General features: G+C 45.6%; 3 protein-coding genes across 4 annotated transcripts; 2 read left to right on the top strand and 1 right to left on the bottom strand.

Annotated features, from left to right (window-relative positions):
* The first annotated feature begins 2,582 nt into the window (after positions 1-2,582).
* On the top strand, positions 2,583-17,110 carry GSTO1 (glutathione S-transferase omega 1). Of its 2 annotated transcripts, none has more exons than XM_082855026.1 (6): positions 2,583-2,705; positions 5,988-6,096; positions 9,326-9,548; positions 12,214-12,312; positions 15,999-16,105; positions 16,895-17,110. In XM_082855026.1, the coding sequence occupies exons 2-6, from the start codon at positions 6,038-6,040 to the stop codon at positions 17,046-17,048; spliced, it is 642 nt and encodes a 213-aa protein (XP_082711152.1). In that variant the 5' UTR covers positions 2,583-2,705; positions 5,988-6,037; the 3' UTR covers positions 17,049-17,110. The 2 variants fall into 2 exon arrangements, with proteins under 2 accessions (XP_082711152.1, XP_082711151.1); XM_082855025.1 differs by lacking the exon at positions 2,583-2,705 and adding an exon at positions 5,717-5,790.
* Positions 17,111-23,348: 6,238 nt separating this feature from the next.
* On the top strand, positions 23,349-40,250 carry LOC309971701 (glutathione S-transferase omega-2-like; the record flags this gene model as incomplete). Its single annotated transcript, XM_082855024.1, has 6 exons — positions 23,349-23,858; positions 24,126-24,234; positions 25,982-26,204; positions 27,147-27,248; positions 38,538-38,644; positions 40,091-40,250. Exons 1-6 carry the CDS (start codon positions 23,825-23,827, stop codon positions 40,248-40,250), a joined length of 735 nt encoding a protein of 244 aa, XP_082711150.1. The 5' UTR covers positions 23,349-23,824.
* A 15,203-nt stretch (positions 40,251-55,453) lies between these two features.
* On the bottom strand, positions 55,454-57,247 carry ITPRIP (inositol 1,4,5-trisphosphate receptor interacting protein; the record flags this gene model as incomplete). Its single annotated transcript, XM_082855200.1, has 1 exon — positions 55,454-57,247. The coding sequence occupies one exon, from the start codon at positions 57,245-57,247 to the stop codon at positions 55,577-55,579; it is 1,671 nt and encodes a 556-aa protein (XP_082711326.1). The 3' UTR covers positions 55,454-55,576.
* Positions 57,248-60,948: the final 3,701 nt, after the last annotated feature.

Below are 60,948 nucleotides of genomic sequence, written 5' to 3'. Positions count from 1 at the left end.
AGATTGTTTATTTGAGATTTTTCTTGTTTCTTGAGGTAGGATTGTATTGCTATAAACTTCCCTCGTAGAACTGCTTTTGCTGCATCCCATAGATTATGGATTGTCGTGTTTTCATTGTCATTTGTCTCTAGGTATTTTTTGATTTCCTCTTTGATTTCTTCAGTGATCTCTTGGTTATTTAGCAGTGTATTGTCTAGCCTCCATGTGTTTGTGTTTTTTACGTTTTTTTCCCTGTAATTGCTTTCTAATCTCATAGCATTGTGATCAGAAAAGATGCTTGATATGATTTCAATTTTCTTAAATTCACTGAGGCTTGATTTGTGACCTAAGATGTGATCTATCCTGGAGAATGTTCCGTGCGCACTTGAGAAGAAAGTGTAATCTGCTGTTTTTGGATGGAATGTCCTATAAATATCAATAAACTCTATCTGGTCTATTGTGTCATTTAAAGCTTGTGTTTCCTTATTTTCTGTCTGGATGATCTGTCCATTGGTGTAAGTGAGGTGTTAAAGTCCCCCACTATTATGGTTATTATTGTTATTATATTATTATTACTATTGATTTCCTCTTTTATAGCTGTTAGCATTTGCCTTATGTATTGAGGTGCTCCTATGTTGGGTGCATATATATTTATAATTGTGATAGCTTCTTCTTGGATTGATCCCTTGATCATTATGTAGTGTCCTTCCTTGTCTTTTATAACATTCTTTATTTTAAAGTCTATTTTATCTGACATGAGTATTGCTACTCCAGCTTTCTTTTGATCTCCTTTTGCATGGAATATCTTTTTTCCATCCCCTCACTTTCAGTCTGAATGTGTCCCTAGGTCTGAAGTGGGTCTCTTGTAGACAGCATATAGCTGGGTCCATTTGTATCCATTCAGTGAGCCTGTGTCCTTTGGTTGGAGCACTTAATCCATTCACAGTTAAGGTAATTATTGATATGTATGTTCCTATGACCATTTTCTTAATTGTTTGGGGTTTGTTTTTGTAGGTCCTTTTCTTCTCTTGTGTTTCCCAGTTCGAGAAGTTCCTTTAGCATTTGTTGTAGAGCTGGTTTGGTGGTGCTGAATTCTCTTAGCTTTTGCTTGTCTGTAAACCTTTTGATTTCTCCATTGAATCTGAATGAGATGCTTGCTGGGTAGAGTAATCTTGATTCTAGATTCTTCCCTTCCATCACTTTAAAGATATCATGCCACTCCCTTCTGGCTTGTAGAGTTTCTGCTGAGAAATTAGCTGTTAACCTTATGGGAATTCCCGTGTATGTTATTTGTCATTTTTCCCTTGTTGCTTTCAATAATTTTTCTTTTTTTATAAATTTATTTATATTTATTTTTGGCTGCCTTGTGTCTTCCTTGTTGGGTCTTCATTGCTGTGCACAGTCTTTCTCTAGTTGGGGTGAGCAGGGGCATCTCTTCATTGCAGTGCACAGGCTTCTCATTGCAGTGGTTTCTCTTGTTGCAGAGCTCGGGCTGTAGGCATGCGGGCTTTGGTAGTTGTGGTATGCAGGCTCAGTAGTTGTGGCTCGCAGGCTCTAGAGCGCAGGCTGTAGTTGTGGCACATGGGCTTAGTTGCTCTGCGCAAGTCGGATCTTCCCAGACCAGGGCTTGAACCCATGTCCCCTGCATTGGCAGGCAGATTCTCAACCACTGCACCACCAGGGAAGTCCCAATAATTTTTCCTTGTCTTTAATTTTTGTCAATTTGATTACTATGTGTCTCAGTGTGTTTCTCCTTGGGTTTATCCTGCCTGGGGCTCTTTGCACTTCCTGGACTTGGGTGGCTATTTCCTTTCCCATGTTAGGGAAGTTTTTGACTATAATCTCTTCAAATATTTTCTCAGGTCCTTTCTCTCTCTCTTCTCCTTCTGGGACCTCTATAATGTGAATGTTGGTGCATTTAATGTTGTCCTAGAGGTCTCTTAGGTTGTCTTCATTTCTTTTCATTCTTTTTTCTTCATTCTGTTCTGTGGCAGTGAATTCCACCATTCTGTCTTCCAGGTCACTTATCCGTTCTTCTGCCTCAGTTATTCTGCTATTGATTCCTTCTAGTGTATTTTTCATTTCAGTTATTGTATTGTTTGTTTGTTTGTTCTTTAATTTTTCTAGATCTTGGTTAAACATTTCTTACATCTTCTCAATCTTTGCCTCCATTCTTTTTCCGAGCTCCTGGATCATCTTCACTATCATTGTTTTGAATTCTTTTTCTGGAAGGTTGCCTATCTTCACTTCATTTAGTTGTTTTCTGGAGTTTTATCTTGTTCTTCATCTGGTACAAAGTCCTCTGCCTTTTCATTTTTTCTGTGTCTGTAAACGTGGTTTTCATTCCACAGGCTGCAGGATTGTAGTTCTTCTTGCTTCTGCTGTCTGCCCTCTGGTGGATGAGGCTATCTAAGAGGCTTGTGCAAGCTTCCTGATGGGAGGGACTGGTGGTGGGTAGAGCTGACTGTTGCTCTGGTGGGCAGAGCTCAGTAAAACTTTAATCCACTTGTCTGCTGATGGGTGGGGCTGAGTTCTCTCCTTGTTGGTTGTTTGGCCTGAGGCGACCCAGCACTGGCGCCTACAGGCCCTTTGGTGGGGCTAATGGCGGACTCTGGGAGGGTTCAAAACAAGGAGTACTTCCCAGAACTTCTGCTGCCAGTGTCCTTGTCCCCTCGGTGAGCCACAGTTGCCCCCTGCCTCTGCAGGAGACCCTGCAACACTAGCAGGTAGGTCTGGTTCAGTCTCCTATGGCGTCACTGCTCCTTCCCCCTGGGTCTTGTTGCACACACTACTTTGTGTGTGCCTTCCAAGAGCGGAGTTTCTGTTTCCCCCAGACCTGTTGTAGTCCTGCAGTCAAATCCCGCTAACCTTGAAAGTCTGGGAATTGCTCCTCCTGTTGCCAGACCCCCAGGTTGGGAAACCTGACGTGGGGCTCAGAACCTTCACTCCAGTGGGTGGACTTCTGTGCTATAAGTGTTCTCCAGTCTGTGAGTCACCCACCCATCAGTTATGGGATTTGATTTTACTGTGATTGTGCCCCTCCTACCATCTCATTGTGGCTTCTCCTTTGTCTTTGGATGTGGGGTATCTTTCTTGGTGAGTTCCAGTGTCTTCCTGTTGATGACTGTTCAGCAGTTAGTTGTGATTCCGGTGCTCTCACAGAGGGAGTGAGTTTCAACTTCTTTCTTTGAGGAATTAACATTTTACTTTATTGATTAGCTGGATCTTTCTAATCATTACAACAAAATGTTGCATTACTCATACTAATTAGGGGACGAGCCATTCCAAATAAAAGTTCTCAAATAATCCCTACACCTGGAATCACTAGTTTGGCCAATCAGAGGTTTTGCCTTGCTATGTTTAAATTCACAGGGTTAATTTGCATATCATTAATGTACTAAAGGCCTTCTAAACAGTTAATTTTCTAAAAAAGAGTTAAGTAAGACTCGTGTTTTAGCAAAAATGTGGTCTAATTTTTTTGTTTAGTATCTAATAATAACAAACATTTATTTAACATTCATTCTGTGCCAAGAACTAAGCATTTCTTATTTATTAACTAATTTAATGTTTCTTCAAACTCTATAAGAGAGGCATTAAGTTTCTACCACCACATTTTACAGAAGAGGGAACTGTAAAATGTTCTTCTTTTTTCCATTGCACCAGGGAAACACAGAGGGAACTTGCCCACATTCACATGGTTAATAAGGGGTTATTATAATTCATATGGTTTCATGATAAATTCATAAGTTAAATTATGAATTCATAAATTCGTATGTTAAAGCCCTAACCCTCAGTACATCAGAATGTGATCTTATTTGGAAAAAGGTTCATTGCAGTTGTAATTAGTTAAATTAAGATGAGGTCATACTGGAGTAGGATGGGCCCATAATCCAATATGATTGGTGTCTTTATAAAGAGGGGAAATTTGGACACAGACATGCACCCAAGGAGAAGGGCATGTGAAGATGAAGGCCGCTATTTGTTGATACTTCTACACTCCATGGAGCACCAGATTGCCACCTAACCACCAGAAGCTAGAGGAGAGGCACAGAACCGATTCTCCCTCACAGTCTTCAGAAGGAAACAACCCTGAGGCTTGTGCAACCTTGATCTGGGACTTACAGCCTCCAGAACTGTGAGAATAAATTTCCAGCGTTTAAGTCACTCAGTTAGTGGTATTTTGTTAATGGCAGCCCTAGCAAACTAATACAGGCATGGAGTCAGGATCAGACTCAGGCAGGAAGCCTCCAGGATGGGCATGCTTATCACCTCACTCTGCAGCTCCAAAAATAGAGCTAATCAAAATAAAAACACTCCCTGCTCCTTCCTCCCCAAATAAACAGCACAGGAGGTACCAGCTTGGAAATCTATGTGACAAGTAAGACATTGACTACTCTTTTCAGATACACACAGTATCTGTTCTATGTGCCCTGGAACCCCCTCTTTCCTGATTGAGTGAATGATCTGGCCAGACATTTTTCATAGACCTGCAGACTAAATTCACTAACCCACCTGCCTGACTCTAAACATGTGCCCCTACTAGGGCTTCAAAATCCCCGTATTTAATAGATTTTTGAAAGCAGCATCATCATTCTGAGATTAGTAATATACAGATTTGTGCTGTTTCCTTTGGGTTAAAATTAAAAGGATGTGTCCTAAGGGTGACAGTAGAGACAGTGACCCTCCCCAGTAGTCATATTAAGTTAGTACAGACAGGAAAAGGAAATGGCTCTCCAGGTGGCTGGGCGACCTGGCCCTGGGCTATGGAAAGGAACCTTAGGAGAGCATGTTCTGGAACCTTGAGCAAGCACTGGCCCCGGGGGCCACAGGCTCTGAGGTAGGGGCAGCCTTTGGGTTGAGGGAGAGCTGCAACCAAGTCAGAGCCACGTGACTTGGGCCTGGGCATGGGTCCCTGCTGCCAGGGCGCGGGGTGTGGGAGGTCAGGGTCTGGATCCGGTGTGGGCCCACGTGCCGGCAAACTGGAGACCACCATCCGTCGGGGTCAGGTAAAGGCTCTGAGGATTCTGAGCTTCATTTGTGCTTTTTTTTTTTTCCATTGCACCAAGAGAACACCAAGTCTTTATTACACGAATTCCTATGAAACAGCTCCAAGAAAAAACCCACACGTAAAAGAAAAAACAAAAACAAACAAAAAAACGAACAAAGCCACACACAGGGACGGGGTGGGGGAGGGCGACTGGTGCTCCCCCTCTTCTGCGCCCGGGCCACTGGGGGACGGTGAGGATCTGAGGGCCGCCGCACTTCCGCACTCGCTCGAGATGCTGAGCCGGGCCAGGGTCTCCCTCTGGCACCGCGGGGAGCCCTCCACGCCCTCATTATCTCTGGGTGACTTAGGGCCACCAAGCCTGCTCCCAGTGCCCCAACGCTGTACGGCTGGGCTGGCTCGTCATGGGAGCACTTCTTGGCCAGCAGGCTGAACTTTGGTGCGACCGCCATCTGCGGTGTTTGAAGCTTTGCCCCAGCAAACCGGGAAGGCCGGCCCTGGGTCGGGGCTTACGGGGTGGGCGTCTGGCTGCGATCTCCCACAAGGCACGCGGGAGGCTGCGGCGGCGCGTTCCTTCTCGCGGAGAGTGGGGAAGCCAGCCTGGGCGCGGGGTCGGATCGCCCAGAAGGCCTTCTGCGCGCCGGTTGCTGGCACTTCTGGGAGAGACGGGGAGGGAGGGAGAGAGGGAGGGAGGGAAGGAGGAAAGGCGGGGCGACCGACTTTCGGAATCGCCTGCAAGACCGGGCGCGAGCCGGGCCTGTGCTGCGCCGAGATGTCCGGAGGGTCAGCCAGGAGCCTGGGGAAGGGTGAGGCCTGCCTGCCGCGATCCGCGGCGACCCTCAGACGCGTGTCGGGGCCAGGGCCTGGGGGCTGGGCTGCTCCGGAGCGGAGCCACGCAGGAGGTCTTCCACCCGCGGGAAACTGGCCAGGCCCGGGGGTGCGGCGGGAGGCTGAGAGTCCCCGCTGCCGCCGGGGCTGTAACCGCCTCCGCTTCTCCCCGCAGGAAGCGCGCCCCCGGGGCAGGTCCCCGAGGGCCTGATTCGCGTCTACAGCATGAGGTTCTGCCCGTTCGCCAAGAGGACGCTCCTGGTCCTGAAGGCCAAGGGAATTGGGTGAGGATCAAGGCGCGGCCCGCTCCCGGAGCCAGCCAGGAACCAACAGCTGCGGGAAGAGCGGGCGGAAATCTTCGATAGGGTCTCCGCAGCTTCCTTTACTACAAAATACATCAGCCTTTTTTGGGGGGGGAGAGGGGGGGAACAGAGAAAGTTATGAACCCTATCCTCGGGGGCGGGAGGAATGCCACAGACACCACCAGTCTAGGACACCCCGTTTAGATTAACCATTTTATGGATCAGAAAAGCTGAGGCTCCAGTAAAGTTAGTGGCATGCAGAGATCCCTCGAATGGTAATCACAGGCAGCTCTTTTAGCTCTGGCAGACCCCTGATTTCTGCTGTACTTCCTTCTCTATCACCCCGCTTCTTTCATGTCCTGTTTATATTGTTTGCTGTTATTCTGAGACTATAGTCCCTTCCTGAATAGTCGGTAATTTGCCTCCTTGAAGAGTCCAGACCTTGACCCTCCAATGGACAGAGTGCTGAGTTAACTGTACTGTGAATATTCCTATAGATTGGGTTGTTGGTTGAGTGAAATAAAGTGTTTATGTCTAAAAATTCAGACTTTTGGGAAGCCTCACTGAAACTATTAAGGTGATTGACATATAGGTTATCCACAGGAAATATGCAAGTCATTGGCTTTTCCCTGAGCTGAATAGCCATTGAACCGCCTCCCTTCCAATGACCTTTGGAATCTGTTGAACAGACATTAGATACCTGTAGTGTGGAAGTTTAAAACAAAGCCCCCATGACAAAGAAATTTTCCATGTATGTGCTTAGAATTTGTAAACTAATTTTAGTCTTCTTGGGGGAGAATTAAGCAGGCAATTCTTTTCTCTAAAAAGTAAGTAAGATATATTCTAAAGAAAAAAAACAAATTATCTTTGAATTAGTCATTACTTCAGTAGGATTTGCATCTTATTTTGGATGAAACAGATTGTGATCACATAGCAAAATATTCAACAGTAACATTTATCAAAACATTATTTTATCCAACTCTTGTAATGTTTACTGTATTAGTCAGGATTCTTTTATTGCATTTAAGAGATACCCATTTCAGTTGGATTGAAAAAAGACATATCTTGTGCTCATACAATTGAAAAGTCCAGGAGCGAGAGACAGCTGGATCTGGGGCCACAAAGTCCTGGGTTAGTGCCCTTCTGGAACTCTGGGTTGAAAACAACCATATCTTATTGGGACAGTTTCCCAAAGGAAAATTGCAGTGATTTTACATAAAAGTGTGTGTATGGAGGGTGAAGGGTGTAACAGCTGCCGGGCAGTGCGAACAACAGAGGTCTGCTGTGTTTATGGATCAGTTTTGAGTCCTAGAAGGCTTTGATTAGAGAGGTACTAGGTTTTACCACATGATAGAATTTACTAAGCATGGTTTTCTCTAAAAGGTGCATCTTCCAACTTGTTGCAGCAGATATGTTGCCTTGTTGGCTCACCATGTCAGGTTAGCAAAATGCATGTGTGTTCTGAGAACTTTCTTTATGACAAAAGCCCAGGATTTACCTTTTCTTTTCATACTATAAAATTTCAGAAATGTTGATAATTCCTTAGCAGGGAACGTCATTTTTCTTGCAGTGGCTTGTATCTGAAGTGTCCGGTAATCTGACAGCACACGAACCTTTTCGTACATACACACAGATGCCAGTGTTCAATCTGGCTGTTCCTTTGTTTCCATGGGGGGAGGGATTGCATATTTAAATCCTCAAGATAATGCTGTTGTAGCTAGCTGCTGAGGTGGATGAGGAAATAGGAAACAAAAGGTGCTGGGTATATTATTTTTCAGTAGCTAATCTGTTCTATTGAACACTCATCCAGTTTTGACAATGATATGGACCTGGCTTTAACAATTATATGAAACTTTCTTTTCTCTTATTTCCCCTAAAATCTCTTAGGCAAGATACAAGTTAGTTCTAAAAACAATCTTAATATAGCCTGGACTTCACCTGTTTTTCACACTTAGTGTGATTTACCCATGTAACATTTTTAAAAAGTATCAAGGCATGGAGATTTAATCTGAAAGTTTATTTCGTGGATGGATTTTTTGGGTTCCCTAATATTCTTGAAAAAAGTGAGGAACTTTCTATTAAAATTAGCAAAAGGAATTGAATTTTATCATGTTGATTCTCATACAATGGAGTGGTGGGGTGTGGAGAAACTCAATTAGTTGGCTCATATATTTTTACAATTAAGATACTTCTTAGTCCCAAATGGAGTATCTAATTGACAATCTTGAAGCATTTCCACTTATTTATTCAACAAATGTGTACTGAGTACCTATCTGAAAATGTTTATATTTCTTCATAGCATTTAAATCTACTGATAACTTTGCTGATTTACATGTTGGTTTATGAATATGACCAAGACACACAAGATCCCTGCTTTCATGGAGCTTACATTCTAGGGAGGTGACATAACAAACGTAATTAAGTAAGCAAAGTAATTTCAGTTACATATTATCAGTACAATGAAGAAAGTAATTCAAGAAATATAAAAAAGGCCGGTGTGGGGTTTCCCTGGTGGCGCAGTGGTTGAGAGTCCGCCTGCCGATGCAGGGGACACGGGTTCGTGCCCCGGTCTGGGAAAATCCCGCGTGCCGCGGAGTGGCTAGGCCCGTGAGCCATGGCCGCTGAGCCTGAGCGTCCGGAACCTGCGCTCCGCAACGGGAGAGGCCACAGCAGTGAGAGGCCCACGTACCGCAAAAAAAAAAAAAAAAAAAAAGGCCAGTGTGGCCAGATCATAATGACCAAAGGAAAAGTCATAGGAAGCAGATGTGACAGGTAAGCAGGGGTCACATCAAGGGGTATAGAGTTTATCCTCATTGCAATGAGGAGCAAGCGAGGGGTTGTAAGTAAGCAGGAGGGTGGCCTCATCCAATTTACTTTTGTGTGTGGAGAATGGACCGTAGGGAGGTTACAGTGGAAGCAGAGGGGCTGGTGGGACTATTGTAGAGGTCCAGGTGGCAGATGACCTCTTAGATGAGGTGGCAGTGTTAAAGCTGAGAAGTGGATGAATCCAGAACGTGATTTGAAGGTCTAGCTGACAGGTCTTGCTGATCCATTTGATTTGAGGAAGAGGTGGCAGGGGGAAGGAATCAAGGCCAAGCTGACTCCGAAATTTCGGGTCTGACCAGCTAAGTGGATGATAAGACCAATGAGGCTTTATTCAGGAGTACAAGAAAAATGTTACTCTCTTCATTGTCTTCTATGTGTTTTTCAGGCATGAAATCATTAACATCAACCTAAAAAATAAGCCTGAGTGGTTCTTCAAGAAGAATCCCTTCGGCCTGGTGCCAGTTCTGGAAAACAGTCAGGGTCAAGTGATCTACGAATCTGCCATCACTTGTGAGTACCTGGATGAAGCATATCCAGGAAAGAAGCTGTTGCCAGATGACCCCTATGAGAAAGCTTGCCAAAAGATGGTCTTTGAGTTGTTTTCTAAGGTGTGTGTTCAAGAAATTTCAGCTCCTATATAACACCTTTGTTTTTTAAGCTAAATCACTGCTGTCACTGATGGTTCAGTGATTTGGGTGGGGAAGACAAACAGGATTATGCCCTTGTCCGCTTGGACATGTCCTACGAGCCCTTTCATGGTCCAGATCCTGTTTACTTCCCAAAGTTACACCTCTCCACTCTTCTCCTAACACTTTATATTCCTGTCATGCTGAATGTTTTTATTTTTCCCAAACTTGCCACCTTCTTCTCAACTCTAGCTGGAAGACTCTTCCCCCTTCTCACTTTGCCTGGTTGTCTCCAAGTCCTCTTTCCTGTACAGTCTGCGCTCCTGTATGTGCAGAACGTGAGGATGCTGAGGGCCCACTATACTATGCCGTTTTATAAAGGACTTGTGTATCAGTGGATTTTGGTATCTGCTGGGGGCCCTGGAACCAATCCTTCAAGGAACCAAGGGACAACAGCCTTTGCTCAGATACCTTTGTCTTCTAGAAGCTTGTCCGGGCTGGGTTAGTGCCCAGCTCTGTGTGCCCACGTGTGCTAACTTTCCCCTGTGGGGACTGCCACCTTCTTGCCTGTGTGTTGTACCAGGGCTGTGAGCTCCTTGAGGGTGAGGGCCGTGTCTCCATCACTGTTGGCCCACTGCCTAGGCTTGCGACCAGCCCTTCCTAGTTATGTGACGGTGAGCTAGTTGCTTATTAGTTTACCTCTGTGCCTCAGCTCATGTGTAAAATGAGTATAGTAATTGATCCCATCCCATTGATAAAAAACAGTTAATATAAAACACCTAGAGTCCAACAGATGGTAGATACTCAATGTTAGCTCTTGTTGTTCTAGCCACATTGTCTAGTTGTGAGCATCTTCTGTGTGTTGGCAATAGCTCCTTGTGGACTAAGTAAATGGCATTCCTATAGGAGAACTGTCTGTGTCTTAATTAGCATCAAAGTTAAATCAAACATTTGGGTGAGTTCAAACAATTAGTATTAACACAGAAATGACCAACAGTAGACAATGCGAATAGCATGGTCAGGTTATATAATTCTGTTACTTTTGTCAGGATATATCTCAGCACAGTAAGAAACATCGTATCTCTAGGGAAAGAAATGGTTAGAGAAATATCCAGAAGGTGAGACTTGTAGGGAGAATATTTTCTTAAAGGAGACATTGCAAAGGGAAGTCAATGGGGAACGAAGAGGGAGTTGTCTGGCTTAGCAGAACGAGAGTGAAAGAATACTAGAGATGGTTGCCATCAAAGATGATGGACAGGGAATATGGCATTTATAAGAAAGATGCTGGAGAATTTTTAAAAATAGTAACGAGATTCATTGTACTGTCCAGAAAGAAAATGAGCTAACAGCTGGAGATGCCCACCATTACTTCCCTCACACTCAGGGAAGAGGTGGCCTTAAGCACTATTATGACACCACCCTCCTGGCCCCAGTTCAGCAAACCAGAAATGCCCCCACCTGCATCCACAGCCAAATCATCTTCTCTCCTGGGAACTTGGAAATGAGACACAGAGACTAAGACAATAAACGTTGAGGTTTTAGAGGTGTATGTATATATCACTGGAGACGACAAATCAAAGTCACACAAAAAAAGAATTTTTAAGGAATCAGAAATTAAGAGCATTGCAAAGGGATTTGACATTTGGAAAATAACAAGGAGCAGACATTTAAGGAGAAGCAGAGATGAAAGACCAGGCAGGCCCAGATGGAAACGTGGAAGGAAGGGCTGCCTGCACACCTTCGGTTCCAATGACGGCAAGCTGTACCCTGGGATGGATGGGCTTCCAGGACATTCTCCTGTATTTTTAAAAGTGCCTTTTTACTTCCACTGAACGAGTGGACTTTTGTCTCTTGCAGTGAGACAATACCAAAGACCGAGCATTAAAACACAAACACTTCCACCACAAGCATCAAAGCATCTGACAGGACACCTGTCAAGTCTTCAGGTCATCAACCACTTTGAACTGTCTTCTCATGCCCTCCCCAAGATAGAAATCAGGAAAATCCCCTTCCCAGCTCCCTTTGCAGCTGGGGCCAAGGTCTGGACCTAGACTCTTCCTCTCAGACACACACATGTTAGGGTTCAATTCAGAAATGAGCCATGTGGGGAAACAGGCTTGGTGTGGGGCACTGGTTCTACTGATGAGGGTGGCTGGTGGCAGAGCTCCTGGCTTTCAGGAGCTGCGGTGGTTGCCAGGTTGAATTCCAGAGTGGCATTGGTTACCTCAGAGTCCAACTTCTGGCAGCAGCACAGACTGTAGCATCTAGTGCTCGGTTCACTGGTGGCAGTGGGTGCCTCCCATCAGGTCAGTTCCCAGCATGATTCTGAAATGTTCCAGACCTGTTTGTTCAGCTTCTCAACAATTCTGTGAGCCACTCAATGTCCTTTAAGGACATTTTTGACCCAAGCTCACCAATCGGCTTCTCTTATTTGCAGCTTATAAAATCCTGACCAGTACAGCATCTAAGGCCACAAAACTGTTTTTAAGATCAGTACCCGACCTCTGTGAGCAAAGGAATTGGTGTACTTTTGAAGTTTCTAGAACATCCTGACACTGGGTCTATGAGGGTTCTATGGCGCTTTTATATGAGGGGGCTGGTATAGTTAGCATCACACTGATAAACTAAGAAATTACTCTCTGTCTAGGTACCACCTTTGTTATTAAGCCTTCTTAGAAGGCAAAATAAGGAAGACTGCTCTGGCCTGAAAGAAGAATTGCATAAAGAATTCAGCAAGCTAGAGGAGGTAATTAATCCCTTCTCCTTGATTTTTATTGAAGTGATACATTGTATGTGCTGTCACCTTCTATTCTTTTCTTCATACTCCCATTTCCAAAATCACTTTAATTAGCAATAATACCAAATAGGAAATTTTAGTTTACAACAGATAGCAGCTGTAAGCTGTTGTGTTTAAGATACAAACCAAAACACCTAAAAATGGTTTGTCATGGGCTTGCTTTTAAAACATTTTATCGCACTGACATGAAAATATCCGGAAAAATTTCACCCACATTTCCAGTTTTTCACCTGTTATTTTTCCATGCTTGTTTTCGGTCCTTGAACATATATATTTTTTATATATATAAATTTATTTATTTTTGGCTGAGTCAGGTCTCTGCTGCTGTGCACGGGCTTTCTCTAGTTGCAGCGAGCAGGGGCTACTCTTCATTGCGGTGTGCGGGCTTCTCATTGCAGTGGTTTCTCTTGTTGCAGAGCACGGGCTCTAGGCACGCGGGCTCAGTAGTTGTGGCTCGTGGGCTGTAGAGCGCAGGCTCAGTAGTTGTGGCGCACGGACTTAGTTGCTCCGTGACATGTGGGATCTTCCCTTCCCGGACCAGGGCTTGAACCCGTGTCCACTGCATTGGCAGGTGGATTCTTAACCACTTCACCACCAGGGAAGCCCAGTCCTTGAACATATATTAAAAAGTTAACATAACTATAATCAGAGTATAAGTCATTGTGTTCTTTTTCCCACTTAGTATTATATAATAAACTTACATAAACTTATATAAAAAGAAATAAAATCGGGCTTCCCTGGTGGCGGAGTGGTTGAGAGTCCACCTGCCAATGCAGGGGACATGGGTTCGTGCCCCGGTCTGGGAAGATCCCACATGCCACGGAGCGGCTGGGCCCGTGAGCCATGGCCGCTGAGCCTGCGCGTCCGGAGCCTGTGTTCTGCAACAGGAGAGGCCACAGCAGTGGGAGGCCCACGTACCGCAAAAAAAAAAAAGAAAAGAAATAAAATTACTTGCATAAAAACTTAAATAAAATTATATTAAAATGTTTATTATATAATAAACATTTCCCACAGAGTTTGCCATTAGTCAGACAGACATCTGGGGAAGCCCAGATGTGTTTTTACCTGCTTTGCGGAAGAGCTGCCATTTGGACCTGTATATGGAATCATCATCCTCCATTCACACTCAACCTTAGGTTTTTCCTGAGAGAAGATACAGTCCTGTCTTGTATGGGAATCCATCCTAACCTTTTATCGTTAAATATGAACTTTGCTGGAGATTTTTTCAGAAACCTTTTTTTTTATTAAGAAAGTTCTATTACTAGTTTTCTAATTTTAAAAAAAGTCATGAATGAGTATTGGATTTTTACTGTTTTGTTTGCATCTATTAGATCTACTGAAATGTTCATTGAACTTTTTCCCTTTAATCTGGTGAATATATATGGTGGCACTGACAGATTTTTCTGGTATTGAACCATGCCAGTATTACTGTGTAAAACCTACTTGTTTTCAGTGGATTTTCATATATACTTTAGAATTAGTTGATATTTAAATGATTTTTGCATATTTGTTCGTAAAGAAGATTATTTTGTTATCGTATCTTTATTTGGTTTTTATATCAGGGCTACTGTAACCTCATAAAATGCGTTGGCTTACTTTTTCTGGATTTCTAAGACCTGAAACCATTTGATAGGGTTTGGCTATTTCTTTAAAACATTTGAGTCTGGTGTCTTTTATGGGGGTGGAGTTTAATAGTACAGTTTCCTTAATGTTAATTGATTTTCAGGATTTTTATATTCTTTCTTGAATCAGGTTTTTTTTTGTTTTTGTTTTTGTTTTATTTTTGGCCACACCACATGCCGTGGGGGAGCTTAAGTTCCCTGACCAGGGATCGAACCCACGCCTCCTGCACTGGAAGGCAGAGTCTTAACCACTGGACCGCCAGGGAATCAGTTTTCACATATAGGGACATGAAAATCATCATGTTTCCTGATTTCAAGTAATCTCTACATACAACTGCAGTTGACTCTTGAACAAGGTGAAGGTTGAAGGTACCAGACCCTGGAGCAGTAGAACATCCACATACTACCTGCTAAATTTGGGGTTAGTTGGGGGACATATAATTTTCTTCCCATCTGAGTTCACAGAACTCCAGGTTAAGGACTCACACTTCACAGTGAGTGGTACCATTTCCATGTTTCAGGCTGCTGAGAGGGCATTTCCTTCTGAGTGAAACTATCATACTTATTTTATTTATGCATAATGTTACCAGGCGCTACAGTTTAAGGACAACCGCAAACAATAGTGATTCATTGTACAATTCTGAGTGCCTAATAATTGCAAGGCACTCTGCTGGACAGCATGAGAGGTAGAAGGTGAGATGCGGTCCATACTGCTCAGATGATTAGTTTGGTGGTAGACCAAAGACAAATACTCAGGTAGGTATAAATGATCTATCTTCAATGCAGAATGTTACAAGGGCCCTAAGAAAAACTATGGATGTTTTATAAAATGGTTTGGTGTTGATTAGCCCGATGATATTCTCAGTTCTTCTGTTCGCAAAACCATACCAATTCACCTTCTTAAATTTCAGAATCATAGTATTTGTGTTTGGTTTTCAAATAATTTTATTTGGCATCTGTTTAGCAGTTAATCTAGTTATTTCCAATATATTTTAAGTAAATTTTTTATTGAAGTATTATATGCAGAGATTTACCCAAAGCATAAGAGTACAGCTTGGTAAATTTTTACAAAGTGAACACAGCCATGATACTAGCATCCATATCTAGAAACGGAATATTAGCTTTGGATGGTTTTTGTACTTTATACAAATGGAATCATATAACATGCACTCTTTCGGGTCTGGCTTCTTTCATACAATATCAGGTTTCTGAGGTTCATCTATACTGTGTGTAGTTCATTACTATTCTTTGTATAGTATTCCAATGTATGACTCCTGTACAATTTATCCATTTTAGTCCTGGTAGACAGTAAACATTTCCACTTTGGGGATGTAACAAATAGTGCTTCAGTGAACATTCTTATACCTATCTTTTGGTGAACATATGTTCACATTTCCAAGGAATATAATTACTGGGTTATACAGTATGCATGAACTCAGCTTTAGTAGATACTGTTAAAACATGGTTGTACCAAATTATTGGTACATTCCTATCAGCAGTAGATCCACACCCTTACTAAGTTTGTCTTGTTCATTTTAGCCATTCTGATGGATGTGAAGTGGTATGACATTTTGGTTTTAATTTGCATTTCCCTGATGACTAATGTAGTTGAGCACCTTTTCAAATGGTTATTGGCCATTTTGACCTCCTCTTTTGTGAAGTCCAAGTCTTGCCCAGTTTTCTGATGGGTTTTCTGCCTTTTTTCTTTTTGATTCCCAGGAGTTCTTTCTATATTCTGAATACCGTCCTTTGTTGGATATATCTATTACAAAGATCATGCACTCTGTAGCTTGTTTTATTTTTCTCCATTTTCCAGTTTATTTTATTGACCATTTTGCTTCATCCCAAACCAAGAGATTCTAAAGCTTAAACTAATCAGACAAAAAGCCAACTTGAATATGTCAGGGTTAAACCTGCTGCTCTCACTTTCTTAACTCTTGCCTTCATCATTTCTTTTGATGAATCTTACCAGATGCACAAATAACAAGTACTCTTATGCTGTTTAATGTTCAGGTTCTGACTAATAAGAAGACAACCTTCTTTGGTGGCAGTTCTGTTTCTATGATTGATTACCTCATCTGGCCCTGGTTTGAATGGCTGGTAGCCCTGGAGTTAAATGAGTAAGATATTTGAATATTTTGTGCTTAATTTAGGATAATGATAACTGAAATAGTATATACTAACCTTTTTTTATGAACAAAAATTAACATATCTCACTCAACTGGCATGAATGGGAGCAAGCACACAGGAGGAGACTTGGACATGCCAGGGCATGTCCTATACCTACACTCACCATTTTTCATCCTTGGGGCCGGTAGGGGTGGGGAGTTCTGTGACATGTAGTAAAATGTTTTAAAAGTAATTACTCCTTCCCTCCTGGTTAAAAATCCATAAGGATGTGCATTTTCATAAGGATTTCAGGAAGGATTGTATGACCAATGCTACCTCCCATTACCATCAAGAGTCCCACACTATTTTCCAAACTCAGTGTTTCAAAGTTTGGCAGCGACCTTGGCTTACTGCCAATTCTTCGAGCTTAGAGCTATTCAGGATTACTTTTAGTCACAATCTGACCATAGAATAACAAATATATAACATTCTTGGTTGTCTTTCATGTTCTCATTTTAAAAAACTATCAGCCTCCGTTTGGACAAGTTCTCATGCTAACTGAGCAAGTCACTTCACTCTAGTCTTAGATTCCTCTTCACAAACAAGGACCTCTACAGTATCTTCCAAATCTCATATTCAATGATTACATGCATCTTAAATGAGTATTTTTAAAGAACTATTTTTAAAAGTTAGAGGAAAACAATATGAAACTGCAGAGTGGTAATAATGATATATAGGAGAATTTGCAATGCCTTCCTACTTAGCCTTGCTCACACCTTCATTCTTTCCATCTCCCACAGGTATGTAAACTACACTCCAAATCTTAAGCTCTGGATGGAAGCCATGATGAAAGATCCTGCAGTATCATCCCTCTTCATTGATCCAAAAGCCTTTAGAGGTTTCTTAGATCTCTACTTGCAGAACAACCTCGAGGCCTGTGACTATGGGCTCTGAAGGGGACAGGATATATCGGATAATATATCGGTTCGCTAATATGAATAATAACATGCTTTTATTTTACCAAGTGCTCTCACGTCTCACTAGATCACCTTCTCTGATTTGACACTATGGCCTTACTGTGGGCTTTCCTCAAGTCCCTCCTGCAGAAATGTAAACACATTTCCTGTCTCAGGATGCTCAAAGGATGCTAAGGGTTCTATCACAGTCCATGCTGAAAACCTCTAAATCACCTCTAGTGAGAGCTGAACTTCAATCTGGATTTCTAACTGCCCATAGGACATTTCCACTTGGATACTGTGTTGTCATTTCAAGAGATGCCCTTTCAAGTTTGTCTTCTGGGTTCTAAGTTAAGAACCTTTCAATTCTTCATTCTTTCCTTTCCATCAGTGACTCAATTTTACACCTTTCTTCTTACTGTTGTTGCCACTGAAGTCCAGACCCACGTCACCTCAAAGCCAGGTGACTAGGTGGTCTCCTACTTGTTCTCCCAGTCTCCAGTCACTAAGCCCTTCAAATCCTTCCAACCAAATCTTATGCTGGGCACACAGAAGGTGTCCCATATATGTAAGTGAATACTGTGAAGACCACCTCCATCAGTTCAGTATATAATATAAGGCTGGATTTCATTCTACAGATGATTCAACTACGGTCCTGAGGTTAAGTGAGGCCTTAAGACGCTGGCAGAAAGTTCTGGGGAAACACACCCAGCACAGGGCTCTTATATCAGAACTAGGGGGCGGGCTGTCGACCTGCCCCAGTACAGTCTAGTTTCCTGTCCTTATTCTTAAACGTAAGAGCGCGTTAACAGTCACCTAAGGCTCACCCCTGGATTTCCGATTCGGTAGGGTGGGCCGGGGAGTTCACATTTGAAATGAGTCTTCCGCCCCATGGTGATGCAGGCGACCAGGGGGCCGCACCCTGAGAGGCAGCTGAGAATTGGTTGACTTCACAAACGGCCTCCAGCCGTCCACCTCGGCCGCCACCAACGCCCAGGCTCCGGGCGGACCCATCTCTGCCGCCGTCCGCCTGCCCCACGCGGGGCAGGCTGCGGGCAGACTTCGGTCGGATGTAGATCAGGGGACTGAGGTGCCATGACCAGCCACTACCTGGCTTCCACTTTGGCCAGCCACAGACACCCGTGAGGACCCAAGACTCCGGGACCCAGGAGCCTGTAACGCGGCCGCCCATTGGCTCAGCTTGGCACTGCGAGGCCGGGGCACATACAAAGGCTTGGAAGATTGGCTGAAGCTCCGGGCGCTGCGGCCAATTGGCGGATAGGATCGCGTTCTAGGGGGCGGTTTCCGCCTGGGCCCCGCCTCTTCCTGCGGCTCTCCTTCTCCCCATCCGGTTCCGTCGGCCGCGCACCTGGAGGTGCATCGGACTCGTCTTTCTTTTCACCTGCGCCGGGTGGGTTGCTGCTGCCTGCGTAGCATTTGAAGGAACGAGGGGTTAGACGTCAATTTTGAATTTTTCACGAATTTGGGAACCCAGAATAGGATTACCAACTTTTAATTTTGCGTAACCGTTTTAAAAGAAAGCTCAACTACTTCACCAAAGTTTCATCAGAGATTTTACCATCAAAAAAAAAAAAAAAAAAAAGCGCAAGGGCTATAATCTGAGAGTAAGGAACAGGTCTTTAAAGCGAATACCTTTAACTTAAAGGGGAAAAAAAAGTCATTAAATTGTTCTCGTTTTCTGATTTGACTGGAGACAAGTAAAGACGACCCCATATCACTAATTGTCAGCCCTGCATTGGGCACCGCTAATTTAGCTACATTATAGGGCACTGACAGACAGGGGCATTTGGTCCCCAGGAATGTTCTTTCTTGTCAGAACTATGGGTCTTCCCTGCAACATTCAAATAATAAAAATAATAGCTAACGGTTGCTACGTATTAAATGCTTCTCATCCATAGTCAGAATTACTTCAACCCAGACCATACAATGTGTTGGTACCATTAGCTCTGAATTAACAGATGAGAACATCAGGGCATAGAAAGTTGCTGTGATTTGTCCAGGGTCGACCAGTAAATGTTGAAGAGGTGATTTAAACCCAGCCTGAACTCTTCAACAGTCATTCAGACCATTCTTAAAATAAGCGTTTAAATATGCCCCTGCCTCAGACTCTTTATTCATCAACTTTTAAGTTTTGGAGATTGAGCTGAGAGAGGACTGTAGCCACTTTTTTGACACACCACTGTTGTTCCTGGGGTAGGACAGGAAGTGTTGATGTTCCTTTTCGAAACCCAAACAAATCGAAATTTGTTTGATTTTACAAGTGTTTCATTTTGGCTTATTTTAGGATCTTGAAAATCTGCCTTTGCTTATTCAAGTGTTATTATATAAGGTTGTTAATTTCTTTTCTTTGATCCCTTAAGCTATAAAATAGGGACAGGAAAGCAGAATCACCTACTTAAAAAGAAAGTCTCCTTTGACCCTGCTTTCCCCGGTGGGAAGATGAAGTTCCCCCACTGACAACTTTAGTAATCTTATTTAATGTCCCAAAGACATTAGAATACAGGATTCTCTCTGATCCTAACTTCTTTGAAATAAGTCCTAAATCTAGACCCGTTTGAAAAAGAGCCTTTTTCCTCACTTGCCTAACTCTTTGAACTTGGTGAATAATAGTGGAACTCCCAGTAACACAATCTGTCATGTAAATTAGGCTTCTGAAATACTAAGAGGAATGTCATCCAGGTTCTGCCACTATCAGAGATTGGTATGACAAAAAAAAAATTTTTTTTAATTGCAAAATGCACACCCCACTTTCTCTCCTCAAAACAGAGACTCAGGTAAATAAGAGTGAAGAGATTATTATTAATGTGGTGGCACTTTTTTCCTAGAAGGCTTAAGTCATCATCACCCAGGACTGAAGTTCTCCCCATTTTCAAAACAGATGCCGTCATATTTCAGGTAGCTGGAAACCAATTTGGAGTAGGTTTAATATAGCCTAATTACCATTTATTTCTTGAGTGACTCAGTATAATAGAGGTGTAAACATGATATACAAGGAACATTTGCAAAGAGGATTTCAAAGAGGTACTTACTGAGTTTTAGAGAGCAATAGGGTTAAGCTTAAAGGTCATAATTAAAATCTTTCTAGGGAAACCGTAGTGTTCAGTGGTAAGATTAAAAACCACATTACTGAAAGGTAGCCTGCAGCATTCAACCCATTCAATTGGTATTAAACTGGTAACTGATGAAATAAGCATTCTGAGTTGAATTTTAATTCTAATGTGCTTGGCAAAGCTGAATTGCAGTGCACTTTATCTTTTTGGATATAAAATCAGAATGCACTATGCTATTAAAAATGTGTCCTTATTCACTAGTATTAATCATTAATTTTGAAGTACACTAAACTCTTACTATACTGAGGACGGCCACCTGAACAATTTCATTCGCTACATCAAAACCCTTCAAGTAGGTGCTTAGTGTTCTCATTTTACAGGTGAGGAAGTTGATGGTCAAAGAGGTTAGATAGCTTGCCTAAGTGCCAAAGCCAGGGTTTGAATATAGTGCCCAGTGAGAACTTTGACATAATATTGCTTCCATTCAGAGGAAGAACTTTCCATCCCTTTGTCCATTCTCCCCCGACTACATCAAATAGACTTGCATCATCTCAGAATGTGACTTCCCATATACAGGTATACAGCTGACCCTTGAACAACATGGGTTTGAACTGCAAGGGTCCACTTATGCGTGGATTTTTTTCACTAAATATGTACCGCAGTACTATATGATCTGCAGTTGGTTGAATCTGCAGGTTCATAACCACGGATGCAGAGGGCTGACTGTAAAGTTATACTTGGATTTTCTTCTGTGTGGCGGACCAGCACCCTGAAACCCCTAGTTGTTAAGGGTCAGCCATACTTTTAATAAACAGTATTTTCCAACTCTCGGAGTTGCTTTTCTTGAAAAGGTGGGAATGAGGAGACACAACATGAAAATACATTCTTTTCTGGCATGGTAGAAAGGTGGAGCCAGGAACCTTTTACTTTACAGTGGAATCCTTAGCTTAGCTATTGCTAATCCAGTCATTGTCAGTGTATACCAGGGGTGGGCAAACTAAAGCCAGTTGGCCGAGTCTAGCCCACTGCTCATTATTGCACAGTTCAAGAACTAAGAATGGTTGCAAAAAAGCATCAAGTGAAGAATTATGATTTGTGACATGTGAAAATTACGTGGAACTCCTCAATGGTAAGAAATGTCCCTCCCACCCTGATGCAGGATGCTCAGTAGTCGGGGAGGCTGTGCTCGTGTGGGGGTCGGAGGTTAGTGGGAAACCTCTATATATTCGGCTAAATTTCGCTGTGAACCTAAAACTTCTCTAAAAAACAAAGCCTATTAAAATATATATGAAGTTCAAATTCAACGTTCATAAGTAATGTTTTATTGGAACACAGCCACACCCATTTATTTATATATTATCTACGGCTGTTTTCACCCTACAAGGATAGAGTTGAGTAGTTGAGACAAGATGGCTTGAGAAGCCTAAAACATTTACCGTCTTGGCCTTTACAGAAAAAGTTTTCCCATCTCTCGTATAGATTAAGATCCTGGTTAGAGTGCTGCCCCTGGAGTCAAACTTCCAGGCTTCATAGTACCCTCTGCACCTCTTACTAGATGTGAGGCTTTGGACAAGTGACCTAACCTTGCTAGCCTCAGTTTACCAAGGCAGGAATACAACCCTTATAGGACTCTTTTAAGGATTAAATGAGTTAATACACATAAAGCACCTAATCTATGTTAGTATAATTTATTTTGATTTTTGAGAATTTCACATTCCTCATACAGCCTTTCCTTTTAGAATCTGTTTATATTTTCTCTCAACTATTTGAAATATACTTTCTCTATGTGAGCGTTATATTTGTCTGATCAGGAGGCAGCTCCTTGTCTACCAGAAGCTCTCACATGACATGGTTATGTTGATTGTTCCTATTTTACCCTCCAGTTTGTACTTTTTGATCAAAATTAGCTCCAGAAGAGTAGTTATCTTATTACTTCCTCTGTCTTCCAGATGCAGAACTGCCAGCATGGCAAGTCAAGAACCAGTTTGTCTTTTCCAATGCCAGGCTTCTTGGTGGCATATATGCATTTTCTTCCCAGAGGACATTTATTCATACATTTTGCCATTCCCCAGTTCTTAGAAAGTGACAGCTTACCATATCTTACATAAAATCACTCTGAGTAACTTAGCAAAGAATGTAGTCGAGTGACTATTCTGAAGATTTTCAGATTCTTATTCAGCAGAAAAAAATGTAAACACAGTTAGCCAAGAATTTCTGGATAGGTTGGAATTCCAAAGACCAAAAGGTGCCCATTCATAAGCTACATAATTACGTTCTGGTACTTTAATAAAAGATATTTAGATTCAGCTAACATTTGTTGAGCAGCTATTATGTACTATATCTTTTTTGGGATTCATGTCCTTTCCACACTGTTGCCAGCTTTAGAGGCCAAGTCAATGAGCCAGACTTCGGACTTTTAAAGTTCTTCAACCCTACTAAATGGTCACTTTGGGCAAATAATTTTCTTTTTCTTTTTTTTTGGCCACGCTGCGCAGCTTGCGGGATCCTAGTTCCCTGACCAGGGTTAGAAACTGGGCCCCTGGCAGTGGAAGCACTGAGTCCTAACCACTGGACCACCAGGGCATTTCCTATTTTTCTGAGATTATTTTCTGACTTGTAAAATAGGAATAATAATAATAGCTGACTGAGTGGTTGTGGGAATCAAATAAGGTAACCCATGGAAATCATTTAGTCACTGTGAGTGAAACAATACTTTTATTTCCTTCTTTACCTGTCAACCCCATAAAATGCATTTACAAGCAATTCCCATTTCAGCTCTATCCTGTAAAAATTAAAAGAATTGTATTTCCACCTGCTAAATTTTAGGATCTCAGCTTCTTAAGGTCAGAGCAAAAGATAGCTACCTCCTTTATCTCATGTAGATGGGCGTGCTATCCAAGTGGCCCCTGTATTGCTGGCTGTTCGCAATGTGTCCTTGGTAATTAAAAAGGGTCTTCTCTGAAATTTATACTGGGAGTTGGAAAGAGCTCACAAATTTGTCTTTGCCTCTAGGTATCTTGTTTCTGTTCATCACCAGTTTTTCATAGTTTGAGTAAAATCTCATAAATACGGCCAGAACTAGGGTGAGGCAATGAGGACACAAAATTTAAGGAGACACTTTTAGGGTCGTGCAAGATCTTAACACTAATACGTTTTTCTTCTTATCTGCTAGATCATGAAAAAGTTTGGCCTTATTTTAAAATAAAGTACTCATTATACACAGGGTATGGCCAATTGTCTTAGATAACACGAGAGGGAGGGTTTAGAATGGGAAAGAAAACGTTAGTGTTACCCTGGTCAATTTTTTATTAAACTCCTTTGAAATAAGTGGAGTTTAAATGCCCATTCTTCATGGATTCTTGATGCAGAGAAGAGACCGCACAGGACGTTGTGAGTTCAAAGCAAGGTGTACTCTTCAGGTGTTTTTTGTTTGTTTTCTGTTGTTTGTTTTTTTTGCTTTTTGTTCTTTCCCCACTCCTGCTACGGCTTCCGAACCTGGGGCTATGTCTCTGCAGGTTGAATAATCCTAGCTGCCATCCTGGATCACTCCCCCTCTACCTCGCCAGTGACCTGTTGCTCCAAAGCTGAATATGGGGCAAGAGGGGAGAGCCGGAGCGCTGCTGTCCTTGGAGCCTGCAGTGGCGGCAGCAAGCCACACGGCCACAACTGTGAGTCTTGGTCGCTGCGCAGACTCCAGGAGAGCATGACTGACGATGCGGCCAGGACCTTGGGGAGAGGTGAGTCCTCTTGACAGCTGTCCGTGGGCTGGGGGCGCCCCGTGGCTGGATGTTGGCTCTGGTGAGGTGGCTGCCGGCCTTGGCCTCCAGACCAGCGTGGCGAGGAGGGACAGGGTTCCTCCGCACAAAAGGCACGTGCAAAAAAAGGTGTCTTCTCTGGGACATGGGAGACGGAGCACCCATGGCCCTCTTGGGGTCCTGGGGAGGCGAGTGAGCCCCTCTCCCCTCTGGGCTAATCCGCCTCCCTGTATCCCCCTCCGCCCGCAGGGAGCGCCCCCCCAGGGCCTGTCCCAGAGGGCCTGATCCGCCTCTACAGCATGAGGTTCTGCCCCTACGCGCACAGGACGCGCCTGGTCCTCCAGGCCAAAGGCATCAGGTGAGAAGCAGGGGGCCCCCGTAGGCGCGTGGGAACGTCTGATATCTGGGGAGCCCTGGTCAAATTTCAGAGGCTCTCTGTGCCTTTCTTCTGAAGCAAAGTCAATAAACGGTTAGCAAAGGACAGGTTCTTGAGAGTGCCATCCTGAAATGCAGAGACAGGCCTGTGCAGGAGACTTTTTTTTTTTTTTTTTTTTTGCGGTACGTGGGATACAATGATACTTTTTTTCTTTTTTTGCGTGTGCAGGAGACTTTAGGGCAGCTCAGAGTAAACTGAATGATGGCTCGGTGAGCTGGTTCCTCCCCTAGAGCTTGCGAAGAAAGGCACCACGGAGGCTACCGGGGCCTCCTCTGACTGCTCTGTCCAGTGTAAACCCCACCCCACCCCAAGCGTCTTCAGGTCAATTCTGTTCTCTTCATTGCGCTTGCAATGTTTTCTTATTTGTTTATCCGTCTTTCCTTTACATCTCCCAGCCCCTCCCCCAACACACATAGAAACACACACTGACACACACACAAATGTAAGTTCTTGAAGGTAGGGACTTGTCTCTCCTATTCATGGGCCAGAAGAGAGCCTGGCACGTAGTAGGTGCTTAAAACTATTTTTTGAATGAATGAACAAATAGTTCCAAACAGTGAAATAGAAGGAACTGCTATCAAAGAGGTGTCCTGAGGTTTCCCACACACCTAATAAATGGGTACACACCCGTCCAGAAGGAATTTTGCAAGACGAGCTCCTGCAAAGGACATCTGGATTTGGAAGGCAGAGCAACTTTGCTGGAATGTGGACGGCTGGATGGACCAGCTCAAAGTCAAGGTGTTGAGAAGTGTTACTCCAGCCTCTTGACTCTGGCCTCGGAGAATCGGTAGTTCGGGAGTTTCGGATTCATGTTAAAGAGATGCAGAGACTAATACAGAGATGTTTTAAAGAAAATTATGTAATTCTGCTCTGTGGAGTTTCTACGGCTTATATTTCCAGGTTCTTCCCTCTTGCTCAATTCTACTTGGCCTTAAGGTTACTTTTTTTTTAAGAAAAATAACAATTGATGTTTTACCCCCAGTGATGACGTGGCAGCTTAGGAACTGATGTAAATACTTCTTGGGGGCAGGGTTTCTCACCCTCGGCACTGTTGACATTCGGAGCTGGATAGTTCTTTGCTCTGTGTGCTTGGTGAGGGAGGAGCTGTCCTGTGCACTGCTGGATGTCTAACGGCATCCCTGGCCTCTACCCGTTAGATGGCAGTAGAATCCCCCTCCCTCCAGTTGTGGCAAACGAAAAATGTCTCCAGATATCAGATTTGTACTTTCAAACTTTAAAATGTACTGAGATCTGTGGCGCCATGGTTAAGCTTGTGAGCTCTGAGTCAGACTGCCTGGCCTCCCATCTCGGCTGTACCACTTCTTAGTGGGTGATATTGGGCAGGAGATTCAACCACAGGGAGGCTTATTTCTCATAGGGGCTGTGTTAAATGTTTTCTTTGCCTCCCCTCCGTTGCTGCTCATCATGATTCCCCGATTCACTGGGGAATCATGAGGAGCTAGTGGGATAAGGCATCGAAAACATCTAGCACATCTTACTGCAGGAATGAAAATGATGTTATGTATTTTTCTTTGTACAAACCTAAATTAAAAAAAAACTCATTGCAAATTTTAATTTTATAGATTGATTGCTTCTGCTTTCAAGATGAGTGTCTGCCTGCCTAAGCCTTTCATTTTTGTTCTGTCCTGTTTTCACTTTGCTTTGCAAGACATGAAGTTATCAACATTAACCTGAGAAACAAGCCTGAATGGTACTTTACAAAGCACCCTTTTGGCAAAATTCCTGTCCTGGAGAACAGCAAATGTCAACTGATCTATGAATCTGTCATTGCTTGTGAGTACCTGGATGACGCTTATCCTGGAAGGAAGCTGTATCCATGTGACTCTTATGAGCGAGCTCGCCAAAAGATGTTATTGGACCTATTCTATAAGGTATATCCAATTTTTTTTAAGCCACTTACACTCTGTTTTACTTTGTATGTCTTTCCCAAACTCCAATCCATTTTAAAAGTCAAATCGTTGGTGAAATTGATATGTTTTAATACATATGTGTGCCTTAGGAGGATAACTGGTGTGGAATTATAGTAAAGCTGTGACCTCTGATATTAAAGGTTAAAGGCTTAGCCGATAGGTACTTTTCCATTTGAACTAGCAGTCTCAAGAGTTACGGTTATGGCATAGTTATGACTGTGTAACTTGAGACAGGAATATTGAAAGAATTGAAAACTGGTGATACTTTAAAGGAACCATTTCCAAGATCCCAGGTAAAAAAAAAAAATTGGGATGTGAAAAAGGTAATGCACAGAAGGAGATTGGCCTTTATGGGGAACAAGAGTGCCAACCATCCAGGAAATGTGTAGAAGAGAGAAAAGGGGGCACCTGTTGATAGTGGGAGAGAATATGATGGAGAAATTTTAAGACAGTTCTCTTTGAAAAGAAACAAAAATAACTCAATGATATTAATAGCTGATGTCTGTTGAGCACTTGGATGTGCCAAGCACTGTTCTAACTACCTTATAAAGGTTAACTCATTTAATCCTCACCACTGCCCTTTAAAGTGGGTATTATTATTGCTCCATTCCTCAGATGAGAACATTGAGGCTTAGAGAGGGTAAGTGCCCTACCCAAGATTGTACAGCATGGAAATAGCTGACCAAGTAAGGAACACCGGAGAGCCCCCTCTAAAACACCTTGTTTACCAGGGTGCTGTGACAAGTGGATTCCTGAAACCACAGAGGTGGCCCTCAGAGGGAGCTGGGGAGCCTGGATGTGGGTGTTGGCCTGTTCAGCTGGAGTGACAAAGCTCTGGCTGCATTTTTAGGCAGAGCAGGAGCCCTCAGACTTCTCCACTAAGAACCTGTGTCCTCTGATCAGGTCCCACATTTGACCAAGGAGTGTCTGATAGCATCGAGATGTGGGAGAGAATGCGCTGATCTGAAGCTAGCCCTGCGTCAGGAGTTCTGCAACCTGGAAGAGGTACAAAACGGGTCCCCCTCCTGGCCAGATGCAGTGGAAGAAGTGATGCAGGTCCCCACCCTGGTCACCCTGGCACCCTCCACTTTCACAGATTTATTCTTTTCCTGCCAGACTTTGACAAGTTCAGTTACTAGGCATCTGATTTTAACTTGTGGGTACTTGCCCTCTGCTAACCTGCTCTGGAACTTTTCTTGAAAATCTGGCAAGGAGTGAGGGAGGGCATGTGATGAATTTCTTCCTTTCCCAGAATCACCACATTCCTTAAGTATCTCTGCACGGATCCTCTAGCTTCTGCCACTGAGTCCAAGGTCTATGTTGGTTAGAGATTGTGTTTGGCTGCTAGTAAAAGGGACCTAACCACTGTAAATTTGTCCTTTAAGGATTTATTCTTTCACACACACACACACACACACACACACACACACACACACACAGGTAAGGTAGTACAGGGCTGTTTTGATGCCTTCTTCATGAAGTTACCAGGGACTGAGGCCTTTTCTCTCTTCCTGTTCTGTTATTTTTGGTGCAAGGCTTGTATAGTCAAAATAACAAGAGAGCTGCTATAACTGCAGCCATCACATCCAAGTCCCAGGTCACAGAAAGGACAACAGAAAGGAAAAAATGGCAAAAGGCCATACTACTTTAAAGGCTTTCCTGAAAGTCCTACCCCATGACTACTTAAATCTCATTGGCCAGAACTTAGTTGTAGAGTCATAAGTATCTGCAGGGGAGGCTGGGAAATGTAGTCTTTTAGCTGGGAACACCTTGCATAAAATCAGAGTTCTATAATCAAGAAAGAAGGGGAAAGTGTCTATGGGTAAGCAAGGAGCAATGACTGTTATCAGATCCTCCCTTAATCTGGAGGTAATGGGGAATTCCCTGCTGGTCCAGTGGTCCAGTGGTTAGGACTCTGCACTCTCACTGCTGAGGGCCTGGGTTCAATCCCTGGTTGAGGAACTAAGATCCCACCAGCCCTGTGGCGAGGCCAAAAAAAAAATCCAGCAGTAATAGGGCTACTTACCCTGTACATCTAGAATAACCTGGAAGGTGGTTCTATGACTTCCTTTATCTTTGTTCCAGAAACTGATAAATTCCCCCTATGGGTGGGTTGTAATTCTTTTGGCAGCCAGAGAATGCTATTTTTATCCCCTAAAGGGAAGGCTGATTACTAAAAATATGCTTCCATTTGACCTTTGTTAAGTGGAAGCAGTTCAGTTTATTTACAATGCCAGCTGCCTATCTTAGATTTATACAGTTGCAGTATTTCTGGATGATGAATAGTCATGTGTAAGAAATGTCAGCCTTGGGGCTTCCCTGGTGGCGCAGTGGTTGAGAGTCCGCCTGGTTCGTGCCCCGGTCCGGGAAGATCCCACATGCCACGGAGCAGCTGGGCCCGTGAGCCATGGCCGCTGAGCCTGCGCGTCCGGAGCCTGTGCTCCGCAGCGGGAGAGGCCACACAGTGAGAGGCCCGCGTACCGCACAAAAAAAAAAAGAAAAGAAATGTCAGCCTTTGGTCCTGAGAACACAGACTGTGGTCTTGACTCCAAGGAGTCAACTAGGATGAGGTAGACTCTTGGATCCTAGACTTGGCTTTACTAGATTACAGAACCTTTGGTAAGGTTCTGGACCTCTCTGTGCCTTGGTTTCCACATTTATAGGGTGAGGGAGTGTTTTAAAACAGAGAGTTTCTGGGTTCTACAGAGGGACCACTGAGTAGGGGAGGTCTGGTGGGTGGTTCCAGATCCTGCTTCAGCCACACCAGCCCTGCTCTTATCACCGGATTTAACAAGACATCCAATAAGCTCGAATTTGGAGAGGGAGGGGGACCTCTGCTTTCAAAAAGAAGTTTGAAAGCTCTTGCCCATAGAGAATGTTTAAGGTCTTTCTTTATTTCAAAGATCAGCTGAACTGATTTTATCATGTCTGGTTACCTTTTTACAGTTAATTGCTGGGCCAGGGAAAGGAGCTGGGAAACAAAACCCTTTAAACTCAGAGATAATTAAAAACACATTTTGAACTGTGTTCCTCCTACTCTGTGTTTGGATGATGGATGAACTTTGAAAATTACAGATTGCTAAAGAAACGTATAATATTACGACGGAGGCACAGTTTTTTAGCTGGGTTCTTCCAGGGGAAGTGAACCTGTATTTTTGTGCCAGGCATGATGCTACAGGTGCTTTGAATACATCCTCTCATTTAATCTTGCCAACAACCCTGTCAGATCTAATAAATAGCATCAGTGAAAGCTACCTAAACCAGGGCTGGTTCAAGGACCACTGAGTATTCAGCATTGTTCTACCAGATTTGAATGTAGCTTTTGTCCCCTAAAATGTTAGCAGGAATTATAACTACAACAAAAGCAGTATCAGAATCTGAAACATGCCCACTGAGCTTGAATTATTTGATTAATTCCTCTCAATACCAGTGTATTGACTCTAGGAGATTCTAGTGAAATTGAAACTTGTCCGAATAATTCTAATAGAGATGGCCCCTCTCTATTAATAGAGATGACGTGTACAATTTTTTCCCATGGTTTTGTACAATCAGGATTTTCTGTGAGTTGAAAATATTTTAAATATCCTTGGGCTTTCTGAGTGATAAACAACTTAAGAGACCAGTGTATAATTTTCTGCCACGTTATCCTCAAGCAAACGGCTCAGTTTAACTTTTGCAGCCTTACACTGACATTTTCTTCTTTTGAAATAAATGCCCTGTTTGACTTTTAAATTTTTCTTTAAAAAAAAGTTTCATCGAAATTAAAGTCTTATTGTGCTTGTTATATAACCATATTTTTCTATGTCATTTTTACAATTCTTTGAGATACATTACTGCTGTTTTTCTTTCTAACCAGCAGGCTCCCCTCTTGCTTTCCTGTTCTGAACATTTTCCTGAGTTTTAAAAACTGCTGGGCTGCCCTTCTCTAACCACACGTTCTGTCTTCAAACCTATTTGCTAGTCTTTACTGAATCATTAATCTCAGCAGCGTAATTTTTTTAAGCTTTAGTTTTTTAATCTTTATTACTGACTTTCATTTCAAAATAGCACCTGATCCCATCTTCCTTTTATCTTTGTGGATTGGAATGTTGGCAGAACCTCTCAGCTGTTCTTTTTTCGGGTGGCAGTGCCTTCATTCTAAATATTTTCATTATGGAAGTAGTCCAGTCAAGTCTAAGTTCAGTGAAGGACAGGATTCAGCCAGATTCCAGTCACTCCCCATCTCTTCCCAACCCTCCCAGTTATAGGCAACTACTAATTTACTTTCTTTCTCTGTGGATTTACCTGTTTTGGACATTTCATATACATGGAATCATTTAACGTTAGCCTTCCATGTGCTTCTTTTACTTAGTGTAATGTTTTCAAGTTTCATCCTTTACTCCTTTTCATGGCTTAGTAGTATTTCGTTGTATGGATACACCAACCTTGTTTATCCACACATCAGTTGATGGGTACTTGGGTTGTTTCCACTTTTTGGCTCTTATGAATAGTGTTGCTGTGAACATTCATTTAGGAGATTTTGGCTCAGACATATGTTGTCAGTTCTCTTGGATTTGTTAGCTAATTCAGCATGTCCACCTACGTGCCATTTTTTGGTTATAATCACCATTCCTCCACATTAGGGAACTGGTTATCTTCTAGTCACCGTGGCTACTTGAGCAGTTTTAGTGCTGCTAGTTTGGTAACTTAATTCATTGTCCAATTCTGACAGCTGCTTTCTAGGTAAACTAATATTTGCTGTATTTCTTTTAATAAACTTCCTCTATACCTTCTCCCACCATGTAAACAATAGAATAATAGTTCTTCTTGTTATTTAAAAATTAATTTTACTCATCTTTGATTATAAAGTAATACTTGTTCATTAGAGAAAGTTTGGAAAATACAGAAAAATATAGAAACTAAGAAAAGAAATTCATAATCCCACTACCCAGAAACAACCACTGTTATTATTTTTTTCTCTCCTTTTCTTATGTATATTATTATGTAGTTGAAATTGTACTGTATATAAAACTTGGTTACCATTATGACATAAGAATTTTCCCCATATTTTAATAAACTCTATAAATGCTTATTTATGGGTATAAGGGTGTTTATTAGAGCAGCCTTATTTGTTATGGTGAAAAATTATAAACCTTAATGTACATTAGATAGGGAATGGTTAAATGAAGGCTTCCCTGGTGGCGCAGTGGTTAAGAATCCACCTGCCAATGCAGGGGCCACGGGTTCCAGCCCTGGTCCGGGAAGATGCCACAAGCTGCGGAGCAACTAAGCCTGTGCGCCACAACTACTGAGCCTGCGCGCCTAGAGCCCATGCTCTGCAACAAGAGAAGCCACCGCAATGAGAAGCCCGCGCACAGCAACAAAGACCTAACGCAGCCAAAAATAAAATAAATAAAATTTTAAAAATTTATATAAAAAAGGAATGAGGTAGATCCATGCGTACTAAGATGAAAAGATTGCCTAAAATATTAGATGAATTACACAGTAATACAAGTGATATGATCCAATTTTGTAGAAGAAAACAAAACTTAACTATATATGCATATATATATACATGTAAATAAACGCCTGGAAAAATGTCTGGAGAGACACACATCAGACTCCTACTGGTGACTGCTACTGGGAAGGGGATTAGCACTGGTGTGGGAAAGAAAAGTGGTTAAGAGCAGGGATAGGAAGGGAGAGTCTTTACCTTTTATGCTGCTTTCTGTGTTTGAATTTTTTTAAAATAATGAGAATGTATTTCTCTATTAGATGTGTAATTATTAAAGATGGAAAAAAAATCACTTTTCATTCTGCATAATTTACCATATGTATAAGCCATAGTTAATTTATCCAGCAACACTCATTAGAGTTATTTAGTTTGTTTCAGTTGCTTACCGTTGTGAATGATGCTGCCAGGAACAGCAGCTTCTTTGCATAAAAATCCTTTTCTCTATTTTAGAATATGTCCTTAGGCTGCACTTCCAGGAGTGGAGGTACCAGATCAAAGGGTATGACCACTTTAGAGGCTGGAGCTGGATGTTGCTAAATTGCTTCCTCCAAGACATGTGCTGTATACCCCCCACCCTCAGTGTATGGAAAATGCCCTTTGTATCATCCCCTTTTCACTGTTGGGAGATTTCATTTAAAAAGATATTTGCCTGTTTTGAGAAACAATAGTTTCTCATCCTTGATTTAACGTATATTTCTTTGATTGCTAGTGAGGTGGTAGATTTCCCCCCAAAGTATTCCATCTCCTCGTGTTTTATTTATGAAAATGGTCTACTACCCATCTGTCAAGGTCTTACTGATTTTCCTTGTTGATTTATTTTTTTAGAGTTCCTTATATATAAAGGATATTGGCCTGTTTCTAAGGCACATTTTTTGGTTTTGTTTTAACTTTTTGTCTTTGTTTTGTACACATATAAATATAACATTATTGTTCTATAAGTCTTTCCTGTTGTGATTTCTTCTGATACTTTTATACATAGGAAATCCTCTCCTCCTTCAGAGATTTGATATTCATTTATATTTTCATCCACCACCCATCACTTTAAAGATATTTGACTTGTCAAGACTTACCCAACTAGCTTTCCCCCCCTACTATCTTACAAATATATTTTGACAAAAGAATTAAGCCCGTGAAAAGGATTCCAGGATAGAATTTTCAGGGTGGTCCTTTGATCCCCCCAAATGTTGACAGGTTGCATTCCGAATCTTCACAGGGAGCTCCAGGTTGTAAGTGGTGGTCAGTAGGAGCGGCGTGTTCTGCACAGACCCTACTTCTCAGGCTTCTTTCTAGAGAAGTGGCTTTATTTATACTCTAAGTTTGTTCTATACCCTTGGTTTGTTTTAAAGGGAATCAGTTCATCTTTGTTAGCTCAGCCTCAGCTATAGTATGTCAGTGTAGCAGGGACCTGAAATTTGAAATCTTGAGAATCTCCCCCTTGTCTTATATGAACTTAAAAGATTTCTGCCCTGGAGTTGAGTACTTTGCTTCTGCTTCTGGATAAGGGCCTGCATTGCTGATGTACCAGCAAGTGGCTTTGTGTATTTTATTGGGGGAGGGGGGTCTGCTTCATTTTTTTTTTTAATAAATTGCTATTTTATTTTTTTAATTTATTGTTTATTAATTTACTTATTTATGGCTGCACTGGGTCTTTGTTGCTGCATGGGGGCTTTCTCTAGTTGCGGCGAGCAGGGGCTACTCTTCATTGCGGTGCGCGGGCTTCTCACTGCGGTGGCTTCTCTTGTTGCAGAGCACGGGCTCTAGGCACGCGGGCTTCAGTAGTTGTGGCACGCGGGCTCAGTAGTTATGGTGCACGGGCTCAGTTGCTGCGCGGCATGTGGGATCTTCCCGGACCAGGGCTCGAACCCGTGTCCCCTGCATTGGCAGGCAGATTCTTAACCACTGTGCCACCAGGGAAGTCCCGGGTCTGCTTCTTAAGAACTATTTCCATCAAGAAAAACCTCTTTCTTCCTCCTCCAACCAGGACAGCAGCACCCGCTGAGAGCCACCAAGCTGTCCTGGTTAGAGGTCCAGGATTTGTCGGCTGTGGTGTAAATGACCACGTGCAGGGCAAGTGGCCAAGTCAAGGTCTAAAGTGCAGTTATTGAAGCTGCACTTGAGAGTCCAAGATTGTAGACTGAAGCTTTTTAGAATGCCTGGTTTGAGGAAGTCTGGGCTTTGCTTCTCTTTACAATCTTGCTCCTTAAAAAAATTTTGCAGATTTCCTTTTCCTCCTTGTTGAACCTCCTGGCGGGGAAGCCACGGCCAGTGAGCCTCACCACGATGGCCACGAGGGAGAGCCCCGCGCCGCGCGCTTCTTCCTTCTACGTGCGCTCTAGCACGAACCTCCTTTCGTCCACCTGGGGGAGCCCAAGAGGCCTTCGCAGTAGATGAGTGGCCCTTTCAGCCTTTTCAAGTTTGGGGTGGAAGTAGCGATACTCACGTCTCACCAAGCAGTCCCTCCCTCTTGATTTGCATGTTCACTCCTAACCCCTTGTCACATCTAAAAGCAAGAAAAGGATCTGTAGTCATTTTTCAGTGAAGTGGAGAACAGAAAAGTTTTAAAAATAGAGTTTTCTACTATTCCAGAGCATCAAATGGCTTTCCCTAAAATATCTCAATTCTTAACCTGAATTGAAGATGTGTGAACACTTTAAGGAAGCCTGAGGGCTTGAAGCTAGAGGCCCAGTTCCCTCCCCAGGCCATGCATGGCCTTGTGGGGATGTCTAGGGCCTTGGTGGAAAAGTGTCTTCTCTAAGCAGGCCATCTTGCCTTGCTTGACGATACCAAGGACAATAGTTCTGAGAGTGAGGGAGTCCATCATGAGAAAAGCTATTCAACATTAAGAATGGCCAATATCATTATATGTGGCAGGTGGGTGACAGGAATAACTCAAAACAGTTTTTTTAAATGACATTGGATATTAACATAAGCACTGCTAAGTGGGTCGAGATGTAACCACAGCTTCCTGTTTTGTTTCTGATGACAGAACACTTAGGAACGATAAGACATTGGACATTAAGACGGTCGGTTTATTTTTACTTCTGAGTATCTGAAAATTTGTCAGAGCAGATAATTGGCTGTGAACAAGGGACTTAGTTTAAACTGAGAACACAGAAGAACTCTTTTGAGTCAAGTTGCCTGAAGACCTTCTTATCCATGGAATGGAATAGGAAGGAGAGAATTTTGAAAAGCTCCTTTGCCATGATTGTGTCACACTTCTTGGTTAGTTAGCTGCTCTGGCAGAGCCCCTGACAGAGAGACTGAGAAAGAGGAAAACTGAGGGGGAAGTTCTCACAGGGATGCTCAGAGCTGAGCCAGTCCTTGGATGTAGAGGGAAAGAGGCTTTCAGAGTTTGCTGATTCTAAGCTTTTTGCTGCTACATAAATTTTAAGAACAGGCAAAGAATTCACAAGAGACTTGGGGAAGCCTCTGTGATTAGAGTCTTCATACATACATATCTGAAGTTGAATGACACAGGGTTGACGCTAGTCTGGGACTTAGGAGAATGATGTTTTTGTCTCAGCTCTGGCACTAACCAGAGAGCCCTCTTACTTCCCTGGGTTGGAGTTTCCTCCTCTGTAAGCGAGAGTCTCTTGTGCTTCCACGCAGGAGACAAGAATCAGCTCACCAGCATGTTTTCCTCTCCACTTGAACTGCCAGGAAACTCAAGTCAAATCCAAAGCTTTATTTATTAAAGAACTCTGCAGGAGCCTTGGCTTGATGTCTTGAGACCGTTTTCCTTCCTTATTTTGACCTTCTGTTCTAGCTTTTACTTTCCCTGATCTTAGCATGGTATTATTTTTCATATTTAATATTTTAGTGTACACGTTTTTGTACACTGCAACTCTAATCCTTTGTGTAATGAGTATGGTATAAATAAATGGAAAAATGGAAGGGGAGTCACACTAGAAGAATCCCAGTGGCCCTTCCAGTACTGAAGTTCTGTGATTCTAAGGGGACAAGTCATTTCACGTGTCCGGAAAGTCTCAGGTTTGCAGAGGAGGGAGCTCTCCTACTGAAGATCCTAAAGACGGTAATAAACCTCCAAGGAGGCCTGGCCAGGTTGTGCTCCTGGGTTACTGCAATGTGTCTGTAGGGGAGCTAGCACTTTGTGCTGGTTTATAGGAAGACTGCTTCTCTGTTGGGATTTTTAGACTTGCTCTATATGAAATCTGGTGGAGAAATGCTTGTTTGAGGCAGGGCTCAAGAATCTACAGCTGTATCAAGAACTCCAAGGAATTTTAATGTCACACTTGGATTAAAGAAAGTCCGAGGGAACGTGTAAATGTATTTCAGGGGCGAGGGAGAGGCTGGCAGAAGATAATTGATGCCTCATTCATTTCATCCATATGCTTATCTTGACTTTTTATTGTACCAAGCTCCTTGATAAGGCTTAAATTGCTTTATGAGTGTTTATATAAAAATTGACTGTACCTATAAGATCATATATATTCAAAGGCAGACTCCTACTCTGAGTAAATGAAAAGCTTGAAAAATACATACTAAATAAACATCAATTAAATTACTAAGCAGCTATTCATTTTCAAAATATCTCATCACTTTACCAAAGGACTCATCATGGGTTCTAGTAAATGTCCATATGTGGTCTGTTTTAACAAGGACTTTCTCAAGAGTACCTCTGCTATGTAAAGCAGAAGAGTTATATAGAAGTTCCAGAGTCCATCAGTTTAGATTCAGTTCTCGTTTGTGCCATGAAAGGCCAATAAGAAGCTGGAGGTATACGTTTCAAAGCCAGTGATAAAAGTTTGGGTGATTACTATCTGTTCCTGAACATAAAGAAGGTTTGGGGCTTTCTGGAATCCATAAAAACTGAATAATTTGTTCCTTTCCCCTATAAATCAGGACTTATTTACACATGACTGAAAATAGCCTCTGTTTTGAGTTTTCATCGGCCAGATTCTTCCGCTTTAGTACCATCTTGTGAGTTTCTTCGAACAAAGTGATGCCACCTAACATTTTTTCAGACTTTCAGGACACTAGTCAGGGGGGGGGGTCTCCTCTATGCCATACTGGGAGGTAATGAAGACATAGGCACCAAGGGGCACCAAATCTTTAGGGCACCAAGATTTGCTTTCTCCTCTGAGAAGGATGGCAGGTGGAGGATCCCATTGATCTTTTCTGTTGGGGAAGGATTTGCTTTCTGTAGATGTAACCTCTGGGGGGGGTCTCTGTGCTTTCTGATCACGAGAGCTCATGTATATTCATGCATGATTCCGTCACTCCTCACCATAACCTCTGAGGAGGGCACTAACATTACCACCATTATACAGATGAGAAAAATGAGGCTTGGAGGAGGAGGTGGGTAAGTTACCCTGGGTTCCATGTTGAATGAGAGGTAGAGCCCAAGGTAGGACCAGGTCTGCTGGTACCAGAGCTCATTCTTTTTTTTTTTTTTGTACATTTATTTATTTATTTATTTTTGGCTGCATTGGGTCTTCATTGCTGCGCATGGGCTTTCTCTAGTTGCGGTGAGCCGGGGCTACTCTTCGTTGCGGCTTCTCATTGCGGTGGCTTCTCTTGTTGCGGAGCACGGCTCTAGGCACGCGGGATTCAGTAGTTGTGGCATGTGGGCTCAGTAGTTGTGGCTCGCAGGCTTTAGAGCGCAGGCTCAGTAGTTGTGGAGCACAGGCTTAGTTGCTCTGCGGCATGTGGGATCTTCCTGGACCAGAGCTTGAACCCGTGTCCTCTGCATTGGCAGGCAGATCCTTAACCACTGCGCTACCAGGGAAGTCCCCAGAACTCATTCTTAACTTCAGCCCTAGACTACATCATAGAGGCAACAAGCTGTCCTGGAGTACAAAGAATCAAGCCTGAGAAATAAGGACACAGTAATCTAGATCTACACCTACGGGGAAGTATTTAGTTGATTATGCTTTTCGTGGGCCAAAGAGAGTCTTTTGCTTGATTTAACTAGGTAACTAGCGTCATACGTTTCTCTGTGGGAAGACCTGGCCCAGCAAAACCTCTGCTAAGCACTGTTGCTTTTTAAATTCTCAAGTACCTTTCCCCCCCACTGTCTTTGGCTATCTCTCTGTCAAGAGTTTATCTGTTTTCTTGATGATTCATCTATCCAGGTTGATTTGTCCCATTAGGGAATGCAAAATTTTATTTTAATGTAAAAAGTTGATAGTGTTGGGTGGCCAATCCATGTGAAGTTCAAAGAGCTCAAATAAACAAAGAAAATATGATAGAAAGAGAGTGTTGGGATTTGAGCGAGCCCATTAGATAGCCCTGCTCTTCCCTGCCTTAGTTTTGAATTGATTGAGAAACAAGGCAGAAGAGGAAGATGTGTGGAGACTGTGGTATCCCCTTTATTACAGATAAAGTGGACCCTGGAGAATGGGGGTCACAACTGCAACAAGTGGGGTTCCTAATTTGGCCCCTCCCTCCCAGTAACAGGCAGTGATGGTCTCTAGGGGCAGGGCCCCCTCTCCAGGGGCTGAGCTCATCCCTGGAAAGCTTAGCACAGGGAGGAACCTGTTTTAGGCTGAGAAGGAGTGGCTGGGCTGGGCTGTCCTTCAAAATCCTCCAGTCAGATGAGCTGCACGAATGCCCCAGTGTTGAAAGGAGGGCAGGACTGAGCATGCCAGGAGTACGACCCTAAAGGAGGTGGAAGAAAACTCAGGAAAAGGGAAGACGCATTCACCTAACAAAATGGAAGGAGAATCAAAGTCTTGGTTCTCCTTCTTTGGGAATTAATTTGATATTTGTACTTAGTGTCTATAAATACATTAGTATATAGGTAAATTAACTTGCTTTTGCTCTGTTTAAACTTTCAGATTCTTGGCTATCAGAACACAGTCTTCTTCGGTGGTGACTGTATATCCATGATTGATTACCTCTTTTGGCCTTGGTTTGAGCGGCTGGATGTATATGGAATAGCTGAGTAAGACATTTAACTGTGTGGTTGTGGATTCCTAGGGTCGCCCTAGTGCTTGAAATGGTCTGTGTGCCATTTGTCCTTCTCTGGACATGTGACACATGTGAATGTGAAACACAGTCGGGTTTTAAACTATGTGTTTCCTTGTTCAAAATGCATCTGTGCTCTTATGCCACTAACTGTGGACCCAAACTTTACCCATATTTCTGCTGGTAAGACTGTGTCCGGAAGCCTCCTGCCATGCTACAGAGCCTGCTGTCCTCAACACCCATCCAGCACAGGCCGGTGGTGAACACAGAAGCAGGGGAAGGGTCTCAGTCACAGGGTTTTGGCGCCTTGTCTGCAGCTTCCTCGGTGGCCCTCCACCTGGTCCTGCTGTGTCACCCAGCGGATCCCACACACCTTACTCCTCACACCTTTGTTCCCCAAGGAATCTTTCCGCAGATAGGCAGACCCTTCAAAAAATAAATGATTTTTAAAGTAATATATGCTTGTATACAAACAAACAAAATGGCCAGCCATACGCCATGGGAGTGTAGGGATGTTTCAGGTAGAAGAAATGGCCTGGTAGACTCAGGGGGGCTTCATAGGAGCCCTGGGCAGAGCATGTGCTGTGTTCCCACGATGCTCACAGGAGAGGCTGAACTTGTGCTGGCTCTGCTCTCAGCCAGCCGGCTGCATGGTGGGTGCTGGCCACTCTGGTGTTTGGGAATCCAGTCCTGCAGAGGTAGAACCGCGTCTCCTTCATAAGGCACACACTTGAGTCTTCCCAGGAGGCATCTCCTGTGCGTCTCACTTAGGGAAGTTCAGATATAACAAACTTGGATATTTAAAACTATGTCACACCATAACCTTTACAAAAACCTGCCCTTCTGGGAACAGAGTGTTAAACCACATACTAGGAACCCTCACCTCTTCTGGATTTTACACTAACAAGTTTATTGCCTGGGCAAGTCACTTTACAGATCCTAGACCTAAACATCCTGACAGGTCTTTGCAGGGACCCAGTCAGCTCCATTATTTCAAGGTGTAATGATTGCTTTACTCATTGCTCCCAAAAAAGTGCTTTTGGAAACTACTTGTGTGTATTTTTTTCAAGCCTCCTAAAGTAAAATCTGAGAAGGACAGAAGGATGTGTCTTTCAGGGGGTGTATCTTTGTCTTTTTGTTGGCAAACAGGGAAGCACAGATACCTTATTTCCCCAGAGCACTCAGTCCACAAGCATTTTAACCGCAGGGTTAAAAGCAACAACTTTTGCAATTCTAAAGCACACACAGCCATTCCAAGAATTAGATTTTCCTCCAGTAAGTGATTATGCTCAGTTGATAGTAAGGTAACTGAGATAACTTTATTGCCCCGGTAAATCCATGTCTTGTAGCTTGTAAGTCTAAAAAGTGATCCATGCCCCCTTTTGCCCTTTAGCCATGCTAACGATTCTCTCCTGTCCTGCAGCTGTGTGAACCACACCCCCGCGCTCCGGCTCTGGATCGCAGCCATGAAGCAGGACCCCACAGTATGTGCTCTTCTCATAGATAAGAACATCTTCCTCGGCTTCTTGAATCTCTATTTTCAGAACAACCCCGATGCCTTTGACTATGGGCTAAGTTGCTGAGCCTTGCAGTCCACCCATTCACCACCCAGAATTCCCAAGCATGTCGTGATTCTGCATCAGCACTTGTTTGGGTGGGGCAGTCAATCTCTGTTCATTTTTTTTGAGGTTCCCAATAAACATGGAGACAGAATCATTTCTGATAATCATTTGTATGGCTCCTCTAGCCCACAGCATCCAGTGATTCTCTAGAAATCTCAGTGCTAGATTGTCCAGGGACATTTTGAGAGCCTGTGTGCCTCCCAGTTCCATGGTTATCGACCCGGTTTGACCTCCAGGTTGTTGGTGTTGATGTTGAGGTTCAAGGCCGCCCCATCACTGGTGCTTGTCACTACTGATGGCACACCCTCCACAACTTCCTGGGAAGAAAATGCTTGCAGTCCAAATACTCTCCCTTTGGCAAATGAAAGCTGCAGTCCCTGTGGGTGTGCACGAGTTTCATTCTCCCTCAAACTTTGGCTGTGGGCCCGGGAGGCACCGAGGGTCCTGTGACTGAAAGAATTCCAAAGCAGGAAATTAAACACCCATTATCACCCTGGACTACCGACGTCAGAATATCACCGGTGCTGTCAGGGCTCAGGATGGCTCACAAAATGTTCTATAGCCAACATCCTGCCTTAAAAAAGGACACACATCCCAAACCCAGTCAGAGGTAAAGGTCACTCTGTTGGATTTGCGTCACAGATGCTTTCAATTCATCACAACACATGCCTCTGGTTGCCTGTTGTGTACCAAGCCTGGGCTGTGTGGGTGATAAAGATGACAAAGACACAGGAGCCCCTGATCTCTCCACTCATCTTGGTTGAGATTTTAAACGTAGAGCTTTTGGAGCTGCTTGTCTTGCAGTGGGAATGCTTCTCTTTTTTAAAAAATTATTTTTAATTGAAGTATAGTTGGTTTACAGTGTTGTGTTCATTTCAGGTGTACAGCAAAGTGATTCAGTTCTACATGTATATATTCTTTTTCAGATACTTTTCCATTATAGTTTATTACAAGATATTAAATATACTTCTCTGTTCTATACAGTAGCTTCTTGTTGTTTATCAGTTTTATATAGAGTAGTGTGTATCTGTTAATCCCAAACTCCTCCTTTCCCCTTTGGTAACCATAAGTTTGTTTTCTACGTCTGTGAGTCTGTTTGTGGGTTTTTTTTGTCTGTTTTTTTTTAATTTTCCACGCCCCCTGCCTTGATTTGTGCCAAAATAAATGATGTTTCGCTTTTAAGATCAAAATCCAATTAGTCCTTGATAATATGTAGGAAAACAATTGGCTTTGTACATTAACCTTGTATCCTGCAACCTTGCTATAGTTGTTTATTAGTTTCAGGAGCTTTTTGTTTTTCTTGAAGTATAGTTGATGTACAGTATTGTGTTAGTTTCAAGTGTAGAGCAAATTGATTCTGTTTTATAAATATACATGTATATCCTTTTTCAGATTCTTTTCCTTTGTAAGTTATTATAAGATATTGAATACAGTTCCCTGTGCTGTATGGTAGGTCCTTGTTGGTTATCTCTTTTATATAGAGTAGTGTCTGTTAATCCCAAACTCCTAATTTATCCCTCCTCCCCACTTTCCCCTTTGGTAACCATAAGTTTGTTTTCTATGTCTGTGAGTCTGTTTCTGTTTTGTAATTAAGTTCATTTGTACCATATTTTTAGATTCTACATATAAGTGGTATCATATGATATTTATCTTTGTCTGACTTCACTTAGTATGATAATCTGTAGGTCCATCCATGTTGCTGCAAATGGCAATATTTCATTCTTTTTTATGGCTGAGTAATATTCCTGTGTGTGTGTGTGTGTGTGTGTGTGTGTGTGTGTGTGTGTGTGTATCTTCTTTATCCATTCCTCTGTTGATGGACACTTAGGTTGCTTCCATGTCTTGGCTATTATAAATAGTGCTGCTCTGAACATTGGGGTGCATGTATCATTTCAAATTAGAGTTTTTGTTTTTCCAAGATAAATGCTCAGGAGTGGGGTTGCTGGATCATATGGTGACTCAATTTTTTTTTAAATTTATTTAATTTATTTATTTTTGGCTGTGTTGGGTCTTTGTTGCTGCGTGCGGGCTTCCTCTATTTGTGGCGAGTGGGGGCTACTCTTCGTTGCAGTGCACAGGCTTCTCATTGTCGTGGCTTCTCTTGTAGCAGAGCACGGGCTCTAGGCGCGCAGGCTTCAGTACTTGTGGCACATGGGCTCAGTAGTTGTGTCTCATGGGCTCTAGAGCACAGGCTCAATAGTTGTGGCGCATGGGCTTAGTTGCTCCGTGGCATGTGGGATCTTCCCGGACCAGGGCTCGAACCCGTGTCCCCTGCATTGGCAGGCGGATTCTCCACCACTGTGCCACCAGGGAAGCCCCTGTTTTTAGTTTTTGAAGGAACCTCCGTTTGCTCTCCACAGTGGCTGCACCAGTTTATGGGAATGCTTCTCTTGGCTGGATGTGGCACCTCGGCTGGCTCCGTCCAACAATGCCCACCACTGAAGACGATAAGGAGCCCCAAAGATGGCCAGGTGTGCCAGCAGGTGCCTTAGGAGTGGGACAGCTCTGTACAATGCCATTTTCTCTCAGGGTCTCAGGATCAGCCTGTGATCATTTGCTCTGTTCACGCGGGACCTTTTCCCAGCCTCCAGCCATGCTGAGACCAGGCAGCGGCAGGAGTGATGTTTGGACTTGTCAGCGCCCGTGGAAGAGCTGTCTGCTGCTCCTGCCTCTGACTCAGCCCAAACCAGCCCCTCTCTCCTCATGTCTCAGCCTGGCCTGGCCTGGCCATCTGCTGCCTCTGGGTGGATTTTGACTCATGTAAATACTTACCAGTGTGACTCCATGCCAGTTGGACAGAGCAAGCCTGCCTGGGGAAGTAGAGGGTCTGCCAGAACAGGCGCCACTTGGTGGGGCAGTCTCTGTACCATCTACTCAGGATGGGGCGCTCTGTTGCCATGGCACCCGAGCCAACAAAGAATGAGGTCTGCAAGTCACATTTCCCTAGGATCCTTGCTTGGCTTCTGTGGCCTCTCCTGGGACTCAGGGATTGATCATCTTTGCAGATGTAAATCCTGTGTGCTGGCCAGTGTTTGGCATGGGACTGAGACTGCTGTTGACTCAACAAATAAAGGCCTGTTTCTGGATGGCCAGAACCAAAGATGTTCTCTTCTGGGGCTCCACATGCTAATTCAGAAAGCTTGGAGAACCAGGAAATAAAGGATGGAGAAGAGTGTTCGTGGAAAGTTTGCAGGCTGGCGGCCCACAGCCCAATTTGGGATTTGAAAGCCTTTCAGCCAGGCGTGCTCTGTGCAGTTGGCAAGCGTCACCTGCACTGCCTTACACTACTTCCTTATCTTTCCTTTATGTCACCTGTCAGCCACAGAGGAATTTGAATTGTCAACCTCTGGATGAAACTAGAAGCATTTAGCCTGGAGAAAAGAGGAAATTAAGTAAGGCTCCATGAGGAACTTTCAAAACAACTACTTCTTTTATGTGTGGGTGTTTAAAAAAATTACATCAGGGTTAACAAAAAATCAATGAAAGAGAAACAGGAGGTCTTCCATCATCCCATATCTCAGAGATAACCACTTTCAACAATTGGAGAATATCTTTTTTTTTTTTTAAAAGGTCCTGGATGGCCAAGTCTTTTTTTTTTTATTTATTTTTATTTTTTAAAATTTATTTATTTTTGGCTGAGTCGGGTCTTCGTTGCTGCGCGCGGGCTTTCTCTAGTTGCGGCGAGCAGGGGCTACTCTTCTTTGGGGTGCACGGGCTCCTCATTGCGGTGGCTTCTCTTGTTGCAGAGCATGGGCTCTAGGGCACACTTCAGTAGTTGCGGCACATGGGCTCAGTAGTTGTGGCGCATGGGCTTAGTTGCTCCGTGGCATGTGGGATCTTCCCGGACCAGGGCTCGAACCCATGTCCCCTGCATTGGCAGGAGGATTCTCAACCACTGCGCCACCAGGGAAGCCCTTGGAGAATATCTTATAAAAGCATGTTCAACTATGGATTTAAGGTGAAATCTGTCCTCTATTAGAAAAAGAGAAAGACGGTTTAAACCACAGCATTGATAGAGCCTCCTCGTCATAGATGATGATAACATCAGAACTGATGACTAGAGGCAGTCGTGTGGACTCCTTTCCTTGGTGGTTCTGGACTGGAGCGCATCTGGGCTGAGCCCAGTTACATCCTGGCACAGTGTGGGTGGGTTGGGATGGCCAGGACAGCTGGCAGTGGTTGTGATGGGTGCTGGGGATGCTGAGTAAATGGTACTTGAGTTTCCTTCTAGCTGTAAACTTCTCTGATCTCAGACAGCAGAGTGGCTGTGTTAGAGTGGATTAAACCTATCAACAAATGGTCAGGTCCAAGGTGGAGCATCTTCACTGCTGCAGGAACTGCCCTTGGGTACCTCCACATTGCTCCTCGGAGCTTTGGTGGTGAGGGCTGTGGTGGGGTGTCTCTCCCGTAACTTCTTACCTCACATCCCACCTGGTCCACATTTCCTTTGTCAAAGTCAATGATCATCTTGATGGAGGGGAGACATTGCTGCTCTGCCTTAGGCTCCCCTGTGGTTTATGTCAGCCTGGTTCCATTTATTATCAAAAGTCTACACAGACAATTAGATATCCAGCCCGAGGAGCTTCTCACTGATTAGCCTCCAGCCCCTTCCCCGCCTTACACACACACTGAGCACTGGGTCCACCCAGGAGCCCCATTTCCCATTCATCCACCCCTGTGAATCCCTGGAGGCCTGGGCATTTGGTCTTTGCAAACATTTTGCTCACATATGGCTTGTGCCAGAGCTCTTGAGCCTTTGCAAGTGCTGTTTCCTCCACTCTCGAATCTTCCTCAGAGCAGCCTCCTCGTGTTTTTCTTCAACCAGCTTTTTCTCTTGCAAAATTCAGATAAGAATTTTTCTTTGGGCAAAGAGGTGGTGTACCATAGAGGATAAGAAGAGGGCTGTGTGATCAGGTGTACCAAGTTCAGATTCTAGCTCTGCCGCTCATTAAATTCCATGGGCAAGATGCTTAATCACTCTGAGCCTTAGTTTCTTATCTGTAACATGGAACGACTAAGAACCTGTTTCATAGGGTCGTTGAAAAGTAATGGGGTCATCCATGTAAGGACTTAGCACCTTCCAGGGAAATGCTCAGTGAGTGGCCAGCAACACTATAATCATGGCAACGCTTCTGAGGATGATTAGACATGAACTCTGCATTCATTCTCCCAACGCTTTGTGGAACAAGATGCCCTGCGTTGCACACAGCTTGATGCATGGTTTGGAGTTGTTTTCTGGTTGCTTCATGTGTGCAGGTTTAGACTCAAATGACCTGTGAACCCTTTGAAGCTGGGACTATTATTCCTTCCCCCACCCCCATTCCATGCATCCCAAGCCTAGTTTAATATTGTGAATCTTGGAATCTTGCCATGTTGCTGATGATGGTAAAATAAATACCCTCTCCTGTGTTATGGAGGAGTACTCAGAATTCAGCTTCTCACGGGGCTTCCCTGGTGGCGCAGTGGTTGAGAGTCCACCTGCCGATGCAGGGGACACGGGTTCATGCCCCGGTCCGGGAAGATCCCACATGCCGCGGAGCGGCTTGGCCCATGAGCCATGGCCGCTGAGCCAGCGCATCCGGAGCCTGTGCTCCGCAACGGGAGAGGCCACAACAGTGAGAGGCCCGCGTACTGCAAAAAAAAAGAATTCAGCTTCTCTGCCCTCTCAGAGGATGTTATTATCTTACGAGGGTTAAAGTGTTAGGGATTTGAAATGCCTGCAGGCCTGCCCAGATACCAGGCAGCTTGGATGCTGCATGGAACACAAAACCACCCGGAACTGTGCTGCTCATGGAAAGGATGATTACACACATGCTCCCGACAAGAACTGTAGGATACGTTGCCCTGTCATTTCTTCCCAAAGATCCACCACAACCAAGAATCCCCTCGCAGACAGCAAGAGTCCCCAGCCCACTTAGTAGCAGACAGCCTTCCTCAGAGGGTGTGGTTGAACAGCAACGGTCAGCTCCCTGGCGGAGAGCAAGCAGGAGAGAGCCATTCACAGGCCCGTCAGCCAAGGAGGAAAAAGCAACTGAGGCAGGCTCTGTGCTGCCGGCGCAGGGGAGTCTGAGCGTGGCACCCCTCTCCTGGCAGCACAAGACTGGGGGCCTGGGAAGCAAGGATGTCTGTTAGCAGGGGTAGCCTTTGCTAAATCTGGGTGTATACTTCCAAAGCTGTGGAATATTTGGATTATACTCAGAGGTTTAGAAAATCTCTCAAAGGTGTGTGTGTGTGTGTGTGTGTGTGTGTGTGTGTGTGTTTCTGGGCATTTCTGCTAAAGGAGGAAAGTAGCAGGATGAATACTGAAGAATCCTATAAATGATCGGAGCAGGAGGTATTTTAAAAATTCCATCCTGAAATAAGTGGTACTTGGCCATTCATGTGCTAAACAGAAAGACTCCCTTTGGGGACTTTATCTGGGACACTGTTCTGATAATCTGCTGGCAGCAGGGGGTGGGGTACACACAGACTTCCCAGGTGCAGGGGCAGTGGGGGCTGCTAAGCCTGGAAGCTGGGGTAAGAGTTAGCTGGGGCTCTGCTGAGGAAGCACTGGAGGAAGCTCTAATCTAAAACTGGCTTTGGGTGTGTGGAGGAGGGAACCTGGGGTAGAGTCAGAACAATAGAAAGCCTTCTGTTTACTGAGTGCTTGCCATATGTCAGGCAATACTTTACATATACTAGTGATACCTCACAGCCTTTGAGGTAAGTGCTAATTACCCCCATTTTACAGATGGGTAAACTAAGGCTTAGAGATGCAGTAAAGTGCCCAGATGTCACATGGCAAGTAATAGGCAGAGCCGGGGTTTGAATGCAAGCAGTCGACTCCAGAGGCCCTGCTCTTAACCTCTGCACTCCTCTGCTCCACCCTCACACATACCCCTCTGCCTCCCGCCCTCCCCCGCCTTCCCCTTCTGCTTCCCTCTCTAGACTGGGAGCTCTCTCGAGGCAGGAACAGTGTCTCACTTGAACTTTGTTTTCCTAGCAGCTGGCACAGTGCCTGTCATATAGCAGTGACAGCCACTCAGTGTTTTGTGAAGGGGCAAATACGTGATTGGATGAAATCAGGGGTATATGGATGACATAGAAACCTGGACCCCTTCCAGGGAGCTCATTATTATGAGGCAGCCGTCACAGCAGTTTCCCCTATTTGCTGTCCAGAAGAGGCACCTGGTCTCCCGAGAAGCAGGGATGCCCTGCCTGGTACCCTCTCTCTGGCTCTATTGTTGCTATGGTAACTGCTGATCTAAGCACTAGCTGTTCTGCAAAAGGACCAGGAAAGCAGAGGGGGCAGAGGGGCCAAGGAAAGATACCCCTTCCTATTCCCTCAAACTGGGGCCAGTGCTGAAGACTCCCTTTGGTTAGGTGTACAGACATTTCCTGAGCATTTGCCTGGCCCTAAGGTAGGTGTGGAGGTCCTGCAGGTCCCACACTGTGTGCTAAAGGAGCCCCCAGGGAAGACAGACTAATGTGTGATTGAGTGTGGCGGAGGAGGTACTAGAGGGACAGCCTCACTATCAGTGGGAGAACCACGAAGTAGGAGTTTGGCTGTAAGGGGCCCTCCTAAGAGTAAGGGTAGAAACCTCCCTGGTGGTCCAGTGGGTAAGACTCCACACTCCCAATGCAGGGGGCCCAGGTTCGATCCCTGATTGGGGAACTAGGTCCCACGTGCCACAACGAAGAAGTCCGCATGCCACAACGAAGACCCGGTGCAGCCAAAATAAAATAAATGAAAATAATAGATAAATAAATAAATATTAAAACATGGGAGAAATTTTTTTTAAAAAGAGCAAGGGTAATAATCGCTACCTTTTTAAAAAAAATAATTAATTATTGGCTGTGTTGGGTCTTCATTGCTGCGTACGGGCTTTCTCTAGTTGAGGCGAGCGGGGGCTACTCTTCCTTGTGGTGTGCGGGCTTCTCGTTGTGGTGACTTCTTTTGTTGCAGAGCACAGGCTTCTAGGTGTGCAGGCTTCAGTAGTTGTGGCATGCAGACTCAGTAGTTGTGGCTCGCAGGCTCTAGGACGCAGGCTCAGTAGTTGTGGTGCACGGGCTTAGTTGCTCCGCGGCATGTGGGATCTTCCCGGACCAGGGCTCGAACCCATATCCGCTGCACTGGCAGGCAGATTCTTAACCACTGCGCCACCAAGGAAGTTCCAACAACTGCTGTTTTTGTTGTTTATTATTCATCAAGCCCTAAGCTAAGTGCTTCACAGGTGCCCTTTACACTCAGTCTTCTCAATGGCTGTATGAGGTGGGCAGCATTATTCCCATTTTACAGGAGAAGAAACGAGGCAAAGCCATGACTCACAGAAATTATGTGACTTGCTAAGCAGGACGGTGGCACAGCTGGGATTTGAACACAGAGTCCAAGTTCTTAGCCCCTGTGCCATCTGCACTGTCTGGAATCTCAGTCTCATTGGTCTTTGCACGGTTTTGTCGTGGGAGAAGTCTGGGTCCCTCATGGGCAGAATTTCACACTGGGCTTCCAGTTTGAGTGGGCACATGGAGATGGAGCAGGGGGACCTCCCTTCCTTGTCTCTCTCTGGGTCACTGGACACTCAGGCTGAGCAATCTTGCTGCTTGAGGTCTTGTCTTGTCCTGGATGGGTGGGGCTTCAGTAGCTTCTATTCCTGGCTGATTACAAAATGCTGCAAGGAGGAAACAGAAGTGTGGAGGGAGCTTCTTAGGAATCGTTCTGGTGGAAGCTGTGGCTATCAAGAGGGCCGAACGCCACCAACCTCCCTGGCCCTGAATCTGGCTCCACTTAAGGTTTCTGCTGCTGCATCCGTTGGCCCTGATTCCTGGGGTGTCAGCAATCACGGAGTATGTATGGGCTGATTCCTCATCTCTGGCTGGGAGATCTCGGGGCTGACCTGAAGTTCAACTCCTGGGGGGCTGACTCAGCACTAGCCATGCCTTTTGGGAGAGACCCAAGGCCAATATCCGCCTTTGGAGGCCCAACCACTGTCCCAGGAGACTTTGGTCTAACACAGCTCAGTTCTCTGCAGGAATAGGTGAGCAATGAGGCCGGGGGTGGCTGTGTGAGTCATCTCTGGCCAGTTGGGAAGACAGGCCCAAGGGTGCCTTGTGAGAAGTGGCAGGAAGTGGGTCTTTGCTTTCTATTTCTATTTTAAACAAAGTTACCCTAAGAGAAACCTTACTGATCGGTGGGTTTTAAAGAAATAGAAAGGACTGAATTCTTCCCAACTCCCTACCCCGCCCCTGTCCTGAAAATCTCATCTCACACTTTTTTTTTAAGGTTTTCAACATATGTTTATTACATTGAAGCCTTCAGTGCTAGGATCAGGGGGTGACACAGGTCAACGGATGTGAGGATGCTGAGAACTCAGATGTCAGTCTCAGCTCTCTTAGGAGGAAAGAAGGAGGGGCAGCCTCCACCTGCCTAGGTCTCAGCACGTCTGAGCAGAAACCTCAAGTGTTCACAGCAGCCAGCAGCCGCAGCTCCAAAGCAGCTGTGTTGGTGCTGAGCTGAAGGGGTGGGTGGAAGACAGTCGCGGAAGTGCAGCTCAGCAGAGTTCCCGCCTTCTAAGTAGAGGGGCAACAGGAGGTGTTTCCCAGCCCAAAAGAGAGGGAGGGGCCTGAGCTTCCCAGGGAACGGGCTGGGGCAGAGCAGCTGTCCTCATGCCCCCTCCTCTGGGCTGGTCACCTTAACACTCCTCTTTGATGTGGTAGGTTGTGCCGCCCCTGAGGCAGTGGGGCTTCCGGCGAGCCCTCTGGTGGGCCCTCCGAGAGCCAGCCTGGCTCTGATCCCGGGGCCGACCCCGGGGCCTTTGGGAACCAGAACCACAGCCTCCTGCGCAGGGAGGGCAAGGAGCAGAGCAGGAAACCAGGGAAGGAGTTGGGCCTTGGGGAGCGGGCATCTGAGAGCACTTGGAATCTCCTGAGATTGCCGCTTCTGCTGGGACATCGCCTGGCTAGCCCGTGGAAGCCTAGAGGAAGACGTGTGGACCACTTATCCCGGAGGAGTCTGGAGGCCTCTCATCTTGCACTTTTATGACCTAACCTTTTCCCCTCGAAAAAAGAAGTAATACCTTTGAACACCTCTGAGGTTTATGTGGTTCCATTTTGCTGGGAGTTTGTTGTTGACAGTTTTATTTTCTGTTTTCTTTCTGGGGCTGTAGAGGAACACCAAAGGGATAGAAATGCCACTCTCACCTCTAGAGCAGGGTTCTACATTGTGCAGGAGGAAATAAGCCAGCCCTGGGCTCAGATGAATTTAACACAGGCATTTGGTGACAGAACGACAATCGTGTTGATTTGATTTTCTTTGGGGATGCTCTTCACATTTTCCTGTGTATAAGGATAAAGTGTCTCACTTGAAATTTGTTTTCCTAGGAGCTGGCACAGTGCCTGACATATAGAAAGTGATAGCCACTCACCAAGTATTTTGTGAAGGGGCAAATACATGAATATGTGATTGGATGAATGACGGTATGAAGGGTGTATGCATGACACAGAAACTTACAGCTCAATCCCAAAGCTGCTCCGGCAGCTCACACACCCCTGTCGCCATGCAGGCCTCAGAGCCACATCGTTTCCCTTTCAATTACTTACCAGTTTTCATTGTTCTCTGGCTTATTTTGTGGCCATTGGTCTTGTCTTCCTAATAGATCCCGTTCACTGGGAACAAGAGCCCTCCCCTTGTCTTATATTTCTGTTCCCCACATAGCATCTAACCCAGGGTGGAACACAAGCTGTGTTGTTCAGTACTTGGTTAAAAATGGCTTTTCCTCACTCCAGAGTCATGATGATCGAATAAATAAAGGGATTATTTATTTATATAAATAATATAATATAAATAATAAATAATATAAATAATATAAATATATAATATAATATAATCCCAGAATAAAGGGATTATTCTTATTTTTATGTTAAGATGCTTGGTGGTGAATCCATATACAGCAAGTGGGTGAGTACAGAATATAGCGATTACCAGGAGAGGATCACTTCAAAGCAGGTTTTACACACAGAGATGTTCACTGCAGTGTTGTTTAAACAGCACAAAAAGTGGAGACACCTTAAGTGTCCCTCAGGGGAGGGTGGGTACATTAAGGTACATCTATCACACAGGGAGATAGCAAGCAGCTATTTTAAACAATAAGGTAGAGCCAAATGTTCCAAAAAGATGTCCAAGAAAAGTGAGATGGTATGGTGCAATTTATGTAAAAAAGAACTAAAGGGATGCAGCCACGCACGTGATACGTACATATATAGAAACATTTTGGAAGGAAAAACAAGATACTTCCTACTGATTAATGGGGGAATGGGCTGAGAATTCAGGAGTGGGAGCTTTTATCTGTTACTTAATTTTTCTGTGGTTGAATTTTTTTATGACTGTATTCGTTTTGTTTTTAAAAAGAACAGACACACAAGTTAGAAAAACAAGCTATCTTTGGATGGCAAGGAAAAATGTTAACTTTGAAAGATGTCCCTCCAGGGTAGAGGGAGGGGGCAAGTCCGGGGAGGGCAAAGTGGGGGGCCGTGGTGAGGTGAGCCGAAGGCCCACACTTCCGTTACTGCATGGCTCTTGGCTCTCTCCTTGTGGTCAAACCAAACAACTTTCCTGCTCTATCCCATGAGGTGGAGACCAGACAGGGCATGAGGATGTTCTGAATCCCAGTCTGCCGAGTGACTTAAGTTAGAACTTCCAGGACAGTCACTCCCTGCTGCCACAGCTGCCACCAACCCCGCTCTGGAAGGGTGCTTGGTACACAGTACGTGCTACTTAAATGTTGCCTATGTCTACGGTGCTTTCCTGCCCTCACTCCATGGTTCTGGCTGAAATGCTTTGCCTGGTCAGTCCTGCCCATCTTTTAGAAACAGCATCTGGCAGCGCCCTACCGTGAGGCCTTCCCTAGTCCTCCAGTATCAGGGGTCCTTGGGCTTCCAGCATCACCTGGGAAACTCGGCAGAAAGCAGATTCCTGTTCCTGACTCCTAGAGATTGCACTGAAGTCGGCAGTGTGGCCCAGGAACCTGTGCCCCGGTGATACCCATGCGTGACCTGCTAGAAAGGAGTGCTCACCAGCTTTGCCTCCCCCATCCCCTCTCTGCTTCTCCTACCACTAGTGTAAGTGTGGGTGTACTCACGGATGTCTGTGGTGTGGCAGGTGCCGCTTGGGCCATAGATCCCAAGCAGGCTCGTCGGCTTCTACCAGGCCTTTCTCCCAACAGTTTTGTAGGTAAAGCAGTCCACTTGGGTTTTCTTTCACTTTCCATTTGGAAAGGAGGTGAAGAGCCATCCTCAGCCAGGGGTGTCATCAGTCACTTGGGGGCGCTTTAGAAATAGAGCCTTACCTGGTTGCCATGTAGGTTCAAGGTGGGGTCTGGGCATTTGACCTAGCTCTCCATGGGATTCTGATGACACCCGTGATTACAAACAAACCAGTGCTGGCTGGTTTGATTACAAACCACGTTCTCAACCCAGGCTGTGCTTTTTTTTTTGGTCATGCATCATGGCCTGCAGGATCTTAGTTCCTGAACGAGGGATTTAACCCGTACCCCCCTGCAGTGGAAGTGCAGAGTACTAACCACTGCACTGCCAGGCTGTGCTTTGACAAGGCAGAGAGAGGGGCTGGGGCTTTTGAGGAGGAGGGGCCCTCGTTCAACCTAACCGACCTTGTGGCTTCAGGCCAGGCCTGCTCACTTCACTTGTCAAGAGGTGCAGCAAAAGTCCTGGGGCATTTGGTACAGCAAGTGAGCAGATGCTGGGTCATGTCAAGCAACCTCGGGAAGGAAAGAGATCCCTCGGAGAAAGTTGTCCTTACTGGAAAGGCCCAAGTGACCTAAAGGTCTAGAACTCTTCTGTTTAAAAGACATTCTCTTTTCTTCAAGCCAAAAGCTTCACATTACTCCCAGGGCCCACATTCTTTGCACACATCAGCTCTGTGAAATAAGGTTTTGTGTTGGAATCCACCCTATATAGCCTGCTTTCAAAGGCCCTTTCTGGAACTCTGCAGGCTGCCTCAAAGATGGGCCAGAAATATTCTGTTTTGCTATTTTTTAAATTTCCTGAAAGCATAAGAATAAAAAGGGAGTGAAAGCTTCCGTGTGTCAATAGGAAATCCACCCCCTCCTCAGCTCCGCCCTGGGAAGCTCACAGATTTCCTGAAGTTAAAAACAAACACTGTGACCAGTTTCTACTCCTTGCAAGAATTTAATTCTTCCTTTAACATAAATAAGGCAGCATGAAACACCAAGAGTCCCGCTGCTCTCTGCTTCAGATGCAGCTTTGGTGCATAAAAGATCCCCATTTCCCCACTGAGTTGTTGTCTGTATAAACAAGAAGCCGGAAGGTAAGTTCTCAGTGAATTTTCTCCTGGAAGCAAAGGGGAAGCCGACGGAGACTCAGGCTTGGTCTTGGCTTCTGGAGGCTGCTCCTTGGTTGCTGGGGTCTCCTCAAAGCACATCAGATGAGGATGGGAAAGGAAAGGCATGGGTGACAATAAATAAGGAAATTCCCCCAAACTGCAAATGGGGCTTTGGGGTTACTGTTGGAGACCATGTGGGCCTGGGGAGGGGCAGACCCAGGTGCTGCCCAGTCTAACCCCAGCTCACATGGAAGGAAGCTTCCTACAGCTTCCTATGGGCTTCGATGCCCCATAACAGCTGAGCCTCCTACTGTGAATTAACCCTGTCAGGCAAACTGTCCGTCTTCTAGAACACTCTGAGGCTAGGTGAGAGCACTCCTGGGGTAGAGACAGGATCCTTTCTTCAGTTCATGGTGAGCCCAACACCCCTGAGGAACTGGGTACGTGTCTGGGAGGCACGGCCAGTTTCAACCATGGAAGGAGAGTGCTGGGGAAGGAGAACTCATTCTTGCTTCACCTTGGCCCTCTGCAAAGCTTACTGAGGCAATGCCAAGAGGGGAGCTCCCAAAGGGCAAGTGAAGCCATAATTGGAGGAGGGAGTGGCTTCCCAGTCCCTCTGAACCAGGCCTGGAGACTGAGGCCAGCTCTGACCGCCGGCTATGGTGCCTGCCCAGGGATCGCAGCCCAGCAGTGCCGAGGTGGCCTCTCTGAGGTCTGAGGGCTGTGCTTGTAGTCTGTCCTTACGTGTCCCAGTCAGCCAAGCCTCTGTCAGGCTCTTAGGGTGTTGGTCATCTGTGTGGCCAGGAAGGCCCATCCAGAAGGGAGGGCTCTGTGCAGTGAGGGAGCCCCACTGGAATGAACAGACAAGGGGATTTTGGGGCCTGCATGTGGAGCTGGGTTTCCACAGCAATCTTGTTTCCAGGCATGCCCTGCTCTAGGATTGGAACCCTGAGGAAAACTCAGGGCCACAGCATCCCTCACCTCTCAGCTCTATGACCTTCTCTGAACTGGGCATCAGAGGCCAGACTGCAAACCAGACCCCAGGTAACAGGCTCTGCCCTTTGCCCCAGTGACCCTGTGCTCCTCTTTCTCTCTCATCGTCTATCTTCAGTGCCCCCCACCTCTCAACATACTGGTGGCCAGAGAGACCAGCTGTGGAGACAATAACGAGGGTGAGGGGCCCACATACCATGCTTGTACCCAGCGTAGTATGTGGCACCCACAGGGTTCAGGACATAGCATCCTGGGAGAAGGGGCAGAGAAAAGGGGGTGCACCCTGAGTGAGATGTGTAGCTGAAACAACGGCCAGCTTAAACTTCTGTCTGCCACCAAGTACCCACTTCTGTGTAACAGAGACATTAGCCACCTGGGGCCTTGAATATCTCTAGGGCTTTTCTCTAAATAGTATAAAAATGGCAGCCACAGCGGGGACCCCTACTGTGCAGGCTGGGGATGGGACACTGCAAATTCCCACACTGGTGCCCACTGCTTGGCTGCAGATGCCTGGGGGCAAGGGTTACTGGAAATCAGGGTGCAAGGTCTTAACACGGGTCCCTGTTAGCATTCCTGTAGATCTTTTGTTGATATTCAAGTAACGACTGGACCTGGGATATAAAAAGAATCACACCCAAATCGATGTTTGCATTGTGTGTAACTCAGCGTCCACAGAGTTCTGTCATCATCTTGGCCATTGGTGGTGATCCAAAAGTAAGCTGCGAAGGATCAGTCCCCAAACCCAGACTACAGCTTCACCAGCAAGCCCCGACGGCATGAAAGCAAACCAGCTTTGGCTTGGAATTCTGTTTCCTCTGTGCTCTAGGGTCTGGCTCCCCCGGCAGGCTGAGCCACGGCGCCCTACAAAGCCTGTCGTTTTCCCAGGACAGGGCCTGCACATGCCCCAGGGGTGTGGACATGTAGGATGCCTTGTGTCCTGGCCCTCTGGGTCGTGGATGCTCTACAAGATGACAGCTTTTGAGGGCAGGCTGCCATGGTCTGAGGGAATATGGAGGGAATACTCGCTAATGAGCACTGGGGCATTCTTGAGCATCTCATAGAAGGAGTCCACTGTCTTCCGGTAGAGACTTCGCTGCAGGACGAAGGGCCGGAAGAGGTTGAGAGGCTCAGCCCTGCGTATGACCTCAGGGAGCCCCATGGCCTCGGGCACCTTGCAATTGCCGATGAAAAAGTGATGGAGCTTCTTCTCCAGCAGGCTCTTCTCCAGGAAGCAGAGCAGCTCGTGCAGACGAGCATCGAGCTGCTCAGCCTTCCAGGCGGCGGGCCGCCGGGCAAGCAGGAGGTGTAGCAGGGCGGTCTTCAGGTGGTAGTTGCTGAGCCTGCTGGGGCCGGTCAGGCGGCTCTGTTTGGAGAGCAGGAAGGAGGCAATCTGCAAGCAGCTGAGGTGGCAGGCGCCCTCGGGCAGCGCCTTCGAGGTCATCCTAAGGAAGTGGCGCTCATAGACAGCGAAGGACAGAAGCCAATCTGTGCTGGATGGTGGGGTCCCCCCACAGGGCTCCCTGGTAAGATGGGAGACCAAGTACAGGTCGGAGTCATCATACTGGATCACAGGAATCAGGTTGAAGGGCATGAACTTCCCCGAGCGGAACCTGATCTTGAGGGACCCCGGGGTGTCCAGCTGGCCAAAGGCCAGGTCGAACTCGTACTTGTGGTTGATGCGGTGCCAGGCTCTGGTGAGGGCCGTCTGGAACCACTTCAGGACTCGCATCGTGTCCAGGTATGGGGAGTCTCCGACGCACAGCGGGTCTTTCGCCTCACTGCCTGGCCACACCACGTTGTTCTTGCCGTGGAGGAGACACAGCATGTCTTCCCCGAGTTTGGTCTTGCCGCAGATACAGCCCAGTGTCTCGTCGTCGGCCCGGACCACCTTGATCTGGCCGTAGCCCTGGCGATCCAAGGGCACCGAGCGGCTGGAGCACCAGAGCTCTGGATGGAAGCGGTAGGGCTCCGGCGGCATGAAGGGCACAAAGAGGTCGCACAGCAGCGGCTTGTTCACCTGCCAGTTCTCATACATGCTGTCCACGCCGATGAAGTCCTCCACCTCCATGTCCGTGTCCCGGCTGCACAGGCTCCTCAGGGCTTCCAGCAAATCATCCACGAAGCCTTCCACAAACTCCCGGGTGCGGGGGGCGTCGGCCGGGGCCCCCCGGATGCAGCGTTCATAAAAGTGGTCGAGCGTGGCCTTGCTGGGCAGGGTGAGACCCCGGAGGGGGGCGCCCTCCAGGCCGGGCAGCTCGTCCTCGTCGGCACCCAGGCACTCGGGCGAGGGCGCGTCCTGGTGGTCCTGCCGCCACACCTCGATCACCAGGAAGAGGATCATGCAGAGGGTGCTCCACAGGTCCCAGGCGGCGCGGCTCTCGTTCTGCTGCTGGCCCTCCTCCGCTACGCGCTCCAGCGCCTCCTTCTCGGCCTCCTTCTCGGCCGCCAGCCGCGCCACCTCCTCCTCCAGGCGCAGCTGCTCCAGCTGCAGCTTTTCCTGGTGCGCCTGCATCTGGCGGATGATCTCCTCCTCGTTCTCGGGGACCGTGGCGTTCTCTCGCGGGAACAGCAGCGGGTGGTTGATGATGGCCGTCACCACCACCAGGCACACCCGGAAGAGCCCCAGCGCCATGGCTGCAGCTTTCCTGGGAACAGGGAGAGAGAGGCCGACGGTCACACTGGGCTCCCCTCGGTGCCGCTTCTTCCCTCGTGGTTCCCTCCCACTAACCTCCGCCCCGTCGAGCTGGTGGACGGACGCCTTACGGTTCTTCCCCGTCCCCACGCCCAGCCTAGCCTCAGGAACAAGAACCCCGAAGTCGCACAGCAGCGATCCTGGCTACGCAACCGCAGTGGTGGACCTGTTTCGGTCCGCCCAGACAGCCCTCTTTCTGGCAGCAGCTCCCCACTTTCCCTGGGAACCAAACCTTTTCTACTCCCAGTCCTTATGGTCTGGGTGGGGATGCACCCACCCCCTGCTCAAGGGCTGAGCATGTAACCCAGGCCCACGGCTACGTCATGGTCCTCCTCACCAGCCACAGTGGTTGTGTCAGGGTGAGCTTATGACCCTATGCTGGCCACTGGGAGACAGAGGTAGGATTTGTTGGGACCGGTGGGGAGAAGGACTCACCCTGTTGCCTAGGGTTGCTGAGGGAACAGGAGTACACCTGCTGGTGGCTCTCTGGCTGCCTCAAAGAGGGGATGAGAAAGATGCCAACATGGAGGAAAGCATATGCCCTGGACCCAGCTGTGCCTGAAGCCATTACCTCTGGACTTCGTAGTCATATAAATCAATACATTCTCTCTCTCTCTTTTTTTTTTTTTTGGTAGCACCACGTGGCTTGTGGGATCTCGGTTCCCCAACCAGGGATTGAACCTGAGCCGTGGCACTGAAAGCCCACCAGGTCGGTCACCAGAGAACTCCTGATACATTCCCTTTTTATTTAAGTCAGCTTGAGTTGTTTTCCAACACTTGAAACCAAAATAGTCCTGTATAAGACATCCCCCCCACCCAGTGAATGCCTTCCAGTGAATGCTTATTTCCTCAGTACAGTATAGCCTAGTGGTTAAGAACAGGAGGGTTGGGTTCCAAAGCCAGCCCTGTCACTCACTGGGTAGCTGTGTGACCTTGGGCATGTTAACTCACCCCTCTGAGCCCCAGTTTCCTTACTGTACAAAAGGAAAGCCAGAGCACCCAGAGGGTCATCGTGTTGATGGATGTGTTGATCCATGCAAACTGCCTACACAGCACAGTGAATGGTGCACAGCATACGTTCATTGGACAGTAAGTGAAGCAGTCTTGAGCCCTTATCTTTCCCCACTGTAAACCTCTCCTTCTGATCTGGAAGGCTCCACCCCAAATTCAGATATTGATCTCCTGGCTACTCCTGGGTCTTTTCCCAGAACAGTCTAGGAGACAACCAGAGTGACTGAATCATTGGCTTTCCTCTCGCGAGTCATCTGAACTTTAAATTTGACTTCTTAATTGTGAAAGGAGACACACCATTCCTCCAGGATAAATGGATTTTAGCTCTCAGGTGACTTCTGGGGAAGGACTAACCTCTTACAACACAGTACTTGCTATTCAGACTGCAGCTGCAGCATCTTCTGGGAGTTGGTTGGAAGTGCAGAATCTCGGGGCTTCCCTGGTGGCACAGTGGTTAAGAATCCGCCTGCCAGTGCAGGGGACACGGGTTCAAGCCCTAGTCCGGGAAGATCCCACATGCCGCGGAGCAACTAAGCCCGTGCGCCACAACTACTGAGCCTGCGCTCTACAGTCTGTGTGCCACAACTACTGAAGCCGCATGCCACAACTACTGAAGCCCGTGTGCCTAGAGCCCGTGCTCCGCAACAAGAGAAGCCACCGCAATGAGAAACCCGCGCGCCGCAACAAAGAGTAGTCCCTGCTCGCCACAACTAGAGAAAGCCAGCGCGCAGCAACAAAGACCCAACGCAGCCAAAATAGATAGATAAATAAAAAAGAAAATTTATTAAAAAAAAGAAGTGCAGAATCTCTGCCCCACCCCAGACCTATTGAACCAGAATCTGCATTTTAATACCATCCACATTAAAGTCTGAGAAGCAGACTCACATGGTAAGTCTTATATTATACCCTTCTCCCTGGCTGGAATCTTGGGAAGTAACAACTGGGAAGTAACAACTGGCCTTTTCCACATTTGCCCCACTTGCTTCCTGCCGGGGACCTCAGCTAGGAGAGCAAATGGCCAAAGGAGGTCATTGTTGGAGGACCAAGAGCCCACCCCCCCAATATATGCCAATACACCCCATTCCCTGACCTTGAATTTGCACCCTGAAAGCCATCTGTTCTGGTTCTTACCCTAATGGTGCCAAGAGGCAGGTATCTGTCATTAGGTAAGAGCACCTCTGTGGGTTCTACCCAGCAGTGCCAGGATGTACTGGTTTGGCCAGAAGTTTGTTCAGGTTTTTGCAACGTTATGGAAAAACCCGAACGAACTCTCTGGCCAACCCAATAGATGTTGCCACACTTGGGCAAAGCCTGCTGCTCAGATGTGATCCCACCCTGTCAGTGAGAACCAAAAGGCTTGGCAGGGAGGAGGGAGGTCCAGCAGCAGCAGAGTTCAGTGTGCAGACACATTCAGGCCTCTGAGGTGAACTCTGAAGCCCTTATGTATTTCTACTAGAGGAGGAAATGGAGGACAGGAGAAAGTGGAGGAAGTCTCAGGGTGGAAGTGAGGTGGGGTGAGGAAAAAGAACGGGGGCAGCCAGCCAGCTTCTCTTCCCCAAGACAAGAAGCGGCTTGCTGGATAATTGAAGAAACAGGTCAGCCCCAGATTCTACATTAGACAAATATCAGTGGACAGTTTGGCCAGGGTGGTCCAAGATAAAACTGTAAGGCCGGCTGATAAACGTGGATCAGAGTTTTAGGATAAAGGTATGGAGTACTAATAGTAGAATACTAGGCAGCAGCCAGTTAGGAGATAATTTGGGGGTTTTGAGGCCCTTCCGGGCCTCTGTACTATAGGCAGACACATTTGGGCACAGCGGGCCCTGACAAGTCACAGCAAAAGTCTTTGGCAGCACCTGATTCCAGAGGTCAGTTTCCACGCCAGCTCAGGGTAGGATGCTACCAGCTGGGAAGGGGTACCGTCACCGCGTCCTGTGACTGGGAAGTCCCCCTCCTCTCTACCTAACAGCTTCCACAGGGCTACCTGTATATGTCCTCATGTCTGCTGGAAGATGATGGGCTGTACTGGGGCAGGCAAGGTTCAAAACTCCTAACCAACTGGAGCAATTGACACAGTGCATGAGGGGCTAAGAGGATGGACTCTGGAGGAGACGGACCGACTTAGCACCCAACATGTGTACCTACTGGATATGTGACCTTGGACAAATCATTCCACTTCTCAGAACCTCAGTCTCATCATCTGTAAAATGGGAATAATTATACCTGCTGTTGTAAAGGAGATAATGCATAGAAAGCACTCAGCAAAATGCTTGCCCCTGAGCAAGTTTTCTTATAAAAGGGTAGCTGTGATGGGATGGGAATAGCAGATGAACTTGCCTGCAGGGGTTTGCGATGCGGTGGGCCACAGAGATGCCCCTACAAGGGACTCGGGCAGGAAGCAGGCAGCCACAGGAACACTGCAACAGCAGGGTTATCAACAAGACTCAACAGGAGCACAAGGGAAACAGGAAGGAGCCCAGGCTGTAGAAGCAGACAGGTCCAGGTTTGAACCGCGACCGCTCCTTGCTGAGGGGTCTTGGGTGAGTCACTTGGCTTCCCTGGGGCTCCACTGCTGTACCTGTGAGAGGGCGCTAACAGCAGGCCCTCCTTCATAGGAAGGGGAGGCTAAG

The sequence above is a fragment of the Leucopleurus acutus genome (genome assembly GCF_964270905.1).
Source record: "Leucopleurus acutus genome assembly, chromosome: 14".
Classification (NCBI taxonomy): domain Eukaryota; kingdom Metazoa; phylum Chordata; class Mammalia; order Artiodactyla; family Delphinidae; genus Leucopleurus; species Leucopleurus acutus.
Note: the sequence above shows the minus strand (reverse complement) of the source record. Positions and strands in the feature narration are given on the sequence as shown.

Bases quoted from the DNA above. Each gene is read 5' to 3' on its own strand.
- GSTO1 (XM_082855025.1), top strand. From the start codon at position 5,757: ATGTCCGGAGGGTCAGCCAGGAGCCTGGGGAAGG. The intron at 9,549-12,213 runs GTGTGTGTTCAA...CTCTCTGTCTAG, and splicing joins TCTTTGAGTTGTTTTCTAAG to GTACCACCTTTGTTATTAAG. The intron at 16,106-16,894 runs GTAAGATATTTG...CATCTCCCACAG, and splicing joins GTAGCCCTGGAGTTAAATGA to GTATGTAAACTACACTCCAA.